This window comes from Mus musculus, chromosome 7, assembly GCF_000001635.26.
Source record: "Mus musculus strain C57BL/6J chromosome 7, GRCm38.p6 C57BL/6J".
In the NCBI taxonomy this organism is placed as follows: Eukaryota; Metazoa; Chordata; class Mammalia; order Rodentia; family Muridae; genus Mus; species Mus musculus.
The window spans coordinates 104,977,104-105,049,192 of NC_000073.6; the positions used below are offsets into that span (position 1 = coordinate 104,977,104).

The window sequence follows — 72,089 nt, forward strand, 5'->3', positions numbered from 1 at the left end:
AAAACTCAAGGTGTCTTCCAGATATGTTTATAAATGTAACAAGCCTTGGGATGTTTTTATGTGCATGGGTAGAGGAAAACATGGAGGGGTGGGAGAAAGGAGCAAATATGATCAAATATGTTACATGAACATTTTCAAAATAAATTAAGAAATAAGAGTTCTATCTTTGGACTTAAAAAATTAAGGATAACAGCGTTTCTTTCTTTAACATATGATGACACACACATATTTAAGGCCTACACTACACTGCGAAATGAAAAATAATTTGATAATTTTACAAGTTGTTTGAGGAACACTGTGTTCATGTGTATGTGCATGGGAGTATGTAGGTATGGACATGTGTGTATCTCCTACACTGCTGATATTAAGGAAAATGAAACTAAAATACTTAAATTTGTTACATGAACCTATGTGACATACAGTTGTAGTTCTATTTTTCTTATGCTGAGAGCATGCACAGTGTTATAGTTGGGAAACATTTTGACAATTCATTCTATCACATGTTTATAAGAATTCTAAAATTATTGGTGTCAACCAGGCAATCTGAAGACAAATTTAGATAAATCTGACCATATACTCCCTCCAGACATAACTTTTTGTGGCAAAAAAATCAATAAAATTCAAAATAGGCCATTGTTTAAAGTTTTCTGCCACAAACCCCCATTTTAAACTTGTACTGAAAATGGTATGGTATATTGTGCACAGATTGCTACGAAGAACAGAAGGGCTTAAGACAAAGTCCAAGTACAAGACTGGAACTTTGGGGGTGGGAATGCATGCCTATGGATATATGCAAGTATACACAAATGTGCATGAGGGTAGGCATGAAAGTGTGTACATATGAAAATATAAGCCTCAAATGGTTTTTCTAGTACCACATACACTATGTATTTTATTTTATTTTATTTTATGTTTATTTTTTATTTTACCACAAATTCTCTAACTGACCTAGAGCTCACCTAGTAAACTAAGCTGGTTGGCCATCAAGCCCCAGGGATCTAACTTTCTCCACCTCCACAGCCCTATTACAGCTGTGTGCTAAAAAAAAAAAAATCCACCTATTTATGTAGAGCTTAGAAGCCAAGCTCTTTGCCAACTGAGCTATCTACTCTAAGGTATGCCCCACACCAAAGTACTCCAGGTAAAGAGGAAAAGACATTTTGTTAAAGAAAAAAAATAAGATCAAAATTGGGGGAATGGAAGCACAATGACTAACTGGCATGTAAAAAAGCAATCTATGGCTCTTTTGCTGACCTCAGGAAGACTTAGTAGGCTGATGAGTCTTATGTGACTGATGTCCAGGACAATGGCAGAGGCTTCATAGAGCAGAAACTGATAACAACATTGTAGCTACAGGCTATACAAACTTTTGCCAGTGGACCTCTGAGGAGAACATCATGTTCTCACACAACCATGTGTCCACTTAGAAGCACACAGAATATAGGCACCTGGGCTCTGTTTTCTGCACCTAATTCTGCAAACAGCTATGTATTATAGAATCTGTGCCCCCTTTCAGAGTTTCTCCTCTGCTTTCTGGGTCCTATTTCATAAATGCCTATTCTAAACAGCCATCATCCATGATACACTTAGACATAAATTCACTAATTCAAAAACATGTGTTTGGATGCCCTTACTGCCTCTTTGTAAGCAGAGAAGTATAGTCTGACTTTTCTTGTAGTTCAGACTTGCAGGGATCAGTTACACAGGACTAGAAACAGCAGGTAAATAAAAATCAGACATTGGTGCAAAGACATACTCAGATTTTTTTCTTAGTTTTACATGTGAAAATTTGTATAGCCATACCAAAAATTGTATGCAGGGAAGGAATAGCCTCAGAGGTTGTATGAGTATGTATTTTTTTTTCTGCATCTGGTACTTATAATTTCACAATCCCTCCATCTCCTCCCTTCTATCTGGGCAGGGACCCTTTCTCCACCTCCCTTAACATTTTTTCTTAGTCTATACACAATATGACTTACCTTGTTTTCTAAATCACTATGAAATATCATTCAGGATAATCCTGTGGCACACTCTTTGCTTGCTGAGCAGAAGTAATTTATGCTTTTTCCATGGCCCCGAGTCCCCTAAGAATGCAATCACAGTATCATGGGAGCCTTGATAGAGGGGATTGTGTGGCCTCTGGAGAGTTCCTCCTGTCATTTATTCTTTGTGTACATAAGATACAAGGGTGAAGACTATTGCTGCTCCTTTGCTTCTTTTTAATTATCTATGCCTTTACTTGCACTAATATAATGTGCTTGAATTATGCTTGCAAAATTAACTTTTAAACTCCCAGAACATTTTTGGGATTTTTGCTGCTATCTTCCTATTCATCTTCAGTTTCTGCCCTTCACAGAGTCCCTCTCACGCCTTATGTGGTTTGTTTTGCTTATGGATAGATTATCCAATTTTCCAGCATTGTGATTCTGTGATAGAACCTGGTTTATCTCAATGTTCTCATCAATGATAGACATCTACACATAGACACTGAAGAATTCTTTGTTCTGTGAAAACTGCTGTGATGCAGCAACAGTTGTGCAAGAGACATGTAAACATGCACATGTGCCTTTACATATGTGCCTGACATAAACACAGATGTAAAAAGAAACTTGGACAGTGAGTTAAAGGGCTGCCTAAAGTGATCATAAACAAGCAAAAAAAAAAACACAACAATCAAAAGGGAAGTCATAACAAAGAAAAGTATAAAGTAGTGAATTATAACATAAACATATGATTTCCCCAAACATAACAAATTAAGGGGAAAGTCTGAAAGGTAACAAAATTGAACTCTTAGCAAGATAAGTCCTTTAAAATGATGGAAGAAATTAGAAGTATCAAATATTACAAATGATTATAAAGATTGATTGCTCTAACTTTTTTGCCAGGTTTAATGAACATAATGACAGTTAAAGATTCTATGTACTTACAATATACAATATCTTGATGTCTATGCACAAGTAAATGATTATAGTCAAGGTAATGAACAAGTCACTTACCTTAGATTTGTCAATATGAGCGTAGTAAGATATACTCTCTGCATGTAAATCACATCATTGTTTATAAAAATCATTGCTCTACACAAATGATCTCTAAAACATACCAATTCCCTGTGAACAAAGCTTTTCATCTTTTGTCTTCATTTCCCAAACCTCACTCATTACCTGGCCTCTTGTAGTTAACATTATGTTGTATCTCTTTAGGAATTACATACTTTTTAAGCACAAAGTTGAGACCTTAGAGTGACTTTTTTTTTTGGCTCATTTTACTGAAGATGGCTTCTTTCAGTCCATGTATGTTCCCATTTGTGACAGAATATGCTCTTGATGTGTTGGCAATGCTCCAATGGAAGGCCACAGATCCATAAATATATAGTTATCATCAACTGTTCTTGAGCTTGCAGTATGGAAGGGGGGTTGGAGGAGTGAGGAGAGGGGTGAATCTGATCAAAATGAATTTTATGAGAGTCTCAAAGAACTAATAGAAAATGAGAAAAGGGGAGTTTATATACATTTTGGTATAATAAATATCTTTCTTTGAGAAATACCTCACTGGCCTTTGCATAGTTTTCATCTTATATCTTAGATTATCTTATCTAATTGTCTTACCTCTATTAGATATTAAGCTTTATGATCTATGTGGTAGTGCCCCCGATCACTTCTTTCACAAAGTCTTTCATCTGATTTTGTTTTCTTGTTTTTGCTTCTGGTGTCAATTTAAAAAGCTCATTGCCAAAACCAGTGCCAATAATCTTACAGTATGTGAAGATTGCTGGGCAGTTGTAGCTCTTAGAAAGTACTTGAGTTTCCACACACCCACATGGCATCTCACAATCCTTATAACTCCAGCTCTGGCATACACACAGCTGTATCTGTACAGTTCTCAACAAGTTCATTAACACAAAGGATGGGGATTATTAAAAATCCTAAGTTAGTTATAAGTATCCAAGAAGGCCAAATAAGAAAGGTACCAAAAGATTCTCCTAAATAGCATCTCGACTACATAAAATAAATGTGGACATATCAGCTACAGTGGACTACAGCATACCTCACACCCATGCCATGCTGAACTATTTGTTGTAAAAAATAATAGGGTAAAAAGAACAAACTGACCATGTGTTTGTGTCACATCTTACTAATCTAGTCAACCAATACAATCATACATTGGAGAAAAGACAACAGTATTCACATAGTGACTAGCTGTCCATAATACACTGAATAGATAAAGAAAATGTGGTATGTGTGTAGTTTGGCGTGTTATTCAGCAATAAAAATACAATTATATTATTTCCTGGAAAGTTTATGCAACTTGAGATCCTCAAATTACATGAAACACACCAGACCCCAGAAAGATTAATATTTTCCTCTCAGTTGTGAATTTAAGATGATATGTATATATATATATATATATATATATATATATATATATATATATATATATAGTGTGTGTGTGTGTGTGTGTGTTTGCATATGTGTGTGTGTGAGAGAGAGAGAGAGAGAAAGAGAGAGAGAGAGAGAGAGAGAGAGAGAGAAAATCAATATGTAAATAAGACTTTTGGAAGTAAACTAGTAGTGGTGGGCAAAGAAGAAAAAAATAAAAAGCTATGAAAAATTACTATGGGTCAAATACATGACACACTTTAATGAGATTTTTATAAAATTCAATAAACATAATAAATATTGAAAATAAAGATACATCAAGAAAGATCAAGTCAAAACAAAAATTATAGTGCTCAACAGAGTGTAATGCTAATGAAAAAAAAGACATACAAAGAAACAGAGCATGCTAGGTAACATATCTCCATTATATGAGCTATCCAGAATGAATTAATTAATAAAATTCATAAACACAGAAAACAAAGTAATGTTTTCAAGGAACTGGATGGAAGGAGAAATGAATAGGAAAGTGATGTTTAATGGTATCACTTTGTGTTTGCTTTTGGACAGATGAAAAAAATGTTGGATCTAGATAGCAGTTATAATAACACAGCATTGTGACTGCTCTATGGGCAACTGAATTACAAACTTTAAAATGGTAAGTTTTAGAAGGTATGTATTTTATAAGGATGAAAATGCTACAGCATGTACAAATTCTCACAGGTTGGAGGAGAGGGGGCTGGAAAAGAAGAGAAAAAACAAAAGATGAAATGAGATTTGCCTAAATGATATATGAAATAACTAAAAAGGCAATTAATCGAATACAGGGAAATTGCTCACTGAGTAAGGACAGAGTAGCTCTTAAACTGGTGGATGTTCACTTCATTAGAAAGACACTGGCATGTTCACTTCATTAGAAAGACACTGGCATCTAGAGACATTATTACTAACCACCTGTCCCAGAACTTGAGTGCATACACACATACACACACACACAAACACTTTGTTAATATCTCCAAAGGTATATTAAAGGCTTCATTTAAGTCAGGTATATGTGTTTTAAAACTGAATATACAATTGTTAAATGATTCACTGAGAAAGACAGGAAACTTGGTAAGTTTTTGCAACATAGGATTGAAATTTAAATTTGATTTAAGATTTAGGGTTGTGATGGTTTTATATTCTTGGGTCATGGAGTGGCACCATTTAGAGGTGTGGCCTTGTTGGAATATGTGTGACCTGGTTGGAGTAGGTGTGTCACTGTGGGTGTGGGCTTAAGATCCTCACCCTAGTTGCCTGGAAGTCAGTCTTCCATTAGCAGCCTTTGAAGGAAGATGTAGAACTTTCAGCTATGCCTGTACCATGCATGCCTGGATACTGCCATGCTCCCACCTTAATGATAATGGACTGAACCTCTGAACCTTTAATCCAGCCCCAATTAAAAGTTTTTTGTTTTTGTTTTTTGTTTTTTATAAAACTTGCCTTGGTCATGGTGTCTGTTCAAAGCAGTAAAACCCTAACTAAGACAAGGGTATACATGAAATTTTCAAGGAGTAAATGTGTAATTAGAACAGAATACAAAAGCAAGGAAACATCTATTCATGGGTGAAAATACATAAGACTTATAGCAGAGAGGTGAACACAGTGTCATTTATTAATAGTGTAGGGCAAGAGATATGGGGAAGACATTGGAAGACACTAGAAAGAAAATAATTTATCAACTGTATTATTTAAAACATACATAATTGAGAGGAGAGGTGTCTGCCCGGCCCAGGAGAGCATTGCCAGAGCATCTGCAAGAGACCCCTTGGCTCCTGGACACCACCAAGACTAATCTGTGCAGGTGAGAGTGTGTATTACAGAAGCTAACAAACAGCTTCTGAGACAGGCGGGAGCCACATAGCTTCTGAGGCAGACCCTGTTTCTGGCTCCAGACATCCGGGCACATTCCCTGCCAGAGGAAAGGTGTCCGCCCTGCCCGGGAGGGCTTTGCCAGAGCAACTGAGGGAGACATCTTGGTTCCTGGACCCACGGAGACTAATCTACACAGGTGATATTGTGGACTACAGAAGCTAACAGCTTCTGGGACAAGCCCCGTTTCTGGCATTTATCTTCTGCCAGGAGGCAAGTCCGAACACCAGATATCTGTGAGCCTTCCTTGCAAGAGGAAAGCTTGCCTCCAGAGAGTGATCTAACCACTGAAACTCAGGAGAGAACTAGTCTCCCAGGTCTGCTGGTAGAGGTTAACAGAATCATGAAAGGAACAAGCTCTAACCAGAGACAAATATAACAACTAACTCCAGAGATTACCAGAGGGTGGAAGACAAATGTAAGAATCTTAATAACAGACACCAAGACCACTCACCACCATCAGAACCCAGCACCCCCACCAAAGCTACTCCTGGACACCCCAACACACCTGAAAAGCTAGACCCAGTTTTAAAGGAATATCCATGATGATGGTAGAGGACATCAAGAAGGATTTGAAAACTCACTTAAATAAATACAGGAGAACACTGCTAAAGAGTTACAAGTCCTTAAAGAAAAACAGGAAAACACATCCAAACAGGTGATGGAAATGAGCAAAAGCATACTATACCTAAAAAGGGAAGTAGACATAATAAAGAAAACTCAAAGTGAGAAAATTCTGGAGATAGAAACCCTAGGAAAGAAATCTGGAACCATAGATGAGAGCATCAGGAACAGAATACAAGAGATGAAAGAGAGAATCTCAGGTGCAGAAGATTCCATAGAGAACATCTGCACAACAATCAAAAAAATGCAAAATGCAAAAAGATCCTAACTCAAGACATCCAGGAAATCCAGGACACAATAAGAGACCAAACCTACTGACAGTAGGAGTAGATGAGAATGAAGATTTTCAACTTAAGGACCAGCAAATATCTTCAAAATTATAGAAGAAAACGTCCCAAAACTAAAGAAAGAGATGTCCATGAACATACAAGAAGCCTACAGAACTCCAAATAGAGTGGACCAGAAAAGGAATTCCTCCCGACATATAATAATCAGAACAACAAATGCACTAAATAAAGATAAAATATTAAAAGCAGTAATGGAAAAAGGTCAAGTAACATATAAAGGCAGGCCTATCAGAATTACATTAGACTTTTCACCAGAGACTATGAAAAACAGAAGATCCTGGACAGATTGTATACAGACACTAAGAGAACACAAATGCCAGCCCAGGCTACTATACCCAGCCAAACTTTCAATTACTGTAGATGGAGAAACAAAAGTATTCCATGTCAAAACCAAATTCACAATTTATCTTTCCACGAATCTAGCCATTAAAAGGATAATAAAAGAAAAAAAAAACAATACAAATACAAGGACAGAAACCACGCCCTAGAAAAAGCAAGAAAGTAATCCTTCAACAAACCTAAGAGAAGACAGCCACAGGAACAGAATGCCAACTCTAACAACAAAAATAATAGGAAGCAACAATTACTTTTCCTTAATATCTCTTAATATCAATGGACTCAATTCCCCAATAAAAAGACATAGACTAACAGGCTGGCTACACAAACAGGACCCAATATTCTGCTGCTTACAGGAAACCCATCTCAGGGAAAAAGACAGACACTACCTCAGAATGAAAGACTGGAAAACAATTTTCCAAGCAAATGGTCTGAAGAAACAAGCTGGAGTAGCCATTCTAATATCTAATAAAATCAACTTACAACCCAAAGTCATCAAAAGACAAGGAGGGGCACTTCATACTCATCAAAGGTAAAATCTTCCAAGAGGAACTCTCAATTCTGAATATCTATGCTCCAAATACAAGGGTAGCCATATTTATTAAAGAAACTTTAGTAAAGTTCAAAGCACACATTGCATCTTACACAATAATAGTGGGAGACTTCAACAGACCACTTTCATCAATGGACAAATTATGGATATAGAAACTAAACAGGGAAGCAGTGAAACTTACAGAAGTTATGAAACAAATGTATCTAACATATATCTACACAACATTTTATCCTAAAACAAATAGATATACCTTCTTCACAGCACCTCATGGTACCTTTTCCAAAATTGACCATATAATTGGTCACAAAACAGGCCTCAACAGATACAAAAATGTTGAAATAGTCCCATACATCCTATCAGATCACCATGGACTAAGGCTGATCTTCAATAACAACATAAATAATAGAAAGCCAACATACACGTGGAAACTGAATAACACTCTTCGCAATGATACCTTGGTCAAGGAAGGCATAAAGAAAGAAATTAAGGACTTTTTAGACTTTAATGAAAATGAAGCCACAACATACCTAAACTTATGTGACACAATGAAAGCATTTCTAAGAGAAAAACTCATAGCTCTGAGTGTCTCCAAAAAGAAACTAGAGAGATCACACACTATCAGCTTGACAACACACCTAAAAGCTCTAGAAAAAAAGGAAGCAAATTCACCCAAGAGGAGTAGATGGCAGGAAATAATCAAACTCAGGGGCGAATTTAACCAAGTGGAAACAAGGAGAACTATTCAAAGGATCACCAAAATGAGGAGCTGGTTCTTTGAAAAAAATCAACAAAATAGATAAACCCTTAGCCATACTTATTAAAGGGCACAGGGAAAGCATCCTAATTAACAAAATCAGAAATAAAGAGGGAGACATAACAACAGATCCTGAAGAAATCTGAAACACCATCAAATTTTTGTACAAAAGGCTATACTCAACAAAACTGGAGAACCTGGATGAAATGGACAAATTTCAAGACAGATAACAGGTACCAAAGTTCAATCAGGATCAGGTTGATGATCTAAACAGTCCTATATCCCCTAAAGAAATAGAAGCAGTCATTAATAGTCTCCCAAAAAAAAAAAGTTCAGGACCAGGTCAGTTTAGTGCAGAGTTCTATCATACCTTCAAAGATCTAATTCCAGTTCTTCACAAACTATTCAACAAAATAGAAGTAGAAGGTACGCTACCCAACTCAATCTATGAAGCCACAATTACTCTGATACCTAAACCACAGAAAGACCCAACAAATATAGAGAACTTCAGACAAATTTCCCTTATGAAGATCAATGCAAAAACACTCAATAAAAATTCTCGCTAACCGAATCCAAGAACACATTAAAATAATCATCCATCCTGACCAAGTAGGTTTCATCCCAGGGATGCAGGAATGGTTTAAATCCATCAACATAAGCCACTACATAAACAAACTCAAAGACAAAACCACATGATCTTCTCGTTAGATGCGGTGAAAGCATTTGAAAAAATCCTACACCCATTCATGATAAAAGTCTTGGAAAGATCAGGATTTCAAGACCCATACCTAAACATGATAAAAGCAATCTACAGCAAACCAGTAGCCAACATCAAAGTAAATGGTGAGAAGCTGGAAGCAATCCCACTAAAATCAGGGACTAGACAAGGCTGTCCACTCTCTCCCTACCTATTCAACATTGTACTTGAAGTCCTAGCCAGAGCAATTCGACAACAAAAGTAGATCAAGGGGATACAAATTGGAAAAGATGAAGTCAAAATATCACTTTTTGCAGATGATATGATAGTATATATAAGTGACCCTCAAAATTCCACCAGAGAACTCCTAAACCTGATAATCAGCTTCGGTGAAGTAGCTGGATATAAAATTTAACTCAAACAAGTCAAAGGCCTTTCTCTACAAAAAGGATAAACAGGCTGAGAAAGAAATTTGGGAAACAACACCCTTCTCAATAGTCACAAATAATATAAAATACCTTGGCGTGACTCTAACTAAGGAAGTGAAAGATCTGTATGATAAAAACTTCAAGTCTCTAAAGAAAGAAATAAAAGAAGATCTCAGAAGATGGAAAGATCTCCCATGCTCATGGATTGGCAGGATCAATATACTAAAATTGGCTATCCTGCTGAAAGCAATCTACAGATTCAATGCAATCCCCATCAAAATTCCAACTCAATTCTTCAACAAATTAGCAAGGGCAATCTGCAAATTCATTTGAAATAACAAAAAATCCTAGGATAGTAAAAACACTTCAAAAGGAAAAAGAAATTTTGGTATCCTCAATAAAGTTCTTGCTAACCAAATCCAAGAACACATCAAAACAATCATCCATCCTGACCAAGTAGGTTTCATCCCAGGGATGCAGGGATGGTTCAATATACGGAAATCCATCAACGTAATCCAGTATATAAACAAACTCAAAGACAAAAACCACATGATCATCTCGTTAGATGCGGTGAAAGCATTTGACAAAATCCAACACCCATTCATGATAAAAGTCTTGGAAAGATCAGGAATTCAAGGCCCATAGCTAAAGATGATAAAAGCAAGCTACAGCAAACCAGTAGCCAACATCAAAGTAAATGGTGAGAAGCTGGAAGCAATCCCACTAAAATCAGGGACTAGACAAGGCTGTCCACTCTCTCCCTACCTATTCAACATTGTACTTGAAGTCCTAGCCAGATCAATTAGACAACAAAAGGAGATCAAGGGGATACAAATTGGAAAGGAAGAAGTCAAAATATCACTTTTTGCAGATGATATGATAGTATATATAAGTGATCCTAAAAATTCCACCAGAGAACTCCTAAACCTGATGAACAGCTTCAATGAAGTAGCTGCATATAAAATTAACTCAAACAAGTCAATGGCCTTTCTCTACACAAAGGTTAAACAGGCTGAGAAAGAAATTAGGGGAACAACACCCTACTCAATAGTCACAAATAATATAAAATACCTTGGTGCGACTCTAACTAAGGAAGTGAAAGATATGTATGATAAGAACTTCAAATCTTTAAAGATAGAAATTAAGGAAGATCTCAGAAGATGGAAAGATCTCCCATGTTCATGGATTGGCAGGATCAATATACTAAAAATGGATATCTTGCCAAAAGCAACCTACAGAATCAATGCAATCCCCATCAAAATTCCAACTCAATTCTTCAACGAATTAGAAAGGGCAATCGGCAGATTCATCTGGAATAACAAAAAACCGAGGATAGCAAAAACTCTTCTCAAGGATAAAAGAACCTCTGGTGGAATCACCATGTCTGACCTAAAGCTGTACTACAGAGCAATTGTGATAAAAACTGCATGGTATTGGTATAGTGACAGACAAGTAGACCAATGGGACAGAATTGAAGACCCAGAGATGAACCCACACACCTATGGTCACTTGATCTTTGACAAGGGAGCAAAAACCATCCAGTGGAAAAAAGACAGCATTTTTAACAAATGGTGCTGGCACAACTGGCGGTTATCATGTAGAAAAATGCGAATTGATCCATTTCTATCTCCTTGTACTAAGGTCAAATATAAGTGGATTAAGGAACTCCACATAAAACCAGAGACACTGAAACTTATAGAGGAGAAAGTAGGTAAAAGCCTCGAAGATATGGGTACAGGGGAAAAATTCCCGAATAGAACAGCAATGGCTTGTGCTGTAAGATCGAGAATCGATAAATGGGACCTTATAAAATTGCAAAGCTTCTGCAAAGTAAAAGAAACCGTCAATAAGACAAAAAGGCCACCAACAGATTGGGAAAGGATCTTTACCTATCCCAAATCGGATAGGGGACTAATATCCAATATATATAAAGAACTCAAGAAGGTGGACTCCAGAAAATCAAATAACCCCATTAAAAAATGGGGCTCAGAGCTGAACAAAGAATTCTCACCTGAGGAATACCGAATGGCAGAGAAGCACCTGAAAAAATGGTCAACATCCTTAATCATCAGGGAAATGCAAATCAAAACAACCCTGAGATTCCACTTCACTCCAGTCAGAATGGCTAAGATCAAAAATTCAGGTGACAGCAGATGCTGGCGAGGATGTGGAGAAAGAGGAACACTCCTCCATTGTTGGTGGGATTGCAAGCTTGTACAACCACTTTGGAAATCAGTCTGGTGGTTCCTCAGAAAATTGGACATGCTACTACCGGATGATCCCTCAATACCTCTCCTGGGCATATATCCAGAAGATGTCCCAACCAGTAAGAAGGACACATGCTCCACTATGTTCATAGCAGCCTTATTTATAATAGCCAGAAGCTGGAGAGAACCCAGATGCCCCTTAACAGAGGAATGGATACAGAAAATGTGGTACATTTACACAATGGAGTACTACTCAGCTATTAAAAAGAGTAAATTTATGAAATTCCTAGGCAAATGGATGGACCTGGGGTCATCATTCTGAGTGAGGTAACCTAATCATAAAAGAACTCACATGATATGTACTCACTGATAAGTGGATATTAGCCTAGAAACTTAGAATACCCAAGATATAAGATACAATTTGCGAAACACATGAAACTCAAGAAGAAAAAAGACTAAGTGTGGATACTTTGCCCCTTCTTTGAATTGGGAACAAAACACCCATGGAAGGGGTTACAGAGAGAAAGTTTAGAGCTGAGACAAAAGGATGGACCATCTAGAAACTTCCATACCCGGGAATCCATCTCATAATCAGTTTCCAAACGCTGACACCTTTGCATACACTAGCAAGATTTTGCTGAAAGGACCCAAATATAGCTCTCTCTTGTGAGACTGTGCCAGGACCTAGCAAACACAGATGTGGATGCTCACAGTTAGCTATTGGATGGATCACAGGGTCCCCAATGGAGGTTAGACAAAGTACCCAAGTAGCTGGGGGGATCTGCAACCCAATAGGAGGAACAACAATATGAACTAACCAGTACCCCCGGAGCTTGTGTCTCTTGTTATATATGTATCAGAAGATGGCCTACTTGGCCATCAGTAGAAAGAGAGGCCCATTGGTCATGCAAACTTTATATGCCTCACTACATTGGAGAGACAGGGCCAAGAAGTGGGTGTGGATGGGTGGGGCAGTAGGTGGGGGATCATGTGGGGGATTTTGGGGATAGCATTGGAAATGTAAATGAAATAAATACCTAACAAAAAAAAGAAAAGAAATTATCCCAAATAAGAAAGCAGAAAAACTGTAGGAGCCAGAATCAGTGGATGGCTGAAGTGAAAAATTGTCTTTAGAATACAAAAGGCTTATTACAACAGTGAACTCATATCCCTGTGATTGTATACACAAGACTTTATAAGATCATGTCAGACAGAGTCCAAACATGAATGGGGCAGTTCCACTTTAATGAAATCATGCCCTTGAGAGTTATTGACAATTGATGGATGCTGTAAGAAAGAGATTCAGATTTCCACCATAATGAGGCCTCTAAGAGATTATCCATGTCCTGCCACTGCCACTGGACCTATAGTCATGCACATACACGAAGGACTAACTATGTTCAGACATTGAAAAAAAAGTAAGTACATAAGGTGTGGAGAGAAAGTAGAAAGGGATGAATGCAATATCATTAACCCCAAATTTTTAAAAAATAAGAAAACAAGAAAAAATTTAAATGGCTATACAGGAGAAATACCAGATTTAAAAGCCTTCTACTTTTTCATCAAAGTCAATCTCTTTCTGTACTAATAGGATAATGTATTTTCATATAATGTATTTTCAAATTTTTATACACACTATATTTTTAAATTTTACTTGAAGTAAAAAAATACATAATTCACTTCTTCAGCTCAATTAATAGACATCACAGTGCATTTATCTACAAGAAACAGAAACTCAGGATATGATACAACATGCTATGTTCAGTAAGTTAGGAATAGAATCAGGATCTGAATCTATGCTATGTTCAGTAAGTTAGGAATAGAATCAGGATCTGAATCTGCATCATAGTCTAATATCACTGTATATCTGTAATTTGACTTAGTTTTCCTATATTTTCTATCTTTTAGTGACATAGTAAGTGATATATTGAGAAAAAAAATCCACAATAGTTAAAGGACGAAGCAGTACATTTTAGCTCTTTACATTTGAAGAGATTTCATAATAATTTGACATAGGAAAAGGCACAAAATGTTTATGAGCTATTTGACCTGTCTTCATTCTTCATATTCCAGAGGGCTTAAGCTAATTTAATGCTAGTTGCTGGAATTTGTAGTTAAATACAAAATGAGAAGGTGAGACATGAGGTCAAAAACGCAGCTACAGCAGCAGCAGCAAGAGGTGCTCTGGGAACTAAGTCTGCAAGCCTGTAATAAAGAATTTCAATTTGCAGAGAGAGTGCAGCTCTTCATTACTCTGGGCTTCAAGGAGGGAATCTTCGTGTATTTTCTCAAAGTAAGAACTGGAAATGACATGTCATTCTGTAAAGTATAGCCAGGCAACAGGATCAAAATACATTGTATGAACTATTGAAAGAATTAATAAAATTTATGTACTTCAAGAAAACTGTCCAGGAACTGTGTGGAGAATATTTTGTATATCAAGTGGCACAAGTCAACATGGAGAGTAGCAAATGCCATGTTGCCATGGAGTAAGCAAGCAGTCATGCTCATGGAATGAGGCCACAATAAAAATGCCTGGGGAAGCTTCCTTAGAGGGTAATGTGCCTCCATGCTCACTGTCACACAATGTCAGTATAGTGCATCCCAGCTCCATGAGAGGACAGTGGATGTCTCACATTTGTAAACCTCACAGGCTTTCCTCAGCCTGTGTCTAAGTGCAATCCACAGCTTTTCCCTGTAAGAAACTGTATGCATGAGTCTAATAGCTTTGAGTGATTTTTATGAGTCCATCTAGTACATTAATGAGCTAAAGACAGTTGGAGAGAGTTGAGACTGACGATGTCAGAAGTGAGGGTAGACATGAGATCTTTGACCTAAAACTCTGCCCTTTAGCTCCATGATTTGATGCGATGTATTTTAAACTAAAAGTCAGCAGGTTCTTTCTTATAAAAAAGCTTCACAGGGGGAAGATGTTTTAAGGACATCCCTTTACATTTGCTGTCCATCTTAAATTCTTATCCAAGGCTACTTTGCTTTTAAATAACCAGATCCAATGAGACATGTGAGTCTGCTTATAGACTCTCTATTTGGCACCTCTGTCTTTTCCTACTCTTTAATTTATTCACTTTTTGAACATAAACACACTGTTATACTTCTCATGGCTTTATCTAAAGAAAACTTCAAAATATAGTAATCTAAATCATGCACATTTCCTTTGAGAAAATTGTGTATAATCTGTTCTTCAGATCCATTTTCCCCCTCTCTCTTTATACTGCTTCTATTAACCAATTTACAAAGGAAGATTTAAACGATGTCAAATCTTTAATTTCAAATGTTCAGAAATCTTGACCTTCTGTTTATTGGCATGAGAAATAGCAAGAAGTGGATTCACTTACTAAAGCACTTCTTCTCCAGGAAAGCAGATGCAGGATGCTGCTTGTCAGCAAATTATAACTATGTCGTACCACATTGGTAATAATGGGAGATGTAATGTTTTTCAGTAGTAGATATCAAAAAACCGACATCTATACTTAAAATGACTTTACCTTTAAAAAAATCAAAATATAGTAATCTAAATCATGCAGATTTCTTTTCCTTTGAGGAAACTGTGTATAATCTATTCTTCATAGTGTGGCAAAAAACTCTGGAAACTTGAGTTCAAAAATATATAAACAGGATTTCTCCACTATCCAAAATATAGAAATGCAATATTAATTATATGAGGGGTTTCATGGACCTAAAAGAACAGAGGCAGCTGCACCATGAGACAGCTTGTCAGAAAGATACAAAGGCAGGCCTATTCCAGAGTTCAAGGTCAGCCTGGGACAGGGAGAATTTAAGCCCAGGCACTATAGGAGTAGTGATCTCAGAGCTGGATCCCACCTAGCTAGCTTATTTTCTGTTCTTACAAAGGCCAACAGATCTCTGAATTCATTTACAATGTTAAGTAAAATGTGCTTGCTGTCTTTTCCTAGCAGTCAAGGGGTTAAGGTAAAAGGAAATGCTGAGTGGTAGGATAATCAATAGGGAACCTGGGGTGGGGGATTGAATTGATAGATAAATAAACCACTGGACTTTGGTCTGCCAGAGTTTAGCTGTCTGGCAATCTTCAAAAAGCTGTCTCTATCAGAAGACAAGATATCAGCTTGTACCCACAATTTGACTGGAGTTGTTATTTTTGATTCTCCTGAGCACCCTTTCCTCAAGACCCCTCTCCAAGCTGAGGCTGGACTTGGCACAGTCCTGTTCCAATCCAAGTAAATGTAATTTATAGATTTAGTGAAATCTCACTCAGAATTCCCATGACATTCTTCAAAAAACAGAAACCAAAGCATTCTAAAACTCTTATGGAAAGACAAAAGCCCTTGATAGCCAAAAAAGCAATGAACACACACACAAATGCTGGTGTGATTGACATTTTACATTTCAAGATATGTTACAGAGCTATAAGACCATGAAAATCTCCTTTAGGTGTGCAATGTCATTTCATTATAAACTAATTTGTATTTCCTGATGAGTTTTCATGTGTATTTTTTTGTCACTAATATCTTTATAAAATATCTATTTGAAACTTGGCTAATGTTTCAAATGTTGCATGATTGTCTTTTTATTGTTCATGTATAAAAATGTTTTGTAAAGTTGAAATTTCAAATACATTGTCTGATATGAGTTACAAGCATCTAATTATAGTATTGAATTTGCAGATTTCATTTTCTTATCATATTGTGAAAAGAAAAATTTTAATACTTTTAAGTGGTCACTATCAGAATAGGAACCATGAAGGACGGAGGATGAGTTAAGTGTTTGCTCAGTTTTCTCTCACCAAGGCTTAGTGGATCCCTGACCAGTCCTCTGATTACTGTGCATTTCTAGAATGCATGTTATAGAGACATACTTGGAATGAGCTCTAAACTCTTGTCTATAGGTGCTTCGTCTAATTGGTGTGTGCACACGCATGTGCGCGAGCGCGCGCACGCACGCGCGCGCGCGCACACACACACACACACACACACACACACACACATTCTGGAAGACCTGGTGCTGTGTAGCAAGTAAAATTAAAAGATTTTGTTAAACTTTTTGCCCTTGAGACAAAGATATCTTTGTAGAATTTTGTCGGTTCATTATAGGACTGTGAAAATCAGCCTGGTTCCTTGTCGAGCACAGGCTGGAAACCCCAGTGACCCTGAGATACAGCAGGGTCAAGTAGGCTCCTGACAAGAGGCCAAAGCCCTCCATAGATTTGTGTCCTTCAGTCACATAAGGCCAATGCCCCAAGTCTCCACAGGTAGAGGATGCGATCACAGGTCACGTAGCCTCAAGACAGATGTCCATTTTAATGAGGTACCTAAAGGCCTAGAGGCTTAGCCAATGAACTCCCCTTTCTAAACATTCCTCCCTGCAAAAGGTATTTAACCTCATGACCTCCCTGACAAAGTGGGGTATGGTTTTATTCCTCTACTTTACTCCATGACAATAAATGTCTTAAAACCATGTACTGCCTCTTTTCATTGGGTTCTCCAGTGGGGAGCAATGGAGCAGGCTTTTGCCTAAAGAGCTGGCCATCTAACATCCTGCAGAAGGCCTCTCAGTGTTCCCAGCAATGGCTTCCACCAAGCCAAGCTACCTGCCTAATAAGCCAAGAACTCTCTCTCTCCCTGTGGAATTCAGCCTGAGCTCTCAACCTTTTCTCTGGATTTTCAGGGGTTCCCCACTCCACTCTCAGCTCTTCTGCAGCATCCAGTGGTGCCTGGGTGCCCAGGAGCCTGAGAAACAGATGGTCCCAGCCTCCCCACAGGCCCCAGGATTCCTGAGCCAGCTCTGGCCATCCCTGGGACCTCAGACTGTGCTCCACCCCCCACCCCCCAGGGCAGTGTCCCTCTGCTTCCCATGGCCTAACACCTGCCCCAAGTCAGCATGGGGTAAGCACACTCAAAACTTGCCAAGTCCTGCCTCCAAGAGCAGCTTGAGCCCTATGGCTGAGTAATTGCAGGGACCCCCTTCACCCTACTGTTCAATATAAAGATGAAATTCATTCTGTGCACGAGAGGCTTCCTGATGGCATAACTACAAGTTTTCTTTCCTCGTTTTACCTCTTTGTACTTTAGTTCTATACACTTATTTCTCCATTGTATTTTTTTGTCATCTGGGAGAATTTCTTCTTGCTTGGATTCAAAGTGAAGGTTCTCTCATGCTTGACACTATGTAATTGCTGCAGTTGGATCTTCAAAAGTGAGAAGAGATTATGAAGTGATATTGATTTTTTTCAATCTTTTTCCCATCATTACATAATGATGGGAGCCAATTTCATCATAAAAGAAACTGGAATTATGATTGATTTCATTGATCCATACTCCTGGAACCCACATCTTAAACAGTGCTTTCTCAACCCCCAGTGCAACCATGATAAACAGTGAAATCATTACACCCCTCCTCAATAATCAGTGGATTCTTTATAAAAGTCTTGTTTATCAATCAATAATATTTTATTCAGAATTGGAACAAATATTTGCTAAAATACATAGCTTATTTACTGCCCATGAATACGGAAACATTGTGTGTTTAGCATAATATTCTGTAATGTGTTTATTCTATTTAAGCTTATTTATACATAAGTTCTTTTCTTAATAAAAAGAAAAAACTAGAAGAATACAAGTCATAAGCTCACTGTCAAACTTCCTTGCAAAAAAATATCACCACACGATCTCGAATCTGTTTGGTTCTCACCCCATAAATAAGAGGGTTAAGAGCAGGGGGAATGATCACATATAAGTTAGCAAGGAGGATGTGGATATATCGTGGAATATTGTGTCCAAATCGATGAGTCAAGAAGGAGAAAAAGGCTGGAGTGAAGAAAGCCAAGATCACACACACATGGGAACCACAGGTATTAAGAGCTTTGAGTCTGGCTTCCCAGGATGGGAGTTTAAATACAGCATGAAGAATTTTCGCATAGGACAGAGCAATCAAAACAACATCCAGAAGTATCATAGATATGAGTATTAATCCAAATAATACATTAACCTTGATGCTGACACATGCCAGTCGAGCAATGCCCATGTGCTCACAGTATGTGTGTGGTATGATATTGTGTCCACAGAATGAAAGCCTTAGAATGAGAAATATAAGTGGAAAAACCAAAATGAAATTTTTAAATAGTCCAACTCCAACAATAATGCAGATTGTTCTGTTGGTGAGGATAGTGTTATATCGGAGAGGGTTACAGATGGCAATGTAGCGATCAAAGGCCATAGCTACAAGCATGAATGTTTCGATGCCTGTAAACAGATGTATGAAAAACATTTGAGCTACACAGTCCCTAAAGGCAATCTTATGGAAGCCAAACCAGAATATACCGAGTGCTCTGGGAACAGTTGCTGTAGACAGACCCAAGTCAGTAACAGCCAGTATGGCCAGTAAGTAGAACATAGGTTGGTGAAGGCTGTGCTCTAGATAGATTACAAAGAGAATGATGACATTCCCTAGGACAGCAATAAGATAGACTGTTCCAAATGGCAAACCAAGCCAGAACTGCAACTCTTCCAGTCCTGGGATTCCCAAGAGCAGGAAGGAAGAAGGATGAATCCATGAGCTGTTGCCTGGTGACATGTTGTCAGGAGTCTCTGATGGGTATATTCATTTGAAGGAATCTACACAGGACTTGACAACACTTTATCAGCACTAATAATGAACAAGAACAGAATGGAGGTCATTAGTGTTCCTTCTCACTGAGTGTACTTCATATTTTCTCTCTTTCTTTTCACTCATGTAAATGGAATATGAATGTGAATATTTCTTAAGAAATAGATGAATATTTAAACTCTGTTCCATATAACCTAAATGAAGTTTTTTCTTCATGTAGACCAAGTCTTGTGTGGATATGAACCTAACCAGGTCACACAGGCTTCTGTATAGGCTTCAACATTTTGAAATATATATTTATGAATTGTGGGGAGGTATTATCCAACTGATAAATGATTACAAGATCAGACCACAGATAATATTGTAGCTTTCCAAAATATCCTTCAAATGGCACTTATATAACTAGAAATGTGAGTAAAAAAACATATGCCATGGCCTACTTTCACATATAATCAATGGAAATCTTCCCTGCTCCTTAACTTGCCTGTAAATAACTATAAGCAGGGACAATGCTAACCAAACAACATAGGCTATCAACTAAAGACCCAGTGCCATGTATGGGTTACCTCTTTTTTGAATGGTTGTCTACAGGCTACTGCCAGTATTTTTGGGTACCCTATAGAACATCATGATAAGATACTACTGCTGAAAACATCACCCATTGGAATTATATAACATAAAATAACCAAGCCAGTACTGACCTGGAAGCTCCATCCCTCCTGAATAATTTTCAAAATACTCGTAGATCCTATGTACACTACAAGAGAAAAAAATAAGCAAGCATCTTTGACATCTAGTAACAATTGGCCTGGCAAGATAAACCCACTAGTGCAATAGCATGGTAATAACCAAACATTTTTTCATTTGATTTAAAGCCTGTTCCAGAAGCTGAAGAAATGGCTTGGTGATTAAGAATGCATAGTGAACTTCCAGAGGACCCACGTTAGTTTTCCACCACTCATATAAGGCAGCTTACTATAACCTAATACTCCAGCTTCAGGGGAATGTGCCCAAACCTCTAGTCTCCATGAAAACTGAATTCACATGCATGTACGCACACACACAAGAGAGAGAGAATTTTAGTAATAATAAGGCCAACTCCACAAAACAGAATTCATGCCTGGTGCCATTAAATGGGTCTAAAATCCATGACCGGTCAAGTCATACCCCTATAGAAGAACCTAATACTAAATGAACATTGTAATATTCTTATCTTTATATCCATAGATCTGATTATTTCCCAACACTTACCAAAGAAGAAGAAAACAGATTATATATGCATATGTGAAATTCTTACGTTTTTAAAAACTATAATAACCCTTTTGCTTTTTCTATATTTGTGTTGATTTTTATATTGTCACCAATGGGTAAAGATCATTATTTTGATCTTTGAAACCAGGATTATAACTTATGAGGCCATGGTTTCTAAATATTCAATGCAACATTATTGAACTTGGATATGAAGTTATTACTTTTTGAGAGACTAATTCAGCCTTTAAGCACTAACCCTTGGACTTTCATTTATGTCTTCTATTCCTCAAGTCTATGTTATGTGCTTACTTCTTTTCAAAATAATCCATATTATTGGTTCCCACGAGGGAAAGAGTAAATGATATTGCTATTGTCGTCATCATCATCACTACCATGAGAATTAAAAAATTTGCTACTCAAAAGGAAGGCAAGAAGCAGTATAGTTCCTGAATTAATGAAATTCCCTCACATATGGGCCAAAGGAATACCTCTACCATCAACATGAAGCTGTTTTATGACATCTTGATAGTTTCTGGCTCCTTCTCAAAGTTCTCCCAACCCCTCCTCACCAAGCACCATGGATTATGCTATATTATAGTTCAAGTGCTTTATTCTTCATTTGTTTCTTGGGCTGCATCTCTCATTATAATAAGCACTGCTTGATTTCTCCCAATTTATTCCTGAAATGGTTTGTATTACTTCTGATGTCTCTTACAATTGTAGTCAGTTTAAATTCACCTGAGGTATATTCCCTCCAATCCTATTCTCCAGGACTTGATAACGATGTCACATTTTTAAATAAGGACCAAAGGTGAGAGGCTTGCTGAAAATAATCTACGAACAGTCGACCCTTGAATTAGCTAAAATAGTATTAATAATAAAAAAACAGAACACATTTCTATGAGCCAAGGAAAACAGGATGCTGTACAACATGTAGAAACTTAAGATCACAGGAAATCAAAATGAAAATTCAGAAGAACAAGAAGCATGATTGGTGAGAGGAAACAGAAAATTAAAATCTCTAAATAGAGAAATTTCACTGTTAGAAGGATCTGTATGAGGAACAGAAGGAGGAACCAGTATGAGCCTCCTCTCTGTCCTTTACCTGTCCTGTGCAATTCATTCTCAAAAGCCGTTTTCTGATCTCAGAGCATTTGTATTTAATGCTTGCCACAGAATTCTCTGATTCTGCTACAGGATGTTCTTTGTGACTACTCAATCAGTTCAGAATCTCCATCTAATTTTGCTTCATGCAGAATTGGAAAAGGGTGGATTTATTGACCACTATCTCCATTATCACATCTGGAATGTAGCTGACACCCAAAATACATTTGTTGACTAAAGATTAAATATGTAGTAATTTCTTAATTTCAATTCTTGATTAAATTCCTTATATCATATAGGTATGGACAGAATCATGTTATCTATCTGCTGTTTGGGAATGTAGGAACAAGAAAGTAAATTAATTCTCATGAGAGAACTTGGTAGGTATATGAAGAGATGAGTCTTATCAGAAGTCCTTGTGACACTGGGGCTGTCAGCAAGTATGATGTAACACGGAGAGATTGTTGAAAGTAAGCTAAATAAAGTTTAAGAAGCAGCTGACCATTACAATCAGAATCAGACAGCCAAAATTAACTGAGGGTCTTTATACATAGTTCATCTTCACAAAGAATCAGGTCAGTTATACTATTATGAAAGCTGTATCAACTTGAAAAGCCATTTGAAAACCATTGAAAATGTGACTTGCTGCATTTTCTAAAATCTGAGATAAGTCATTTTTTATAATATTGACTTATTTTTAACATACATGATTCTTTTCTCCACATTACGATGTCAAAATCAACAAGATTATACAAGGAGAAAAGAAATGAGGTATGAACCTTGCAAAACCTATCAATAGGGAATCATGGTTGCTAGAAAATTCAGGAGGCATCGGTTAGGAGAGAAACAGACTCAGAAAAGAAATGGGAAAGAATTGCTGCAGGCAGCCTCATTTGGCATGTCACCTGTTGAAAACTTCTTCTTGAAAGAGCTTCATTCATACTTAAAATTAATGGCAAAAACATGGGACTGTGTTAAAATAAGAACATAAAGGCAACACAAAGACTTAGAAGCTTGTATGTGTATATTTATTTTACATAATAATGTCTAACATATACATGTTTCTATAGTATTTAAAGAAAAGTGCTGTGAACTGAGGCAGAACTAGGGTCTCTGGATGGGTTAGAAATGGGAGACAGAAGAAGAAAATCATGCAAATGCATTACATATACATGACACAGAGGTTCTAAAAATTACATTTCAGAAATATGAGTAATAAAACAAAAAAGACAAAAAAAACCAACATTGAGTCGTTTTTTCATGTATTCTCCAGTGTTCGGGGAAAATGTTTTCTCTAAAACCAGAGTTGTTCCTCCATGAAAATAAATGAGCAGACATAAATTAGCACAACCACTGGGTTCTCAGACTGTGACTGTCTAAGGGAAATCTCATATTTGGATACTCAAAGCTATTATGTCAATGCAGGAAAGATTTTCCTACCCAACTCTTGCAAAAATCAATAGAAGTGTAGCTATAAATACATCTTTGAGGAATAGGGGTTGTATTGCATTTAAGTGGTAGAGATTTTACCCAGTATGAGCAAGGACCCAACACTTTAACAAAAACAATTTTAAAAGTACAATTTTCATTATCTGGTATAGACATAGTAGACTTTAGACCAAAAACGGATTAGTGTCATGTTAATTGCTGTATTTGTGGGAAGAGTAGATGCAATGATTTTTAAAAAATAAAAACTCATAATTTAAATTTCTGTAGTCTTATTTACTTGCTATAATTTGATTTTATTTGTTTCTTTTCATTTTTGGAGTCTTTTGGAGGTTTCAGGGCCTGTCTATGTAACAGCCCTGGCCATCCTGGATCTTGCTTTGAACTTGAAATTAGAGATTTCCCTGCCTCTGCCTCACATGTGCTGGATTAAAGCTATGTGCCACTACTGCCTGGCTACTATGCTGGAATAGCAGAATAACTGGAAGAATGTGATACAAGGACCAACACACACACATAGATACAAACCAGAACAGGAAATACAGTGAGTGCCTTTCAGACATTGCCTATAAGTGTTTGGGATTGGGCAGGATTGAATTACTTTTGTTCTTGAACATGAGTTACAAAGAGTTAAAGAAAAAAGTTATAATTTGGAAAAACATTAAGAATACCAATTCCAGTGTTAAATAATTTTCAAATCACCAGTAACATGATACATTTCAGTAATACTGTTCTAAAAGACAGAAAACCAAGAAAAAAGAACAGTTACAAAGACAGAGGTAGAGAGACAGGAAAGGAAACAAAAAAAAAAAAAAAGGAGAGAGAGGTTGAGGAGAAATGCAACAACACTGCAGCAAAGGCAACATTGTGCTTAGCTAGAGTTTTTTTTAAAGACTTGCATCATATAAAATTAGTTACAATTACTGTTAAAAAATCAAATAAAGAAAACAATAAGCTGAGCAGATTCTATTGAAATTCTACCAGCTAGAAATAAGCCCATAAACATTTTATCTCCTCCAAATTAATATTTGAATTATATACAAATAATGTAAGAATTAAATCAATAGATCTTACTTCAAGACTTAATTATGTGACCAAATTCACATTGCAGCCAAGTTGATACCAAATTCACCAACTTCAGACAGAAGTGCTGTTCACAGAATCTGCAGTCATAACTACTCCATGGTGTCAAACTAAGGCTCAAGTTTATACTGGAGTTTAAAATCTTCCTCTGTGACCAAGAAGTGTCACTCTCCTAGGTCTTTGTGGTATCTGATCACAAAGACAATGTGTAATTCTCACACAGTCCTATGGACATAAAAAGTACACTGGCAAGGGACCCCTTGAGACTGCAGAATTTCTCCCTTTAGTTCCCCAACTTGCATAATTCTATAATTTTTAACTTCTTCATTTCTAATTACTCTGTTCCAACTCATCCCCCAAGAATATCTGAGCCAGTGTGAATTCCCTATCTTGTTATCTAAGTCTGTTATATTCTCTCATGATTGGGCCATTTTTAAAGCAATACATCTTCTTGCTCATGATTAAGTCAACCCCTAAGGACTCCAGCTTACCTGGAATCTAAAAGCCATGCATTTATTCAGTTATGCTTCATGTTTGTGTTTCTTTCCCCATGAAACCAAGTCTTATTTAGATTATACTAATAACTTATAAATATGCAAATAAATATCTCTAAAGCTTCAGATATTAAGTGAACCAGTAACCTTTCTTTTAAAAATATGTTTTCAATGAAATAAAATTACATCACCCCCTCCTTTCTTTCCTTGCCCCAGTTACCCTTGTTCAAACACCTCCCATGCTGTCTTCACTCTCAAGTTGATAGATATCCTTTTATTAGAACCAGTAGAATTTCTAAGAATTCCACCTAAATTATCTTGGAAGGTAGTTAGAATATTTTAAAAAATACAAGTTCAGATAATACTGTGATGTACGTGGTCATAGTGTCTGTATGTCTTCTGTAGTGTGTATTTGTATGTGTGTGAAGATATTTGTAAGCCTTTTTATTAAAAGAAGAGAGAATAATAGAGTCTCTCGCTGGACTAGAGCTCACCAAGTAGCCGAGATTTTTAGGACCCTGTCTGTTTGATGCCCCCACAACAGTGTGATTACATGAAAGTATCTCCAACCCTGCTTTTTTACATAGGCTATGGTCCTCTAACTCAAGTCTTCAATCTTGTAAGGCAAGTACTCCACAAATGAACTATCTCTCTTGAACCTGAGCCTGGTTTGCATATGAGGAGAAAAAAGCAATTACAGTAGATGTCATCTATTGGACCTACAGTGACATCTCAACAGTGATAAAGTAAAAATAAAAACAATAGGCACTTCCATAATCCCATCTAAGCAAAGACAACATAATAATGCTGTCAAAAACTGGTTTCTTATTTTCAGCTGTTATTGACTATATCACACAGACACACACACAAACACACACACAACACACACACACATACATATAGAGGAGTGAAAGAGGAAAGAAGGAGGGGATATTTACAGACAGCTATGAGTCTATGTGTAGGGTACCATTCTATACAAATGGTATCTTTCAGCTGAGATTATAAACATCGATACAACATGTTTAATTATATTATGTTATGATATCATTTAACTGTATAGGATAAAACTATTAACCTCACTAAGCAAAAATTCCTGCAATTTTTACCTACAGATAAGAAGATATTAAATGTTAATATATTATCAGACAACAAAGCCATCATTAATGAGAACAATGTTTTCTAAAAATCAATTAACAGTACAAATTTTGATAGATATGCTCATTGACTTAACAATGTACACATATACCAAATTACCACTCTTCATACATTTTCTGTAGCTAATCTTTGATTGAGTACTAACCACTTTTTAAAAATAAGGACAGCATTTAATTGGGGCTGGGTTACAGGTTCAGAGGTTCAGGTTGATATCATCAAGCCTGCTAGGAGGGGACTGGCTCCCATGTGGTTAGTAGGAGGGTCTCAAAGTTCATCCATACAATACCACACTTCCTCTAACAAGGCCATACCTACTCCAACAAAGTCACACCTCCTAATAATTCCACTCACTGGGACAAGCATATTCAAATCAGTACAGTGGGTTATTCAGAATTTATTATTAATGTGCTTAATCTGTTCAACATGTCATTTCCATTAAGCAATCAGTCACCATGTTTTTTTGGTATACTTTCACTGATGACTTTTGTACTGGATATTCATTGATTTTACAGTTTTCAACAGACTCATAAATTTTCAAGCATTATTTTTTCAAGTATTTATTTTGTCCCTCATGCCCCCATTTAGTAATTTTAATTGTATAGATATTGGTCCACTGAGGTCATGTTGCAGCTTTTCTGGTGTTCTGTTTATTTTGTTCTTTCTGCCTCTTTTTCTCTAAGTTTCACTTTAAATGGCCTCTATTTAGGTTCACTAATATTTTCTTCCTCTGTTTTCAATCTGCTGACAATTTCAGTCATCACTCTGGAACAAAATTCTAATTCTTGCTACCAAAACTTCTTGGTCCTTAACCATAGATCACAGAATTAAGGGCTAGTGGGACAACTGTATAAAGACTGGCCAATAAAATGTGGATATATTGGGATACATTGTGGCCAAAACAATGTGTCAAGAATGAGAAAAATGGTGGAGTAAAAACTGTGAAGATAACACCTATATGAGCACCACAGATATTGAAAGCCTTGAGCCTGGCCTCCCAGGAGTGTAGCAGAACACTAGGATTCTGACATAGGAAGGCATAATAAGAACCACATCCAGGAGCAAGAGAGCAATATTGATAAGACTAAACATGATGTTGATTCTGATGGTGATACAAACTAAACAGGCAATGCCCATGTGCTCACAAAAAATATGAGGGATATGATGCTCACAGCTTTTAAGAATGTGGGAAAGAACTCTGAAAACATGACCTCAAAAATATATAAACAGAATTTATTGACTATGTAAAATATTGGGATGTAATATGAATTATATGAGGGGTTTCATGGACCTAAAAGAACAGAGGCAGCTGCACCATGAGACAGCTTGTCAGAAAGATACAAAGGCAGGCCTAATCCAGAGGTCAACGTCAGCTTGGGTCAGGGAGAATTTAGGCCAAAGCATGATAGGAGTGGTGATCTCAGAACTGGATCCCACCTACCTAGCTTATTGTCTATTCTTACAAAAGCAGGCAGATCTCTGAATTCATTTATAATGTTAAGAATAATCTCATTGCTGTCTTTTCCTAGGATTCAAGGGATTATGATTTAAAAAAATGCTGAGTGGTGGGATAATCAAGAGGGAACCTGGGATGGGTGATTGATTTGATATTTAAATAAATGACTGGACTTTGGTCTTCAAGAGTGGGGCTGTCTAATTATCTTCAGAAAGCTGCCTCTATCAGAAGACAGGCTATCATCCCACAATTTGACTCTAGTTGTTCTTTTCGCTGGTCCTGAACACCACTTCCTCAAAATCCCTCTATAAGCTGAGGCTGGTCCTTGGCACAGGCCAGATCCAATTCAACTAAATGTAATTTATAGATTTAGTGAAATCTCACTCAAAATTCCCATGACATTCTTCAACAAACAGAAACCAAAATATCCTACAACTCTTATGGAAACACAAAATACCCTTGATAGCCTAAGAAACAATGAACACACACATACACACATAAAATAAAAGAAAAACAAAAAGGAAAAACAATGCTGGAGTGATTACCATTCTACATTTCAAGATATGTTACAGAGCTATAGTAACAAAAAGAACATGAAAATCTCCTTTAGGTGTGCAATGTCATTTCATTATAAACTAATTTGTATTTCCTGGTGAGTTTTCATGTGGTTTTTTTTGTGACTAATCTCTTTATGAAATATCTATTTGAAACTTGGCTAAGTTTTCAAATGTTGGATGGTTGTCTTACTACATGTATAAAAATGTTCCGTAAAGTTGCAATCCAAATATGTTGTCTGATATGAGTTACAAGCATATTTTTACAGTATTGAATTTGCAGATTTCAATTTCTTAGTATATTGTAAAAGGCAAATTTTAAATATTTTTATGTGACCTGTACCAGAATAGGAACTATGAAGGTCAGAGGATGAGTTAAGAGTTTTCTCAGTCATCTCTTAACAGGACCCACTCTCTGATTACAGCCCATGTCTAGGATGCATGTGAGTCATACTTGCCATCTAGAAGAAATCCTTCATGCTTGAAAGGGGCTAGAAACTCTTGTCTATCTATAGGGTCTTGTCTAATTAACTAGAAGACACAGTGTTTGTTGTGTGGCAAGTGAAGCTAAAAGATTTTGATAAACTTTTTGCACTGTCTTAGCTGAAACAAGATAACTTTGTAGAATTTTGGTGGTTCAATATGAAGAGATTCATTCTGTGCACAAGAGGCTTCCTGGTGGTTAACCTAGAAGTTTCCTTTCCTCTTTTTATTTCTCTGTACTTTAGTGCTGTATCCTTATTTCTCCATTGTACTTTTTTTTTCCATTTATGCTTACTTACATATAAGTACTCCTCTTTAGGAAGGAAAAAGACTATAATACTACAAATCAGAGGCTCACAGTAAAACTTCCTTGCTAAACAATATCGTCACTGGACGATCTTGTATCTGCTTGGTTCTCATCCCATAAATAATAGGGTTAAGAACCAGGGGAATGATTATATATAAGTTAGCAAGGAGGATGTGGATATATCGTGGAATATTGTGCCCAAATCGATGAGCCAAGAAGGAGAAAAGGGCTGGAGTGAAGAAAGCCAAGATCATACACACATGGGAACCACAGGTATTAAGAGCTTTGAGTCTGGCTTCCCAGGATGGGAGTTTAAATACAGCATGAAGAATTTTCACATAGGACAGAGCACTCAAAATAACATCCAGAAGTATCATATATATGAGTATTAATCCAAATAATACATTAACCTTGATGCTGATGCATGCCAGTCGAGCAATACCCATGCGCTCACAGTATGTGTGCAGTATGATATTATGCTCACAGAATGAACGCCTTAGAATGAGAAATATAAGTGGAAAAACCAAAATGAAATTTCTGAGTAGTCCAACTCCAGCAATAATGCAGATCATTCTGGTGGTGAGGATAGTGTTGTATCAGAGAGGGTTACAGATGGCAATGTAGCAATCAAAGGCCATAGCCACAAGTATGAATGTTTCCATGCCTGTAAACAGATGCATGAAGAACATTTGAGCTACAGTTCCTAGAGGCAATCTTATGGAAGCCAAACCAGTATATGCCAAGTGCTCTGGGAACAGTTGCTGTAAACAGACCCAAGTCAGTAGCAGACAGTATGGCCAGTAAGTAGAACATAGGCTGGTGAAGGCTGTGCTCTAGATAGATTACAAAGAGAATGATGACATTCCCTAGGACAGCAATAAGATAGGCTGTTCCAAATGGCAAACCAAGCCAGAACTGCAACTCTTCCAGTCCTGGGATTCCCAAGAGCAGGAAGGAAGAAGGATGAATCCATGAGCTGTTGCCTGGTGACATCCTGTCAGGAGCCTCTGATGGACAGACTCATTTGAAGGAATCTGCACAGAGACTTGACAACACTTCATCAGCACTAGTAATGAATAGGAACAGAAAGGATGCCATTAGTATACCTCTCATGGAGTATAGAAATGTGTTTTCCATCATATTTCCTGTCTTTTTATTTTCACTAATGTAAATGGAATATGGATGTGAATATTTCTTAACAAGTAGATGAATATTTAGACTCTGCACCAATTAAAGTAAATGAAGTTTTGTCTTCATATAAACCAAGTTTAGTGTGGAGGATGAACCTAGCCAAGTCATAGCGACTTCTATATAGGCTACAACATTTTGAAATATGTACTTATGAATTGTGTAGAAGTATTATCTGACTGATAAATGATTACAGGTCAGACTGCAGATAATATTGTAGCTTTCAAATTTTTCCTTCAAATGTCACTTATATAACTAGGACTATGAGTAAAAAATATGCCATGGTCTATTTTCATGTTTAATGAATGGAACTCTTCTCTGCTCCTTAACGTGACTGTAAATAACTATAATCAGAGGACAACGCTAACCAAACAACATAGGCTATCAACTAAAAGCCCAATGCCATGTATGGGTTACCTCTTCTTGAGTTGTTGCTTACAGACTATTGCCATTGTTTTGGTTTCCCTCTAGAACACAAGACACTATTGCTAAAGACATCACACATTTCAGTTATATAACATGAAGAAATCATGCCAGTACTGACCTGGAAGCTTTATCCCTCCTGGATAATTTTCATAATACTGGGAGATGCTATGTACACTACAAGAGAAAAAAACAACCATTTATGACTTCCAGTAAAAATCAGCCTGGCAAGATAAACCCACTAGTGCAATAGTAACATGAATGTTCTGGAATAAACCAAACATTCTTTTCATTGGATTTAAAGCCTACTCAACAAACATTAGCTCAGTGAATAAAAGTGTATAGGGAACTTCCAAAGGACCCAAGTTAAGTTCCCACCACTCACAAAGGCAGCTTACTATCACCTATTACTCCAGCTGCAGGGAAAGGTGCCCAAATTTCTAATCTCCAGGAGCACTGCATTCACATGCATGCACACACACACACACACATACAAATGAGAAAATAATTGTAATAATAATCATAATAGCAATATTTAATAATAATTTCCACTCCAGAAAACAAAACTCATGCCCGGTGCTACTTAATGGAACAAAACCCCATGGCTAGACAAGTGATAACCCCTAATAAGAACCTAATATTAAATGAACATTGAAATATTCTTATCTTTATATCCGTAAATCAATCAGGTTATCTCTCAACACTTATTACAGAATAAAATAAATTGAGTCTGCACAGGTGAGAGTGTAGACTACAGAAGCTAACAGCTTCTGGGACAGGAGGGAGCCACATAGCATCTAAGGCAGGCCCCTTTTCAGGCTCCAGATATCCAGTAACCTTCCCTGCCAGAGGAGAGGTGTCCAACCCACCCAGGAGCACCTGAGGGAGCCATCTTGGTTCCTGGATCCCGCCAAGACTAGTCTGCACAAGTGAGAGTGTGGACTACAGAAGCTAACGTCTTATGGGACAGACCCTGTTTCCAGTCTTCATCTTCTGCTAAGAGACAGGTCCGAACGCCTGATATCTGTGCACATTCTCTGAAAGAGGAGAGCTTGCCTGCAGAGAGTGCTCTAACCACTGAATCTCAGGAGAGAGCTAGTCTCCCAGGTCTGCTGATAGAGGCTAACAGAATCACGAAAGGAACAAGCTCTAACCAGAGACAACTATAAAACTGACTACAGAGATTACCAGATGGCAAAAGGCAAACATAAGAATCTTACTAAGAGAAACCAAGACCACTCACCATCATCAGAATCCACCACTCCCACCTCAACCAGTCCTGGGCACACCAACACGCCCAAAAAGCTAGACCCAGATTTAAAGGAATTTCTCATGATGATGGTAGAAGACATCAAGAAGGACTTTAATAACTCACTTAAAGAAATGCAGGAGAACACTGCAAAAGAGTTACAAGTCCTTAAAGAAAAACAGGAGAACACAACCAAACAGGTAGAAGTCCTTAAAGAAAAACAGGAAAACACATCCAAACAGGTGATGGAAATAAACAAAAATCATACTAGACCTAAAAAGGGACGTAGACACAATAAAGAAAACCCAAAGTGAGTCAACAATGTAGATAGAAATCCTAGGAAAGAAATCTGGAACCATAGATGAGAGCATCAGCAACAGATTACAAGAGATGGAAGAGAGAATCTCAGGTGCAGAAGATTCCATAGAGAACATCAGCACAACAATGAAAGAAAATGCAAAATGCAAAGAGATCCTAACTGAAAACATCCAGGAAATCCAGGACAAAATGAGAAGACCAAACCTATGGATAATAGGAGTAGATGAGAATGAAGATTTTCAACTTAAAAGGCCAGCAAATATCTTCAACAAAATTATTGAAGAAAACTTCTCAAGCTTAAAGAAAGAGATGCCCATGAACATACAAGATGCCTACAGAACTCCAAATAGACAGGACCAGAAAAAAATTCTTCCCCACACATAATAATCACAACAACAATAGCACTAAATAAAGATAGACTATTAAAAACAGTAAGGTAAAAAGGTCAAGTAACATATAAAGGCAGGCCTATCAGAATTACACCAGATTTTTCACCAGAAACTATGAAAGCCAGAAGATACTGGACAGATGTTATACAGACACTAAGAGAACACAAATGCCAGCCCAGGCTACTATACCCAGCCAAACTTTCAATTACAATAGATGGAGAATCTAAAGTATTACACAACAAAACCAAATTCACACATTATCTTTCCACGAATCCAGTCCTTCAAAGGATAATAACAGAAAAAAAAATACAAGGATAGAAAACACATCCTAGATAAAGCAAGAAAGTAAACCTTCAACAAACCTAAAAGAAGACAGCCACAAGAACAGAATGCCAACTTCAACAACAAAAATAATAAGAACCAAAAATTAGTTTTCCTTAATATCTCTTATCAATGGACTAAACTCCCCAATAAAAAGACATAGACTAACAGACTGGCTACACAAACAGGACCCAACATTTTGCTGCTTACAGGAAACTCATCTCAGGGAAACAGAGAGACACTACCTCAGAATGAAAGGCTGCAAAACAGTTTTCCAAGCAAATGGTCTGAAGAAACAAGCAGGAGTAACCATTCTACTATCTATTAAAATTGACTTCTACCCCTAAGTCATCAAAAAGACAAGGAGGGGCACTTCATACTCATCAAAGATAAAATCTTCCAAGAGGAACTCTCAATTTTGAATATATATGCTCCAAATACAAGGGCAGCCACATTCATTAAAGAAACTTTAGTAAAGCTCAAAGCACACATTGCACCTCACATAATAATAGTGGGAGACTTCAACACACAACTTTCATCAATGGACAGATGATGGAAACAGAAACTAAATACGGACACAGTGAAACTAACAGAAGTGGATCTAACAGATATCTACAGAACATTTTATCCTAAAACAAAAGGATATGCCTTCTTCTCAGCACCTCATGGTACCTTCTCCAAAATTGACCATGTAATTGGTCACAAAACAAGCCTCAACAGATATAAAAATATTGAAATTGTCCCATGTATCCTATCAGATACCCATGGACAAAGGCTGATCTTCAATAACAACATAAATAATAAAAAGCCAACATTCACATGGAAACTGAACAACACTCTTCTCAATGATACCTTGGCCAAGGAAGGAATAAAGAAAGAAATTAAGGACTTTTTAGAGTTGAATGAAAATGAAGCCACAACATACCCATACATATGGGACAGAATGAAAGCATTTCTAAGAGAAAAACTCATAACTCGAGTTCCTCCAAAAAGAAACTAGAGAGAGCACACAATAGCAGCTTGACAACACACCTAAAATCTCTAGAACAAAAGGAAGCAAATTCACCCAAGAGGAGTAATGGCAGGAAATAAACAAACTCAGGGGTGAAATCAACCAAGTGGAAACAAAAAGAAATATTAAAAGAATCAAACAAACAAGGAGCTGGTTCTTTGATAAAATCAACAAGATAGATAAACCCTTAGCAAGACTCACTAAAGGGCACAGGGACAGCATCCTAAGTAACAAAATAAGAAAAGAAAAGTGAGACATAACAACAGATCCTGAAGAAATACAATACACCATCAGATCCTTCTACAAAAAGCTATACTCAACAAAACTGGAAAACCTGGATGAAATAGACAAATTTCTAGATAGATACTAGGTACCAAAGTTAAGGATCAGGTTAATGATCTAAACAGTCCTATATCCCCTAAAGAAATAGAAGCAGTCATTAATTTTCTCCCAACCAAAAAAATAGCCCAGAACCAGATGTGTTTAGTGCAGAGTTCTATCAGAACTTCAAAGAAGATCTAATTCCAGTTCTTCACAAACTATTCCACAAAATAGAAGCAGAAGGTACTCTACCCAAGTCATTCTATGAAGCCACAATTACTCTGATGCCTAAACCACAAAAAGAGCCAATAAAGATGGACAACTTCAGACAAATTTCCCGTATGAATATCAATGCAAAAATCCTCAATAAAGTTTTGCTAACCGAATCCAAGAACACATCAAAACAATCATCCATCCTGACCAAGTAGGTTTCATGCCAGGGATGCAGGGATGGTTTAATACATGAAAATCAGGCAAAGTAACCCATTATATAAACAAACTCAAAGACAAAAACCACATGATCATCTCGTTAGATGCTGAGACAGCATTTGACAAAATCCAACACCCATTCATGATAAAAGTCTTGGAAAGATCAGGAATTCACGGCACATACCTAAATATGATAAATGCAATCTACAGCAAGCTAGTAGCCAACATCAAAGTAAATTGTGAGAAGCTAGAAGCAATCCCACTAATATCAGGGACAAGACAATGCTGCCCACTTTCTCCCTACCTATTCAACACTGTACTTGAAATTCTAGCCAGATCAATTAGACAACAAAAGGAGATCAAGGGGATACAAATTGGAAAGGAAGAAGTCAAAATATCACTTTTTGCAGATGATATGATAGTATATATAAGTGACCCTAAAAATTCCACCAGAGAACTCCTAAACCTGATGAACAGCTTCGGTGAAGTAGCTGGATATAAAATAAACTCAAACAAGTCAATGCCTTTCTCTACACAAAGGTTAAACAGGCTGAGAATGAAATTAGGGGAACAACACCCTACTCAATAGTCACAAATAATATAAAATACCTTGGTGCGACTCTAACTAAGGAAGTGAAAGACGTGTATGATAAGAACTTCAAATCTTTAAAGAAAGAAATTAAAGAAGATCTCAGAAGATGGAAAGATCTCCCATGTTCATGGATTGGCAGGATCAATATACTAAAAATGGATATCTTGCCAAAAGGAACCTACAGAATCAATGCAATCCCTATCAAAATTCCAACTCAATTTTTCAATGAATTAGAAAGGGCAATCTCCAAAATCATCTGGAATAACAAAAAACCTAGGATAGCAAAAACTCTTCTCAAGGATAAAAGAACCTCTGGTGGAATCACCATGCCTGACCTAAAGCTGTACTACAGAACAATTGTGATAAAAACTGTATGGTACTGGTATAGCGACAGACAAGTAGACCAATGGAATAGAATTGAAGACCCAGAAATGAACCCACACACCTATGGTCCCTTGATCTTTGACAAGGGAGCTAAACCCATCCAGTGGAAAAGAGATAGCATTTTCAACAAATGGTTCTGGCACAACTGATGGTTATCATGTAGAAAAATATGAATTGATCCATTACTATCTCCTTGTACTATGGTCATATCTAAGTGGATTAAGGAATTCCACATAAAACCCGAGACACTGAAACTTATAGAGGTGAAAAGTAGGGAAAACCCTCGAAGATATGGGCACAGGGGAAAAATTCCTGAATAGAACAGCAATGGCTTGTGCTGTAAGATCGAGAATCGACAAATGGGACCTCAGAAAATTGCAAAGCTTCTGCAAGACAAAAGACACCATCAATAAGACAAAAAGGCCACCAACAGATTGGAAAAGGATCTTTACCTCTCCTAAATCAGATAGGGAACTAATATCCTATATATATGAAGAACTAAAAAAGGTGGACTCCAGAAAAACATTTAACCCCATTAAAAAATGTGGCTCAGAGGTAAACAAAGAATTCTCACCTGAGGAATGCTGAATGGCTGAGAAGCACCTGAACAAATGTTCAACATCCTTAATCATCAGGGAAATGCAACTCAAAACAACCCTGAGATTCCACCTCACACCATGCAGAATGGCTATATCAAAAATTTAGGTGACAGCAGATGCTGGCCAGGATGTGGAGAAAGAGGAACAGTCCTCCATTGGTGGGATTGCAAGCTTGTACAACCACTCTGGAAATCAGTCTGGCAGTTCCTAATAAAATTGGACATAGTACCTCTCCTGGGCATATATCCAGAAGATGTTCCAACTGGTAAGAAGGACATATGCTCCACTATGTTCATAGCAGCCTTATTTATAATAGCCAGAAGCTGGAAAGAACCCAGATGCCCCTCAACAGAGGAATGGATACAGAAAATGTGGTATATTTACACAACGGAGTACTACTCAGCTATTAAAAAGAGTGAGTTTATGAAATTGCTAGGCAAATGTATGTACCTGGAGGGCATCATCCTGAGTGAGGTAACCCAATCACAAAAGAACTCACATGATATGTACTCACTGATAAGTGGATATTAGCCCAGAAACTTAGAATACCCAAGATATAAGATACAATATGCAAAACACATGTAACTCAAGAAGAATGACGACCAAAGTGTGGATATTTAGCCCCTTCTTAGAATTGGGAACAAAATACCCATGGAAGGAGTTACAAAGACAAATTTTGGAGCAGAGAGGAAAGGATGGACTATCTAGAGACTGTCATATCTGGGGATCCATCCCATAATCAGCCTCCAAATGCTGACACCATTGCATACACTAGCAAGATTTTGCTGAAAGGACCCAGATATAGCTGTCTCTTGTGAGACTATGTAGGGGCCTAGCAAACACATAAGTTGATGCTCCCAGTCAGCTAATGGATGGATCACAGGGCCCCCAATGTAGAAGCTAGAGAAAGTACCCAATGAGCTGGGGGAATTTGCAACCCTATAGGTGGAACAACAATATGAACTAGCCCATACCCCCCCCCGGAGCTCGTGTCTCTAGCTGCATATGTATCAGAAGATAGTCTAGTCGGCCATCAGTGGAAAGAGAGGCCAATTGGTCGTGCAAACTTTATATGCATCAATACAGGGGAATGCCAGGGCCAAGAAGTGCGAGTGGGTGGGTGTGGAGTGGGTGGGGGAGGGTATGGGGGACTTTTGGGATAGCATTGGAAATATAAATGAAATAAATACCTAATCAAAAATTGCCACAAAGCTAAAAATAAATAAATTAATAAAATAAAATAAGTTATATATGCATGTATGAAATGTTTAGTATTTTCAGAGCCATATTAACTCTTTTACTTTTTCTAGATTGGTGTTGATTTTTATTTTGTTACCAATGGGTGAAGATCTTTCATTTGATCTTTGGAACAAGAATCATAACTTATGAGGCCATTGTTGCTCAACATCCAATGCAACATAACTGAACTTGGATATGAAAATATTACTTTTTGAGAGACTAACTGACTAACGTAGCCTTTAAGCACTAACTTTTGGACTTTGATTTATGTCTTCTATTCCTCATAGCAATATTATTGACTCACTTCTTTTTAAAATAATCTATATCATATAAAACTTGGTTCCAATCACGGGAAACTGTGGATGGTATTGCTATTGTTGTCATCATCATTACCATTATATCATATAGGTACGAACAGAATTTAACAATTTTTAGAAAAATGATTCCATGAAATGATTTGAAATTTAAGATTGTAACATTTGCTATTCAAAAGAAAGGCAAGAAACAATACAGTTCCTGAGTTAATGAAATTCCTTCACACTTGCAACCATAGGAATACCACTACCCTTAACATAAAGCTGTCTTACTGCATCTTGATGGTTCCAGAGTTCTGCTCAAAACTGAGCTTATGCTGAACTTATGCTACAGGACAAGTAATTCATTGCTTATTTTTTACTTAAGCTGCATTTTTTATTCAAATTGATATCAACATATTTTCCCCAAATTATTCCTGAAATGCTTTGTATTACTTCTAATGTCTCTTAAAATCTTAGTCAGTTTAAATTCACCTGAGGTATATTGTCTCCCATCGCACTCTCCAGAACTTTTATCGTGATGTCATATTTTTAAATAAGAAGGACAAGGGGTGTGTGACTTTCTGAATATAATCTAAGAAGAGTAAACCCTTGAATTATCTAAAGTAATATTAATAATAGAAAACAACACATTTTGATGAGCCAAGGAAAACAGGATGCTGTAAGATAGGAACAAACTTGAGAGCATAGGAAATCAAAATCAATTTCAGAAAATTAAGAAGCATGGTTGGTGAGAGAAAACAGAAAACTAAAATCTCTAGATACAGACGTGTGACTGTTAGAGGGGTCTGACATAGGTACAAGAAACAGAAGGAGGAACCAGCTTGAGCCTCCTCTCAGTCCTTTACCTGTCCTGTGCAATTCATTCTCAAAAGCCGTTTTCTGACCTCAGAGCATTTGCATTTAACACTTGCCACAGAATTCTCTGATTCTGCTACAGGATGTTCTCTGTGGCTACTCAATCAGTTCAGAATCTCCATCTAATTATGCTTCATGCAGAATTGGAAAAGGGTGGATTTATTAATCACTATCTCCATTATCACATCTGGAATGTAGCTACAACCCAAAATACATTTGTTGACTAAAGATTAAATATGTAGTAATTTCTTAATTTCAATTCTTGATTAAATTCCTTATATCATATAGGTACGAACAGAATCATGTTATCTATCTGCTGTTTGGGAATGTAGGAACAAGAAAGTAAATTAATTCTCATGAGAGAACTTGGTAGGTATATGAAGAGATGAGTCTTATCAGAAGTCCTTGTGACACTGGGGCTGTCAGCAAGTATGATGTAACACGGAGAGATTGTTGAAAGTAAGCTAAATAAAGTTTAAGAAGCAGCTGACCATTACAATCAGAATCAGACAGCCAAAATTAACTGAGGGTCTTTATACATAGTTCATCTTCACAAAGAATCAGGTCAGTTATACTATTATACAAGCTGTATCAACTTGAAAAGCCATTTGAAAACCATTGAAAATGTGACTTGCTGCATTTTCTAAAATCTGAGATAAGTCATTTTTTTTAATGTTGACTTACTTTTAACATACATGATTCTTTTCTCCACATTACGATGTCAAAACCAACAAGATTATACAAGGAGAAAAGAAATGAGGTATGAACCTTGCAAAACCTATCAATAGGGAATCATGGTTGCTAAAAAATTCAGGAGGCATCAGTTAGGAGAGAAATAGACTCAGAAAAGAAATGGGAAAGAATTGCTGCAGACAGCCTCATTTGTCATGTCACCTGTTGAGAACTTCTTCTTGAAAGAGCTTCATTCATACTTAAAATTAATGGCAAAAACATGGGACTGTGTTAAAATAAGAACATAAAGGCAACACAAAGACTCAGAAGCTTGTATGTGTATATTTATTTTACATAATAATGTTTAACATATACATGTTTCTATAGTATTTAAAGAAAATAGTTGTGAACTGAAGCAGAACTAGGGTCTCTGGATGGGTTAGAAATGGGAGAGAGAAGAAGAAAATCATGCAAATGCATTACACATACATGACACATGAGGTTCTAAAAATTACATTTCAGAAATATGAATAATAACAAAGACAAAAAAAAACAACATTGAGTCGTCTTTTTTCATGTATTCTCCAGTGTTGGGGGGAAATGTTTTCTCTAAAACCAGAGTTGTTCCTCCATGAAAATAAATGAGGAGAACTAAGTTGGAGCAGCCAGTGAGGTCTCACACTGTTACTATCTAAGGGAAATCTGATATCTTTGATACTCAAGAGTATTTATGTCAACTCAGGGAAGATTTTTTTCCTACCCAATTTAATAGAAATGAAGCTATAAATACATCTTTGACTACAGGTTGTATTATAGCTCAGTGGTACAGATCTTACCCAGTATGTGCAAGGACCCAACACTTTAACAAAAACAATTTAAAAGGTGCATTTTTTTTTGTTATTGGGTAAATAGGCCAATGACCAAGAAGTGTCTAGGTCTTTGTGGTATCTGATCACAAGGTAATGTATAATTCTCACACAAACCTGTGGGCATAAAAAGTACAGCAGCAAGGGACCCCATGAGACTTCAGAATTTCTCCCTTTAGTTCCCCAACTTGCATAATTCTATAATTTTTAACTTTTAATTTCTAATTACTCTGTTCCAACTCATCGCCCAAGAATATCTGAGCCAGTGTGAATTCCCTATCTTGTTATCAAGGTCTGTTATATTTTCTCATGATTAAACCATTTTTAAAGCAAGACATCTTCTTGCCCGTGATGAAGTCAAGACCTAAGGACTTCGGCTTACTTGGAATCTAGAAAGCCATGCATTTATTCAGATAGGCTTCATGTTTGTGTTTCTTTCCCCATGAAACCAAATCTTATTTAGATTATACTAATCACTTACAAACATGCAAGTAAATATCTCTAAAGTTTCAGATATTGAGAGAACCAGTACACTTTCTTTTAAAAACATGTTTTCAATGTAATAGAATTACATCACCCCCTCCTTTCTTTCCTTGCCCCAGTTACCTTCGTTCAAACCCCTCCCAGGCTCTCTTCATTCTCAAGTTGATATCCTTTTATTAGAACCAGTACAATTTCTAAGAATCCACCCAAATTGTCTTGGAAGGGAGTTAGAAGATTTACAACAAAAATACAAATGCAGATACAAATTCACTATTTAAAGTTATCACATGAATAATATATACTGTGCTTAACTGGAGATGTATGTAGTCATGGAGTCTGGCTTTCGTCTCTAGTGTGTATTTGTTATGTATGTGAAAATGTGTGTAAGCCCTTTTTAAAAAAATAAAGTAAAATCAGAGTCTCTCACAAGGAGCCAAGGGTTTCTAGGACCCTGTCTGTTAATACCCTGACGAAAATGGGATTACAAGCAAGTACCATCATCCCAGCTTTTTACATGTGCTATGGTCCTCTAACTCAATTCTTCAAGCTTGGAAAGCAAGTACTTCACAAAATGAACTATCTCTCTTGCACTTGGGCCTGATTTGCATATGAGAAAATAGAGACAATTTCAGTAGCTGTCAGCTATTGGACCTACAGTGACATCTCAACAATGACAAAGTAAAATAAAAACAATAGGTATTTCCATAATCCCATCTAAGCAAAGACAAGACAATACTGCTGTCCAAAAACTGGTCTATTCTTTACAGTTGTTATTGAATATAGCACACACACACACACACACACACACTATATATATATATATATATATATATATATATATATATATATATATATATATATATAGAGAGAGAGAGAGAGAGAGAGAGAGAGAGAGAGAGAGAGGAGAACAGAAGGAGGGGACTAGGGGATGGGATTCAGGAGCAGCTATGAGTGTGTGTGTAGAGTATCATTCTATACAAATGGAATCAGTCAGAATTGGCTAGATTATGCTGAGATGACAAACATTTATACAGCTTTTAGCATGTTAAATTGTACTGCATTATGATCTCATTTACCTGTAGATGGTAAGACTATTGACTTTGATCTCACTAAGCAAAAATCAGAGCAGTCCTTACCCACAGAAGAAGAAATTAAATGTGAATATATGATCAGACAACAAAGCCTTCTTTTACGTGAAGTGTATTCTAGACATCAATGAACAGAATAAATTTTGATAGATATGCTCATTGATTTACAGTGTAGATATGTCCCATATGATCACTCTGCATACTTTTATTGTATATAATTTTTGAGCACTAACCACTCTTTTTAATAAGGACAACATTTAATTGGGGCTGGCTTACAGGTTCAAAGGTTCAGGCTATTATCATCAAGGTGGGAGCACAGCTGTGTCCACGCAGGCATAGTGCAAGAGGTGAGAGTTCTAGATCTTCATCAGAAGGCGGCTAGAAGACTGGCTCTCAAGGCTAGGAGGAGGATCTCAAAGCCCATCATCACAGTGACACACTTCCTTCAACAAGCCCATACCTACTCCAACACGCTACACCTAATAGTGCTACTTTCTGGGGCAAACATGTCCAAATCACTACAGTATTTGATTAAGAATTTATTATTAATGTGTTTAATCTGCTCAGCATCTAAATGTCATTAAGAAATCAGTCACCATATTTTTGGTGTACTTTAATTTATGACTGTTTTATCTGGCAATCATTGAGCTTCTTTGGTTTACAGTTTTCACCAGATTCATAAATTTTCAAGCATTATTTATTCAAGTATTTATTTTGTTCCTTCATCCTTCCTCCAGTAACTTTGATTGTATAGACATTGGTCCATTGAGTTAATGTTGCAGCTTTTCTGGTGTTCTATATATTTTGTTCTTTCTACCTCTTTGTCTCCAAGTTTCATTTTAAGTGGTCTCTATTCAGGTTCACTAACATTTTCTTCCTCAGTTTTCAATCTACTGTCAATTTCATGCAATGCATTCCATTTCAAGAACAGTAAAGAAACATGCTCCACTATGTTCATAGCAGCCTTATTTATAATAGCCAGAAGCTGAAAAGAACCCAGATGCCCCTCAACAGAGGAATGGATACAAAAAATGTGGTACATTTACACAATGGAGTACTACTCAGCTATTAAAAAGAATGAATTCATGAAATTACTAGGCAAATGATTGGACCTGGAGGGCATTATCCTGATTGAGGTAACCCAATCACAAAAGAACTCAAATGATATGTACTCACTGATAAGTGGATATTAGCCCAGAAACTTAGAATACCCAAACTATAAGTTACAATTTGCAAAACACATGAAACTCAAGAAGAATGAAGACCAAACTTTGGCCCTCCTTAGAATTGGGAACAAAACACCCATGGAAGGAGTTACAGAGACAAAGTTTGGAGCTGAGACAAAAGGATGGACCATCTAGAGACTGCCATATCCAGGGATCCATCCCATAACGCTGACACCATTGCACACACTAGCAAGATTTTGCTAAAAGGACCCTGATATAGCTGTCTCTTGTGAGACTATGCAGGGGCCTAGCAAACACATAAGTGAATGCTCACAGTCAGCTATTGGATGGATCACAGGGCCCCCAATGGAGGAGCTAGAGAAAATACCCAAGGAGCTAAAGGGATCTGCAACCCTATAGGTGGAACAATATTATGAACTAACCAGTACCCCAGAGCTCTTGACTCTAGCTGCATATGAATTAAAAGATGGCCTAGTCGGCCATCAGTGGAAAGAGAGGCCCACTGGACATGCAAACTTTATATGCCCCAGTACAGGGGAACGCCAGGGCCAAAAAGTGGGAGTGGGTGGGTAGGGGAGTGGGGGGGGGGAGGGTATGGGGGACTTTTGGGATAGCATTGGAAATGTAAATGAGGAAAATACCTAATTAAAATAAATAAATAAATAAATAAATAATCTACACACACACAAAGATTCATGATAAAAACTCTTCTTGGATTTAAAAAAAAAGAATTGTATTATATTGTGTGTATATTTATGCATGTGTATGTGTGCACACGAATGTGCATACAAGTAGAGACCAGAAGTTTATGTCATGAGTCTTCCTCAACTGCTCTCTGCCTCATTTTCTCTTTAGTGTCATTTTCCTTTTTTAATGTGTCTATCTATGTATTTATGCAGCCAAACTCACCAAACCAGAGTCTGAACTTCTGGGATCCACATGGTGGAAAGAGAAAAGCAACTTCCATAAAGTTGGCTTCTGACCTCCATACACATTCCATATCACAGAATACCACATCATGTACACACATATATGCTCACACACACACACACACACACACTCTGTGTAAATACTTACATACATAAGCACTGACCACTTTTAAATAAAAATAAGGAAGAAAGTAGTGAAAAAATTAAATAGGAAAGGGACAAGAGGTACATTCAACGTGGTGTCTATAATTGTTCTTTATTTTTCCCTTGACATGTCAATTGTGGACTCTGTGGAATCTTTTGGGGGGAGAGCTTTGTGGAATCTTTTGGGGGAGTACTTTTACAGCTATGTACTTTTACCAGCAGTTGTTAATTATGAACAACAATAGATTTCCTCACTGTGCTTTCATTTATGCATATAATGAATTTGTACCGCGTTCCGTCCTAGTGCTCTGCTTTTTCCTTTTGTACTCACACTGAGTCCCTTGTCAGCTTTTCTTCTTGGTGCTTTCATGGTTTTCTTCATTTCTTTTCCATTTTCTTTGGTGACCAACACAATTTTGTTAGTGTTTGTCACAGGATCTAAAGTGAGGAACAACTCACCAGACCCTGGACTAATTACCAGTAGTTACATCATGTAGAAAATATGTCTCCCTCCCCTAGTGACCATTAAATGCTTGTCGATACTAAAGTAAGAAGCAGGTCTCATGAGTCCTAGCTGCCTAGCTCCTACTTGCTGCTACCATTATCTATCTCAAGTTCTCAGATGTAGGTGGGACCTCATGCCATTTCTTCAGGTCAGGATATGAATGGGCCTAGTTTTGTGCAGGTCCTGTGTTCATAAACACAACTATTTGAGATCTACAACTCATTTGTTGAGTAATTCTTCCTTGATTATAACTGCATTTTTTCAAGGCCTTTTTCCTGAAATCATCTCTCTCCACAAAATTTTAAATCCTTATATTTATGTCTAAATAATAATTTTTAAAAACACTTGTGTGTATGAAATACACACAAAATACAAAAGTCATTTTAAAATTATTTCCTTCCTGGTGATGTATATAATTTGATTTTTATTATTTGAGAATTTTATACATGCATATAATGTGTTTTAATCAAATCCATGCCCTACTCCAACTTCATCCTGCCCAATTCCTCCCTTATAATCCTACCACATTTTGCTCCTCACTTCATGTTCTCTCCCTGTCTCTCTTCCTGTCGCTGTCCTCTCCCTCTCCCCCACGACACCTCCCTTTACTAAGTGCACCACTGTGTTCACTTCATGCTGCTTAAATATGCATGTGTGTAGGGCCACCACTTTTTGCTCCAACTTTATGTTCTCCTCCTCTTCCTCTCCCTTTCCCTCTCTCCCTTTCCATTCTCCTCTCTCCCTCCATTCCTCCTTACCCCTTCGCTTCTCTCTCCCCTCTCCCCTCCCCTCCTCTCCTCTCCTCTCTCCCCTCTCCTCTCTCTCTCTCTCTCTCTCTCTCTCTCTCTCTCTCTCTCTCTCTCTCTCTCTCTCTCTCTCTCTTTCTCTCTCTCTCTCTTTCTCATGCACCACTGGCTTCACTTCATGTTGCTTCAATGTGTGCATGTAGGGCCATCTACTGGAGCATGGGTAGTATTTCAGGGCCCATATCCTGAAGAAACTTACCCTCCTCTAGCAGCAATCATTTACCAGTAGGTCCAGCTTGGAATGGGACATTAGGTGCCCATCCCCTATCTATACTAAGACATTCTAAATCTTCAGAAATATTTATATACACCACTTTTGTTGTTGTTGTTGTTGTTGTTGTTGTTGTTGTTGTTGTTTTTCGAGACAGGGTTTCTCTGTGTCACCCTGGCTGTCTGGAACTCACTTTGTAGACCAGGCTGGCCACAAACTCAGAAATCCGCCTGCCTCTGCCTCCCAAGTGCTGGGATTAAAGATGTGCGCCACCACACCCAGCTGTTATACACCACTTTTAAACTTACATTTTTTCCTATGAAAGTGGTTATACAACAACTCACTGTCTTTATCATTCTACTGTTCAAAAAAATTATACATGGAACATGAAAACTATTTAAATACATATACATACATGTAATATATGTATACACATATGCATTATACATAATATATTTGTTTTATAATCATGTATCATAATGTGTATCAAATATGTCAAAAGTACTACTTGTCCAACAAAGAGAACTAAAAATTTATTTGTGCTTATAAATCCCACGCTGTTATATCATTACCTCTTTCCATTACATTGATTTCTAATGTCCTTTCTCTGGCTGCTTCTCAATGTGCATGAGAAAAATCACATTAATGGTTAAGTAGGTTCCTAATAAGTGCAATAAATGAATAAGTATTCTTATCAATATCTCTGAGTAGATGGTGTTTTTATACTAAGCTGATGTCATGATATATTACAATAATTTCTTAAGGTCATTATCACCACTACCTCTTTCTATAAGCCACTTAATATATCCATAATGCTTTTGCAGTATGCAGGAATATTCTACATGAATTCAATTCTTCAAAAAAAAGGGAAATTGGGGGGGTCTTCTTTGGCATAAATTACTACTTTCTGCTAACAATAAAATTCGTATAGATAATGTAACTTTCTTGATTATTAATATATTCTCTACAAAAGAGGAAACTGTCCTACATACAAGACCATCTGAAAGATCCAGTAATGTTAATGAAATGCTTACAGAAAAAAAGATTTTCATAAGAATTCCAATATTCCCCGTACTACCTTGAAATATAAAGCATTTGATTCACAGTTAAATAATATTTTTGGTCACAGTAAGTTTGTCTCTTTCCCAGTTTTCTATGTACTACACACAAAATAACTACTTTCAATAACATTTGAGACAAATACTGGAACAAACTTTGCAAAGTGCTATTGGCTAGTGATCTTTACGGAACAAAATCCTCATTACTTGCTCCCGAATTTGCTTGGTCCTTACCCCATAGATCACAGGATTAAGGGCAGGTGGGACAACCACATAAAGATTGGCCAAGAAAATGTGGATACATTGGGGCACATTGTGGCCAAAACGATGTGTCAAGAAGGAGAAAAATGCTGGAGTAAAAAAGGTTAAGATAACACCTATATGAGAGCCACAAGTATTGAGAGCCTTGAGCCTGGCCTCCCGGGAGGGCAGGCAGAACACTGCATAGAGGATCCTGACATAGGAGAGAATAATAAGAACTACATCCAGGAGCAAGAGAGCAATGTTGCTAAGACCAAACATGATGTTGACTTTGATGCTGGCACAAGCTAGACGGGCGATGCCCATGTGTTCACAGTAAGTATGAGGAATGATGTGATGGCCACAGTAGGGTAGCCTCAAGAGGAGAAACACTACTGGAAGAACCATGTATAGGCTCCTCAGCACAGCAATACCTGCAATGACCCCAATGACTTTGTTGGTTAGAATGACAGTATATTGAAGGGGCTTACAAATGGCAACGTAGCGGTCAAAGCCCATGGCCAACAACATAATGCTTTCCATGACCGTGAAGAAGTGGATGAAGAACATCTGAGAAAGGCAACCTCCAAAAGATATTTCCCTGAGATTGAACCAGAAGATGCCCAGCATTTTGGGGATGGTGGCTGTGGTCAGTCCCAGGTCAATGGAATCCAGCATGGCTAGGAAGTAGTACATGGGCTCATGAAGACTGTGTTCAGTTTGGATCACAAATAAAACAGCAGCATTTCCCAGAATTGCAATGAGATAGAGAAAACAAAAGGGAAATCCAATCCAGATGTGTGCATATTCTAGCCCTGGGATGCCCAGCAGGAGGAACGAAGAAGGATGGACTTCTGTGATGTTATACAGGGACATTTTCTCAGTCATAGATAGATGCTGTGCTTAATACAAATAAGTTTTAATGTGTGATAAGTATGCTTTTTATTTGTCTACTTAGCCTTTTATCTTCATTCCTGATAAAATACAAAAATAACCTTTAAGTCTCCCATTTATATTTGTAGAATAAGTAAAACACACTCTTCATTTCATGTGCAAGTTTCCTGAATTTCACACAGCATCAGCTATATAGCCACCATTACTGCACTGAAATTATGTAAGAACAACACTGATACAAAGAAGAGGGGCAAGAAGAAATGCAGACTGCAGAGTGGCCAGGAATACATGGAGAGGATGGAATTTCAGGTTTGGTATACAAAGTCGTGTTACATATGCTTTTGCTTAATATACATAAGAATTATTCAGGCACCTGCAGTTTTACCTTTCATTATTTGGGAAGCTAACACGCCTCCCCGCAATGTTGAGTATACAATAATGTTTGTGTCTGGTGTTATGTACAGAGTTAATCTGGTTCTCATGGGAGGATAAACAACTTACCTTCCTTTGTTACATTTCATGAAAAAATTGTGTCATATAGATTTTCTCTATTTTCATATTTAGATGAAGAGATGAAGCTGTAGGTGTTTTAATTTTTATCATGAAAAATAAATCATTCATGGTCATTACAACTTTATTACAAAATCTCATCAGGTTTGAAAAGTAAAGTCAATGAAAGGAGAAAATATATTTGATAAAGATAATTTTGTTCATTCTTTATGATAAAAAACATGAATTGAAAGAATGTCTTAATATAAAAAATTTATTTGGTCAATGAATAAATAATGCATCCACTAAAAATCTTTCCAGATATGGACCAGCTATTGTAAGAGAGAGCTACACAATTTTCCAATATACTTCAACCTATGTACATGGAAGAGTTAGAAGTACTCAAGGTATTTCTGTTTAGCTCCTTCTCTGATTCTATCCCAGTACCATGTTTAATGGATGTTGCCATTACAGTAAGTTCTGAACAAGTAGCATATTACATTTTTGAAGAAAGCAAGCATGAATGTCATTGCTGCACTTATTTACAAAATAAACTATTGTATTAATAATGTGGAAATAATTGACTGTTATGTATAATTATACAGAAAGAATATATTCAAAATTAACAAGACTTAACTCTTGAAAAAATTCAAGGTATCTACCAGATATGTTTATAAATGTAACATGCTCTAGGATGCTTTTATGTGTGTGGGTAGAGAAAGTCAAGGAGGTGTTCTAAAAAGGAATAAATGTGATCAAATATGTTATAATTTTTTAAATATATTAAGAAGTAGAGTTCTATCTTTGGACTTACAAAATTTTTTAAGGGTTCCAGTATCTCTTTCTTTAAACATATGATGACACACATATACCTGAAGAGATGTTCATGTGTGGTCTATAAAACCCTGCAGAAATGAAAAATAGTTCATAATTTTAGAAGTTGTGCATGAATGTATGTAGGTGTGAACATGTGTGTACTACCTAGGCTGCTGATATTAAGGAAAATAAAACTAAAATTCTTAAATTTATCACATGTGACATGCAGTTGTAGTTCTATTTTTCATATGATGAGAGCATGCACAAAATTATAGTTGGGGAAACATTTTGACAATTCATTCTATCATGTGTTTACAGGGATTCCACAAGTATGTCAACCAGGCAATCAGAAGATAAATTAGGTAAAACTGACCATACATTCCCTCCAGACATACCCTTTATGGGCAAGAAAAATAAAACTCCAAATAGGGATTTTTTTTTTTTAAGTTTCCTGCCATAAACCCCCATTTTTAACAGGTACTGAAAGTGGTATGGTAGGTTATACACAGAACACTGTGAAGAACAGAAGGGCTTAAGAAACGGCCCCTAATGGAGGAGCTAGAGAAATTACCCAAGGAGCTATAGGGAACTGCAACCCTATAGGTGGAACAACAATATGAACTAACCAGTACCCGGGAGCTCTTGTCTTTAGCTGCATATGTATCAAAAGATGGCCTAGTCGGCCATCACTGCAAAGAGAGGCCCATTGGACTTGCAAACTTTATATGCCCCAGTACAGGGGAACGGCCAGGGCCAAAAAGGGGGAGTGGGTGGGTAGGGGATTGGGGGGGTGGGTATGGGGGACCTTTGGGATAGCATTGAAAATGTAAATGAGGAAAATACCTAATAAAAAAAAAGACAACGTCCAAGGTAGAAACTGAAATTTTGGGACTGGGAATGTATGCTTATTGATACACACAAGGATTAATAGACATACATGCACAAATTTGCATGAGGGTAGGCATGAAAGTGTGTGTATATACTTACATAAGCCTCAGATGGCTTCCCTCGGGTACCACCTACACAATATTTTATATTGTATTCACTTTTTATTTTAGTACAAATTCTCTAATTGACCTAGAGCTCACCTGGTAAGATCAGCTTGTTGGCCATCAAGCCCCAAGGATCTAACTTTCTCCAACTCCACAGCCCTGCTATTACAGCGGTGTGCCAAACAATATCTAGCTATTTCTATGGGCAGGGGTGGATAAAATTTAGAAGTCAAGTTCTTTGCCAACTGAGTTATCTACTCTAAGGTATTCCCCACACCAAAGCACTCCAGGTAAAGAAGAAAACGCATTTTGTTAAAGAAAAAGAATAAGATCCAAGTGGGGGGAATGGAAGCACAATGGCTAATCAGTACATAAAAAGCAATCTATGGCCCTTTCACTGACCTCAGGGAGACTTAGGCTGATGAGTCTTATGTGACTGGCATTCAGGGCGATGGCAGAGGCTCTATGGAATAAAAACTGATAACAGCATTGTAGCTACAAACCATAAGACCTTTTTCCTGTGGACATCTAAGGAAAATATTATGTTCTCACACAACCATGTGTCCACTTAGAAACACAGAGAAGATTAAGCACCTGGGCTTTGTATTCTGCACCTAGTTCTGCAACTGCATGCCCAAGTGTATATAATAGAATCTGTGCCCTCTCTCAAGAGTTTCCCCTCAGCTTTCTGGGTCCTATTTCATAAATGTCTTTTCTAAACAGCCGTCATCCATGATACACTTAGACATCAATTCACTAATTCAAAAACATGTGTTTGGATCCCCCTGATGGCTCTTGAAAACATAGAAGTACAGTCTGTCTCTTCTTTCACTTCAGACTTGCAGGGATCAGTTACACAAGATCAGAAACAGCAGCTAAATAAAAACCAGACATTGGTACAAAGCCATATTCAGAATTTTTTTTTTTTTAGTTTTCCTTGTGAAAATTTTTATGACCACAGCAAAAAGTGTATGCAAGGAAGGAACAGCCTTGGAGATTACATGAGTATGTAATTTTTTTTCTGCATCTGGTACTTATAATTTTACAATCCCTCCATCTCCTCTCTTCTATCTGGGCAGGGACCCTTTCTCCAGCTCCCTTAACATTTTTTCTTAGTCTATACACAATATGACTTACCTTGTTTTCTAAATCACTATGAAATGTCATTCAGGATAATCCTGTGGCACACTCTTTGCTTGCTGAGTAAAAGATTTATGCATTTTTCATGGCCCCAAGTCCCCTAAGAATGCAATCACAGTATCATGGGAAACTTGATAGAGCGTAGAGTGGGGCCTCTAAAGAGTTATTCCTCTCAGGTGCTCTCTGTGCACACAAGATACAAGGGCAAGGGACTATTGTTGCTCCTTTGCTTCTTTTAATTATCTATGCCTCTACTTGCACTGATACAATATGCTTGAATTATGATTGCAAAATTAACTTTTAAACTCCCAGAACATTTTTGGGATTCTTGCTGCTATCTTCCTATTCATCCTCAGTTCTCACCCCTCACAGTCTTTCACTCCTTCTGTAGTTTGTTTGCTTATGGATAGATTAATCAATTTTTTCTTTTAATTTAATTTTATTTGTAATTCAGTTTTACACTCCATATTCCACTTCCTGCCCCTTCCCATCAACCCTCTGACTGATTCAGATCCCACACCTCCCCCACTCCCCCCTCCAGCCCACCCTGTCTCCATGTGGAGGTCCCCACCCCTCCTAACATCTAAACTCCCTGGGGCCTCTGGTCTCTTGAGGGTTAGGTGCATCATCTCTAAATGAACACGGACCTGGAAGTCTTCTACTGTATGTGTGTTGGGGGGCTCCTATCAGCTGGTGTATGCTGTCTGTTTGGTGGTCCAGTGTTTGAAGGATCTCAGAGATCCAGATTAATTAAGACTGCTGGTTCTCCTATAGAATCGCCCTTCTCCTCAGCTTCTTTCAGCCTTCCCTAATTCAACAACAGAGGTCAGATGTTTCTCACCATTGCTTGGGTGCAAATAACTGCATCTGACTCTTTCAGCTGCTTGTTGGGTCTTTCAGAGGGCAGTCATGATAGATCCATTTTTGTGAGCATTCCAAAGCCTCAGTAATAGTGTGAGGCCTTGGGATCTCCCCTTGAGCTGGATCCCAATTTGGGGCTATCACTGGACCTTCTTTTCCTCAGGCTCTTCTCCATTTTCATCCCTGTAATTCTTTCAGACAGAAACAATTATGGGTCAGAGGTGTGACTGTGGGTTGGTAACCCCATCCCTCACTTGATGTCCTGTCTTCCTGCTGAAGGTGGGCTCTATAAGCTCCCTCTCCATACTGTAGAGAATTTCATCAAAGGTCCCTCCCTATGAGTCCTGGGAGTCTCTCACCTCTGAGGTCTCTGTTCATTCTGGGGGGACCCCCAACCTCCTATTTCCTCAGGTTGCCTGTTTACATTCTTTCTGCTGGTCCTCAGGGCTTCAGTCCTTTTCCCTCACCCAATACCAGATCAGGTTCCCCTCTATCCTCCATTGTGTTTCTGTGATAGAACCTGGTTTATCTCAATATATCTCACCAATGATGTACATCTACACACTAGATATTGAAGAATTGTTGTTCTGTGAAAACCGCTGTGGTGCAGCAACAGTTGTAGCAAGAGACACGTAAACATCCCATGTGCCTCTACATATGTGCCTGACATAAACACAGATGTAAAAAGAAACTCTGAGAGTGAGTTAAAGGGCTGTCTAAAGTGATTGTACACGGAGAAAGAAGCACAACAATCACAAGGGAAATTATAACAAGAAAAGTCGAAATTAGTGAATTATAACACAAATATATCTTCCCAAAAATAGCAAATTAAGGGAAGGCTTTGAAAGGTAGTAAAATTGAACTCTTCCCAAGATAAATCCTTTAAAAATGATGGAAGAAATTAGAAGTATCAAACATTACAAGTGATAATAAAAATTGATGGCTCTAATGCTTTTGCCAGGCTTTAAAAAGTATAATGTAATTAAAGATTCTATGAATTAATAATACACAATATTTTGATGACTATGTGTATTATAAGTAAATAATTATAGTCAAGGCAATCAACAAGGAAATTACCTTAGATTTGTCAATTTGAGAGTAGTAAGATATACTCTCTGCAAGTAATACACATCATTGTTTATAGTAATCATCACTCTATTCAAATGATCTCCAAAACATAGCCATTCCCTGTGACCAATGTGTTACATCTTTTTATCTTCATTTCCCAAACCCCATTCACACCCTAGCTTCTTGTAACTAGCATTATTGTAATTCCTTATAGGAATTACATAGTTTTTAAGCACATAGTTGAGACCTTAGAGTGACTTTCTGTGCTTGGCTCACTCTACTGAAGATAGCTTCTTTCAGTCTATCTATGATCACACACCTGACCGAATATGTTCTTGGTGGGTTGTCTCCAATGGAAGGCCATAGATACACTAATATATAGTTATCATCAACTGCTCCTGATTTTGAGGTATGGAAAGGGTAAGTTTGAAGGAGTGGGGAGAGAGTTGAATGTGATCAAAATGCATTTTATGAGAGTCTCAAAGAACTAATAGGCAATGAGAACAGGGAAGTGTATATACTTTTTGGTATAATAAATATCTTCCTTTGAGAAATAGCCCAATGTCCTTTGCATAGTTTGCATCTTTTATCTTAGGATTGTCTACCTCTTTAGATATTAACCTTTATGATCTATGTGGTAGTGCCCTCGATTACTCCTTTCACAAAGCCTTTCATCTGTTCATGCTTTCTCACCTGTGCTTCAGTTATCAATTAAAAAGAAAAAAACTAATTGCCAGAAACAATGTCAATAATCTTCTTAGGGTTTGGGAAGATTTGTTGGGCAGTTGTAGCTCTTATAGAGTACTTGAGTTTGCTTCCACTCACCCACATGACATCTCACATCCACCCTAACCCCAGCTCTGACATACATACAACCTATATCTATACAATCCTCAGCAAGTTCATTAATACAAATATGAGGACTATTAAAAATCCTAAATTAGTTAAGGATCCAAGAAGGCCAAATAAGAAAGGTAAAGAAAGATGCTCCGAGACAGCATCTCGACTACAACAGAAACACAAAATGAATGTGGACATCTCAGTTATGACTGAACAAAGCATACCTCACTCCCATGCCCTGCTGGAGTATTTGTTGTAAAAATTAGTAGGGTAAAAGGAACATACTAATGTGTGTCTATGGCATACCTTACTAATCTGGTCAACTAACAGAATCATACATTAGCTAAAAGACAACAGTATTTACAATATTGAAGCTATGGTGACTAGGTGCCCATAATCCATTGAATAGATAAAGAAATGTGGTGTGTGTGTACCTTGAGGTGTTATTTGGTGATAACACTACAGTTACATTATTTTCTGGAAAGTATATGCAACTTGAGATCATCATATTACATGAAACAAACCAGACCCAGAAAGACTAAAATAGGATTTTTCCTCTCAGTTCTGAATTTAAGATGTTATATATATATTTTTTTTTGTGTGTGTGTGTGTGTGTGTGTGTGTGTGAGAGAGAGAGAGAGAGAGAGAGAGAGAGAGAGAGAGAGGTCAAAACATAAGTAAGACTATAGGAAACAAACTAGTAGGAGTGGGCATAAATGTAGAAAGAATGAAGAAGCTATGAAAGATTAGTTTGGATAAAATACATGACACACTTTAAAGAGATTTTAATGAAAGCCAATAAATATAATAAGCATTGAAAATAAAGATACATCAAGAAAGATAAAATCAAAACAAAAATTATAGTGCTCAACAGAGTGTAATGCTGATGTAAGGAAAAGAGACATACAAAGAATCAGAACTTGTAGTAGAGCACTCTAGGTAACATGTCACTGTTATATGAGCTATCCAGAATGAACTAATTAATAAAATTCATAAAGACAGAAAACAAACTAATATTTCCTAGGACCTGGATGAAAGGAGAGATGACTACGGAAGTGATGCTTAATGACACCAGTGTTTGCTTTTTGGAAAGATGAAAAAATGTTGGAGCCAGATAGCAGTTATAATAACACAGCATTGTGACTGCTCTGTGGGCCACTGAACTGAAGACTTTAAAATGGTAAGTTTTATGATATATGTATTTTATAAGGATGAAAATGCTGCTGCTGTGTATAAATTCTCAATAGAGTCCAAAGTGGATAAAGCAGGCACTATACAGACTGGAGGAGAGGGGACTGGGAAGCAAGAGAGAAAACAAAAGATGAAATGAGACTTGCCTAAATGATATATGGAATAACAAAAAAAAGGCAATTAATCAAATACAGGGAAACTGTTCACTGAGTGAGCACAGAGTGACTCTTCACCTGGTAGAATGACTAAAGGGAATTACTGTTCACTTCATTAGAAAGACACTGGCATCTAGAGACATTATTACTAACCACCTGCTCCAGAACTTGAGCACACACACACACACACATACACACACACACACACACACACACACACACACACACACACACACACTTTGTTAATATCTACCCAAGTATATTAAGGTATTAAAGGCTTCTTTATAGCCAAGTATCTGTATTTTAAAACTGAATACACAATTGTTACATGACTCGCTGAGAAAGAGAGGAATCTTGGTAAGTTTTTGCAACATATGATTAGAATTTAGAAATGAGTTAAGATTTAGGATTTATATGAAACTTTCAAGGAGTAAATGCATAATTAGAAAAGAATAAAAAGCAAAGAAACATCTATTCATGGATGAAAATACATAAGGCTTATAGCAGAGTGGTGAACATAATGTCGTGTATTAATAGTGTAGGGCAAGAATAATGAGAAAGACATTAGAAAGAAAATAATTTATCATCCACATTACTTAAAAGATACATAATTTCACTTATTTAAATCAATTATAGACATCACTGTGAATTTATCTACAAGAAACAGAAACTCAGGACACAATATGACATGACTATGTTCAGTAAGTTGGGAATAGAATCAGGATCTGAATCTGCAACATACTCTAATATCACCATATGTCTGCAATTTGACTTAGTTTTCTTATATTTTCTATCTTTAGTGACATAATACGTGATATACTGAGAAAAAAATCCACAATAGTTAAAGGACAAAGAAGTACATTTTAGCTCTTTACATTTAAAGAGATTTCACAATACTTTGACATAGGAAGAGGCACAAAATATGTATGAGCTGTTTGGCCTCTCTTCATTCTTCATATTTCAGAGGGTTTAAGCTAATTTAGAGCTAGTTGTTGGAACTTGTAGTTAAGTACAAGATAAGAGGATGGGACATAAGGTTAAATTCCCAGATACTACAGGAGCAGCAGCAGTAGGTGCTCTTGGAACTAAGTCTGCAAGTCTGTAATAAAAAATTTCGATTTGCAGAGAGAGTGCAGCTCTTCATTACTCTGGGCTTCAAGGAGGGAATCTTCATGTATTTGCTCACAGTAAGAACTGGAAATGACATGCCATTCTGTAGAGTGCAGTCAGGCTACATTGTATGAACTATTGAAAGAATTAATAAAAAATATGTTCTTAAAGAAAACTGTCCAGGAACTGTGTGAAGAATACTTTGATAAAGTGGCACAAGTCAACATGGAGAGTAGCAAATGCCACGTTGCCATGGAGTAAGCAAGCAGTCATGCTCATGGAATGAGGCCACAATAAAAATGCCTGGGGAAGCTTCCTTAGAGGGTAATGTGCCTCCATGCTCACTGTCACACAATGTCAGCATAGTGCATCCCAGCTCCACGAGAGGGCAGTGGATGTCTCACATTTGTAAACCTCACAGGCTTTCCTCAGCCTGCGTCTAAGTGCAATCCACAGCTTTTCCCTGTAAGAAACTGTATGCACGAGTCTAGTAACTTTGGGTGATTTTTATGAGTCCACCTAGTACATTCTTGAGGTAAAGATAGTTTGGGAGAGTTGAGACTGACGATGTCAGAAGTAAGGTTAGATGAGTTCTGTGGCCTAAAACTCTGCCCTTTAGCTCCATGATTTGATGCTATGTATTTTAAACTAAAAGTCAGCAGGTTCTTTCTTATAAAGAAGCTTCACAGGGGGAAGATGTTTTAAGGACATCCCTTTACTTTTGCTGCCCATCCTAAATTCTTATCCAAGACTACTTTGTTTTTAAATAACCAGATCCAATGAGACATGTGGGTCTGCTTGTAACTCTCTATTTGGCACCTCTGTCTTTTTCTACTCTTTAATTTATTCACTTTTTGAGCACTAAACACACTGTTATACTTCTCATGGCTTTATTAAAAAATATAGTAATCTAAATCATGCACATTTCTTTTCCTTTGAGGAAATTGTGTGTAATCTATTCTTCTTCAGACCCATTTCATCCCCCTCTCTCTTTATACTGTTTCTAATAACAAATTTACAAAGAAAGATTTTAACTATGCCAAATCTTTAATTTTAAATTTTCAGAAATCTTGGCCCTTATGTTTATTGGCATGAGAAATAGCAGGAACTTACTAAAACACTTCTCCATGAAACCAGATGCAGGAGACTGCTTGTCAACAAATTGTAACTTTATGATACAACATAGGTAATAAGGAGAGATGCAATGTTTTTCAGTAGTAGATATCAAACTAATGACATCTATTATTATTATAATACTTATCAGTTTTTATCTCCTCTCATATATAGCCCCTGAAAAGAGGGGAGTTCACTTCCTTCCTTACTGTGAACACTAGTTTTAAAGGCAGCGCAGCTCAGCTTCTCACATTTTTAGTGTAGGTGAAAAATATCACTTGGATAATTCACTCAGAGTTAAAGAAAAGGGAAAGAATCAAAGGCATTGGGAAAGATATATTTTTAATATCAACACTTTGTTTGAAGACTCTTCAAATTTTTATAGATCTCAGAAAGCCTGGATGAACTGCCCCATAGAAGCTAGCAATCGCCTTTAAACCATGCCCAACATCAACCTACTACAGAATGCCCCCAGTAATATCACTGAGGCTCACCCTCTTTCTTTCCTGTTGCTGGGGATTCCGGGGCTGGAAGCTACACAGTTCTGGCTTGGTTTTCCCTTCTGTGTCGTGTATCTGACCGCTCTTGTTGGAAACCTCATCATTCTGTTTGTTATATGGACTGACAGGACCTTTCATCAACCCATGTTCTACTTTCTGGCTATGCTGTCTGTGATTGACTTAAGTCTCTCTACTGCTACCATCCCCAAGATGTTGGGCATCTTCTGGTTCAGCCTCCAGGAGCTGTGCTTTGCGTGCTGTGTTGCTCAAGTCTTTTTTATCCATTTTTTCACAGTCATGGAGAGCATCGTACTCCTCGCCATGGGCTTTGATCGCTATGTGGCTATTTGCAACCCTCTCAGGTACACCACAATCCTCACCAACAGAATCATCGTTGTGATTGCTGTCCTCGTGGTTATACGAAGCCTGTGTATGATTGTCCCCATAATTTTTCTCCTCCTGAGGCTGCCTTACTGTGGACATAGAATTATCCCACATACCTACTGTGAGCACATGGGCGTGGCGCGACTAGCCTGTGCCAGCATCAGAGCCAATATCTACTTTGGTCTTGGGAATATTTCAATTTTGTTTCTGGATGTGTTTCTTATTATCGTTTCCTATGCTAGGATCTTATATGCCGTCTTTCATCTTCCTTCTCAAGATGCTCGCCTAAAGGCTCTTAATACGTGTAGCTCCCATATCTGTGTCATCTTAGCCTTCTTTGGCCCAGCTCTTTTCTCCTTCCTTACTCACCGCTTTGGTCACAACATCCCTCAGTATATTCATATCCTCCTGGCTAATCTCTATGTAGTCATCCCTCCTGCCCTCAACCCAGTCATTTATGGAATCAGGACCAAGCAGATCCAGCAGAGGGTGAAGAATCTTTTTGTTTAAGGAGATTGATCACAGATGATGCCCTTCTTGTAGTGATTACAATATTTATGATACAGGAGGCTTCACAGATATAAATGACATGAAATCCAAAAATTCAATCCAAAATAAAAACAATGTAACAGTGGATCAGAAAGCAGCTCTACATTCTGAGGAATAAACAATGACAAAGTCCAAATCTTCACTCTTGCGAACTACTAGAGGAGCCTTCTGCTTTCAAATTCCTGGCTTCTTCCCTACTTCCTGTGTGGTCATCAATGATGAAAAAGTAAAGTTAGCATAAAAAGAACCTAGACAGATTATTTCCATTATATAAATGGGTTTAGAGTTCAGACTCATGTAAGAGACAGGCTCTCAGTCCACAAGGAAGTAACACTACACAAAAGGGAGCCTTATCAAACCAGGTAACCAGCAAAGAGAAGGTGCAAAATAGGCAAATATATATGGAGAGAGGCAAAACAAAGCAGAAACAGTAGTGGTAATATCAGATAAATATGAAGCCAGCCAAATATATACAAGAAATAGTGGTAGATAAGAAAATAGGGCAGAAACATTATAGCCAGGAGGAATATCTAATGACCAAATAACTCAGCAAATAACTGTAATGAATAATATTCACTATAGGAACTTTCAGATACATAAGGCAAAATTAGAGGTTTAGTAGATTATTATAGCTATCAATAAAACTAATGACCAAAAAATAAATAATGGTGTGTATAAGAAGCTTAACCATAAGGAAGGCTTAACTTACAAATGTACAGCAGACTTTCTTTTTCTTGTAATTTCATTTTTCATTTTATTAGATATTTTATTTATTTACATTTCAAATGTTATCCCCTTTCCTAGTTTCCCCTCCAAAACTCCCCATCCTCTCCCCCATACTCCTGCTCCCCAGCCCACCCACTCCCATTCCTGGCCCTGGCATTCCCCTATACTAGGGCATAGAGCCTTCACAGGACCAAGGGCCTCTCCTCCCATTGATGACTGACTAAGCCATCCTCTGCTACATATATAGCTAGAGCCACAAGTTCCACCATGTGTTTTCTTTGATTGGTTGTATCATTCCAAGGAGCTCTGGGGGCACTGGTTAGTTCATATTGATGTTCCTTCTATGGGGCTTCAGTCTCCTTCAGCTCTCTGGGTATTTCTCTGGCTCCTTCATTGGGGACCTTGTGCACCATCCAATGGATCACTGTGAGCATCCACTTCTGTATTTTCCAGGCACTGGCAGAGCCTTGCAGGAAACAGCTTTATCAGGCTCCTATCAGCAAAATCTTGTTGGCATCTGCAATAGTGACTGGGCTTGGTTGTTGTTTATGGCATGGATCATCAAGTGGGGCAGTCTCTGGATGGTCGTTCCTTCAGGCTCTTCGGCAGACTTTCTAACTACACTCAAAACTTCTATTCTTCATATTTTCAAAACATTTACAAAATATGCTATACCATGGATAAACCCAGATTGTACATTTTCCAGTGTGATTTCTGAATATGCACACTTGCCCTCTCCTAATTTCATCCCACAAACATCAGCTCTTCTCAGGTGTTTTAAAAAAATAAAATAATATTGTCCTGAAAAATAGGCTGAGAGATAATTTTTTCAATGAATGGATAAGGTCTAACAGAACCTTAATGTATAATAAAGTTTAAGTATAATATAATAAAATAAAGTAATAAGATGAATTATTTAATTTTACTAATATTGAGCATCAGGCTCTCACTGTGTAGCCCAGATTGACTGCTAGCCTGAAACCTTTATGTGGGGAGCGGGTGTGGCGGCAGTCCCAAAGGCGCCAGGGACTGCAGCTAAGTCATATGACTTGCACCTGACTTCCTCATATAAGACACAAACATCTTGAGTGCTGCGCAGGTGTACCAGGATACAGGTGAATCCAATTTGGTGGAGATTTGCCCCTGCTGCCCTGATTAGCTGAAGCCTCGTGACTGGCGAGGGGGCGTGGCCTGCGGTGCGTGGATGAGAGAGAGTATAAAAGGAGTGAGAGGGCCAGGGTTGGGGGAGATATAAACAAGAAGAATCAGGACTGAATAAACTGCTGTTAGAAGGACTGGTGGTCGCGTCGTTCTTGCTGGTCGAGAGCGGGAGCGACAATTGGTGGCCCGTACGGGGAACCGACTCCCCCACCGAGTTCAGAACTTTCAGCAGTCAGTGGTTGCCGGCAGGGTAAGTTCACAGTGAGTGAAACTTGCGACCCCAGGAGTTTGGGAAGGACATCGGATAAAATAGAGGTGAGCATAAAGTTGCCAGGAAGTAGGCACAAGGTAACAAAAGGTTCTCGGCTTTGGGACAAGTTAAGGTTCCCGGTTTGGGGACAAGTTAAGGAACTATGATAACCTCAGTGTAGTGATCAATAGATCCTCGCTGAGTAGTTATGCTTTTTTCTCCCATTGACCCTTTGTGGGTAGGTCTGATAGTTTTGATCTTGTTTGTTCTGATATATGGACTCTGTTACTGTTTGAAACTGTGTGTAGAGGCAGTCAAGACAGGTCAGAAAATCCTTACAGAGCAACAAGAAAGTATGTCGGAGGAAGAGAAGGGCTTAAAAAGAAAAAGGAAAAAGAAAGGAGACACAGTGTTATCAGGTGGACAGAAAGGACAAAATAAAAGAGCTGAGGCGGAGGAGGAAGGCGAATTAGCTTTTGCTCCCCCTCCCTATGCCTCCTCGTTAGCCATCTATGGGCAGACCTTCTGTCCGGAGGTCTGGAAAGAGGATAGATTCTCCTTGCTGGAATGTCCTATTTTCACTGATCAAGCTGAATTTGCATGGGATAGAGATATGCTGCTTGATCAAGGTTGATTTGCACAACAACAAACAGGATATCCACTGCCAGTGTTTGAGCAGGTGAATCAGATTGCTATAAGGGCATGGAAATCATTGCCCAACAGAGGGGAAGCTAGTGAAAACTTGACTCGTATTGACTCCCCAGATGGTCACACAGGTGATTGAGGTTATGGTCTCATCACCACGAGGTATTGTGTCCATCCCCCCTGGGGATCGACCAGATCCGGTGTTGACGTGGGCGAGAGGGTCTGTTTGTGTGTTTCCACAGGACCAGACAGAACCTCTTTGGGTGCCGGAGAGATTGGTGAGACGCTGCAAGAATGAGGCTCCTGATCCAGTTGCCCCTGTGGATGTGGTGGATGGTCCCACAAGCACAAACGATGGAGCCGAGATGGGAGATCCTTTCAGTGTTCCAGAAGCCGATACCAGCTCGACATGACGTTCAAATTTTTCTATGCCTTTTTGATCCCTGAATTCCCCTTAAAGAGATATCCCCTCTGGCTATCTATCCCTTGCTTCAGGGAAGATGAGTAGGGATGAGAGCCCTGGGATGTATGCTTGTAATAGTGTGTGTGTGTTGTGTGTTTGGCACATGTGTTAGATGCAGAGTGTGCGGGCCCGCACTTTCGCCATGGTAGCATAGGCTTTTGCTGCAGTGGAGGCGGGGCAATCTCCTCAGATTCGGTTTGCCGCTCTAAAAGAAATTATGCTGCGTTATGCCGTGGGGTGCGAGGCTAAGCACTGCACAGAGGATAGCTTGCTGTTGGCATCCTGTGGAAGGCACGTATGATTGCATGAAGGTTCAGTGTCCTAGTTCCCTTCCCCCAGGAAAAACGACACGGGAGCTGGCCAAGACCTCTCTGGGTGATGAGCCTAAGGGATGGTTTTGTGTAGGGCCCCTATGCTTGCACACTGGGGATCAGACCACTACCTTCACCCATGAGGCTTGCTTGCAGCAATTAAGATCTGGCCATAGGTTAATTAACATCCTGGCCTTTTGATGCACCTGCCGCAAGCAAAACACAATCTCCCCAGGAGTGGCTCGGCATGATTGAGAGGTAGTCAGTGATAAGACTCCCTGGGCATGTCACCAACCTAAGTCAGGGATCAAACCAATGCTGTTTGTCTCCCAAAGACAGGTAAGGGGCATGGTTTCGAGGGGCTATCTACAGACATTCTCTCTGCCAAAAAAGAAAAAGGGGAATTGTGGGGAGCGGGTGTGGCGGCAGTCCCAAAGGCGCCAGGGACTGCAGCTAAGTCATATGACTTGCACCTGACTTCCTCATATAAGACACAAACATCTTGAGTGCTGCGCAGGTGTACCAGGATACAGGTGAATCCAATTTGGTGGAGATTTGCCCCTGCTGCCCTGATTAGCTGAAGCCTCGTGACTGGCGAGGGGGCGTGGCCTGCGGTGCGTGGATGAGAGAGAGTATAAAAGGAGTGAGAGGGCCAGGGTTGGGGGAGATATAAACAAGAAGAATCAGGACTGAATAAACTGCTGTTAGAAGGACTGGTGGTCGCGTCATTCTTGCTGGTCGAGAGCGGGCGCGACACCTTTATGCCTCAGCCTCCCTTGTGACTGGTAAGAGATATATACATTATTACACACACACACACAAACCATCTTTGGTGGTGGTGATAGCTGTTAAAGGTATGTCGTATCCTCTATTGAAACTTGGCAGTATATGTCATTCAACAGCAAGTTTTAAGGAAGAGTGATTTAATTTGCTGAAAGAAGTACTTATTGTTAGAGCTGTCAAGTTCTAGGTCTCTTGCAGATAATAATATTTCTTTCATAGAGATGTTAAGTATAGGACTTGTAGTCATGATGGAAGTAGATTTAGACTTAGGTAAGGTCATGCAAATAATGAGGGGACTAGGCAGTCAGGTGCAATTTAGTCACATGAGAACAAGAATGCATGTTTGTGTTCTGAGTATTGAGCTCAATGACTCTCACCAGAGAAATGTGTGAAACTTTTTAAAAAGATGTTCATGAACTTCAAAACATAATAGAAACAAGAGCAGAAATAATTTTGTGGAAAAATCATAAAGACTTGCAGTATGAAAAATAAATATAAGAAACAGCCAAGTAAATAAGCTTTACATCCCTGAATTTCACAACTGGCAGTCAAAAATGCAGGATGACAAGTTGCTATAAAGATCTTAAGGAAATTATTGTTCAAGCATAGATAAAGTCAAATTTAATTTTGAAAGTTACCATAGCATTCACCTTACCCAGTTGTATAACTCTACTAATGATTTCCACTAATTTAAGATATGAATATTTTCTAATTGTTATTAATACAGTAAACTTCAGGGATAAGAATAAACATGAAAGAATTAATGAACATAATTAAGTGCATAGTCATCAACTTCATTGTACATATATTATCTCCTTCAATATTCTTTACCCTAAAACTATCACTACATCTACTCGATGGTTGAGTATTTGAGACAAAAATCTCTCTAAAATTCAACGTGAAGATTTTGGTTTTGGACAAGGATTTTCTTCTGATCTCCTTTAAAAATACATTGAAATGAAGAATAGGTAAGGAATAAAGTATTTAAGTATATATTATCACAAGGAAACTCAGAAAAATTCAAAATGAGCTTCATATATGAATGTGGTAAGTTTTACTCATTTTCATTTTCATTACCCTCTTTCATGCCACCTCCCTCTTCTACTAAAACATTTATTCATCCCAAGAAATCCCCCTTCAATTTCAAGTTATTTGTGGGTGAACCACTTGTGTACACATTTATGCCCATGCATGTGTTTGTGTATGTGTGTGTATATGTGTGTGACTCATTGAGTTTAAGATGCTCACATGAGCATGTATGGGAAATAACCTCCTAAATATACCTTATTTTTATATTTCCCTCTAAGTCATTTCTCTAATTCATTGTGAGTGTTTTCTTACCATCATTTGTCCATTTGTTCTTATCAAATTAGAATATATGTATGTATATATATATATATATATATATATATATATATATATGAATCATATTAGTTACCTTATACATTACTGCAATAGAATACCTGACCAAATAACTTTAAAAAGGATTTTGGGTTTGTATTTCCAGAAAAATATGTCCATTATGGAGGAAAAGTCATGGAGACAGGAGCTGAAAGTTGGCTGGTCACAATGTCCCAATAGTCAGGAGTCAGAGAGCAAACATAAATAGGCTTTGAGTATAAAATTCGGGGCCTGCATTCTATGGCATACTTCCTCCAGCAAGGCTGTACCTTCTGAAGCTTCTACAACCTTTCCCAACAGTATCGCCAGTTAAGGGTCAAGAGTTCAGATACATATAGCATCCACATCACAACAGTAAGAGACCTGGTAAACTTAAAGAACAACACTCTAGGACTCATGCTGCTATACATATGCAAATTCACACATTTACAAACAGTTTCATTAATTAAAATGTGGGAAACTTGTAAACAAGCAGACAGCTTAATTAAAAACAAACAAGTACAGAAAGACTTGCAAAAAATGTATAGTTCATGGTATAAAATTGCAAAAAGTTAGAGAATGTGTAGACTTTTTGATAAGTGATGCAGAAAGAAAGAACAATGTATATCATTTGTGTGCAGAAAACAAAATGAGATTTTCCCCTGAAGCATTGGTTTTTAATGTGATGCTTAGGGAAAAAAAAAAAAAACGTTTTTGAGACACAATGTTTTTGAGACACAACGGGGAATTTGCACATACAAACTCAGTAGTTGTGATAGCACAAGACTGACCAAGATCAAGCCAGACAATATTGCATGAGCCTTTCCTTTGAGACACATCAGTTTAGCTGGGTGATTAAAGACAGCCTCACCCACAGTACCTCATTATTCAAAACTGACTTTCATTTTATCTGTGTAGCCTTTTATCCTACAGCAAGCCAACTGACTCTCCCCGGTTTTCAAGTGGGATGGGGAAGAGTGTGTGAAGTCCCATATTTAACTAAGAAGCTGTTGAAGGAGTGCTCTCCTCTGGAACAGGGAGGATCAGTTTTACTTCAGGGTATGACCCCTACCAGGCTGATCACACTCCTGTGGATTCCCACAAATCCTATGGTAAATGGGCATCACGAATTGAATTTGAGTTTATAATAATAAAGACACAAGTTCATCGGGTAGAGAATCAGGGGATTATTTGGATGTTCAGTTGGCTAAGTTGAACATAATTATAACTCATTCTATAAAATTATCAAAAAATAAAAGGAGAAATGAAGTTATTTTTCAAACTTCTGAGTTAGAGTGAGCATATGACTTCCTATAAAACTGGTGTGATACAAGCAGAGACAATTAAGACATCGCTGTAGCACTTGAAAACCTGAGACCATCATGAGTGAGTCCAGTTGGCTTGCTAAAGGATCAAAGTCTATATGGAAAAGAATGGAAATTAGTTCACAGTTTTAAATCGTGGTAATTTGAGTAAGGTTTTTTTTTTTATTCTTTTTTTTTAATTTAATTAGGTATTTTCCTCATTTACATTTTCAATGCTATCCCAAAGTCCCCCATACCCACCCCCACAATCCCCTACCCACCCACTCCCCCTTTTTGGCCCTGGCATTCCCCTGTACTGGGGCATATAAAGTTTGCAAGTCCAATGGGCCTCTCTTTGCAGTATTGGCCGACTAGGCCATCTTTTGATACATATGCAGCTAGAGACAAGAGCTCCAGGGTACTGGTTAGTTCATATTGTTGTTCCACCTATAGGGTTGCAGTTCCCTTTAGCTCCTTGGGTAATTTCTCTAGCTCCTCCATTGAGGGCCATGTGACCCATCCAATAATTGACTGTGATCATCCACTTCTGTTTGCTAGGCCCCGGCATAGCCTCACAAGAGACAGCTATATCTGGGTCCTTTCAGCAAAATCTTGCTAGTATATACAATGGTGTCAGCATTTGAAAGCTGATTATGGGGTGGATCCCTGCATATGGCAATCACTAGATGGTCCATCCTTTCATCACAGCTCCAAATTTTGTCTCTGTAACTCCTTCCATGGGTGTTTTGTTCCCATTTCTAAGAAGGGGCAAAGTGTCCACACTTTGGTCTTCATTCTTCTTGAATTTCATGTGTTTAACAAATTGTATCTTTTATCTTGGGTATCCTAAGTTTCTGGGCTAATATCCACTTATCAGTGAGTACATATTGTGCGAGTTCCTTTGTGATTGGGTTACCTCACTCAGGATGATGCCCTCCAGGTCCATCCATTTGCCTAGCAATTTCATAAATTCATTTTTTTAATAGCTGAGTAGTATTCCATTGTGTAAATGTACCACATTTTCTGTATCCATTCCTCTGTTGAGGGGCATCTGGGTTCTTTCCAGCTTCTGGCTATTATATATAAGGTTGCTATGAACATAGTGGAGCATGTGTCCTTCTTACCGGTTGGGACATCTTCTGGATATATACCCAGGAGAGGTATTGTGGGGTCCTCCGGTAGTACTATGTCCAATTTTCTGAGGAACCGAAAGAATGATTTCCAGAGTGGTTGTACAAGCTTGGAATCCCACCAACAATGGAGGAGTGTTCCCCTTTCTCCAAATCCTCACCAGCATCTGCTGTCACCTGAATTTTTGATCTTAGCCATTCTGACTGGAGTGAAGTGGAATCTCAGGGTTGTTTTGATTTGCATTTCCCTGATGATTAAGGATGCTGAACACTTTTTCAGGTGCTTCTCAGCCATTCGGTATTCCTCAGATGAGAATTCTTTGTTCAGCTCTGAGCCCCATTTTTTAATGGGGTTATTTGATTTTCTGGAGTCCACCTTCTTGAGTTCTTTATATATATTGGATATTAGTCCCCTATCCGATTTGGGATAGGTAAAGATCCTTTCCCAATCTGTTGGTGGCCTTTTTGTCTTATTGACGGTGTCTTTTGCTTTGCAGAAGCTTTGCAATTTTATGAGGTCCCATTTATAGATTCTCGATCTTACAGCACAAGTCATTGCTATTCTATTCAGGAATTTTTCCCCTGTACCCATATCTTCGAGGCTTTTCCCTACTTTCTCCTCTATAAGTTTCAGTGTCTCTGGTTTTATGTGGAGTTCCTTAATCCACTTAGATTTGACCTTAGTACAAGGAGATAGAAATGGATCAATTCGCATTCTTCTACATGATAACCACCAGTTGTGCCAGCACCATTTGTTGAAAATGCTGTCTTTTTTCCACTGGATGGTTTTAGCTCCCTTGTTTAAGATAAAGTGAGCATAGGTGTGTGGGTTCATATCTGGGTCTTCAATTCTGTTCCATTGGTCTACTTGTCTGTCACTATACCAGTACCATGCAGTTTTTATCACAATTTCTCTGTAGTACAGCTTTAGGTCTGGCGTGGTGATTCCACCAGAGGTTCTTTTATCCTTGAGAAGAGTTTTTGCTATCCTAGGTTTTTTCTTATTCCAGATGAATCTGTTGATTGCCCTTTCTAATTCGTTGAAGAATTGAGTTGGAATTTTGATGGGGATTGCATTGAATCTGTAGATTGCTTTTGGCAAGATAGCCAATTTTACAATGTTGATCCTGTCAATCCACAAGCATGGGAGATCTTTCCATCTTCTGAGATTTTCTTTAATTTCTTTCTTCAGAGACTTGAAGTTCTTATCATACAGATCTTTCACTTCCTTAGTTAGAGTCATGCCAAGGTATTTTATATTATTTGTGACTATTGAGAAGGGTGTTGTTTCCCTAATTTCTTTCTCAGCCTGTTTATCCTTTGTGTACAGAAAGGCCATTGACTTGTTTGAGTTAATTTTATATCCAGCTACTTCATTGAAGCTGTTTATCAGGCTTAGGAGTTCTCTAGTGGAATTTTTAGGGTCACTTATATATACTATCATATCATCTGCAAAAAGTGATATTTTGACTTCTTCCTTTCCAATTTGTATCCACTTGATCTCCTTTTGTTCTCTAATTGTTCTGGCTAGGACTTCAAGTACAATGTTGAATAGGTAGGGTGAGAGTGAACAGCCTTGTCTAGTCCCTGATTTTAGTGGGATTGCTTCCAGCTTCTCACCATTTACTTTGATGTTGGCTATTGGTTTGCTTTAGATTGCTTTTATCATGTTTAGGTATGGGCCTTGAATTCCTGATCTTGAGTAAGGTATTTTTAACCATCTGGCTAAACTGTATTTTATCTCAAAAGAAAGGCTTATGAAAATAAAACAAGGTAACCCAGACTGAAAAAATTCTTGATTCTATGAAAGAACTTTGAGGTAAGAGAAAACCAATATTTTAAGCCTCAAATTGCACAGAAGTTGCTTATGTTGCAAACGCTAAGCAATAAAACACAATGTAATGTGATTCCATAAACATACTGTAAATCTTACCCATGTATATGAGAAATTATAATATACATTGTAGTGGAAAATCATCATGTGCTGTCTATGCTCAGTAAGAAGTGGACTCCTGAGGCAGAGTTTGCCTCAATTCATACCCAGCATGATTATCTTACAAATCTGTGGCAGGTACAGTTAATTGGAAGCATCAGCCAAAAGAAGACCCTCTTCCCAGTACCCTCTCATCAGTCAAATGTTTCATTACCATAGCCACCCTAGCCAATTCCTACTTGTTTCTACTGGATGGTGCAAGTATCTGATATGATGCTCTACTCTTTTTCTGCTGCTTTCTTCTCATAAACATTTTTAATAAGAAATGTGATTTTGATTTTTTTTTCAATTTTTAGTATTTTATTTATTTGCATGCCCGTTATTTCCCCCCTCCTCTGTCCATCGCTTCTACAGTTCCTCATCACATTCCTCCTCCCCCTTGCCTCTGAGAGGGTGCTTCCTCCACTAGCCCCCCCCCCTTCTCTGGGCCCTCAAGTCTTTTGAGGATTAGGTACATCTTCTCCCACAAAGGCCTGACCAGAAAGACCTCTGCAATATTTGTGCCAGGGGCCTCAGTCTGGCCTGTGCATGCTCCTGGTTGGTGGCTCAGTCTCTGGAAGCTCCCCCAGGTCTGGGTAAGTTGAGACTGCTGGTCTTCCTATGAGATCCCTCTTCCCTTCTGTTTCTTCAATCCTTCCCCTAGTTCAACCATAGGGGTCCCTGACTTCAGTTCAATGGTTGGGTGTAAGTGTCTGTATCTGTCTCAGTCAGCATCTGGCCGAGCCTCTCAGGGGACAGCCATGCCAGGCTCCTATTTGTAAGTACATCATAGCTTCAGTAATAGTATCAGACCTTGGTGCCTTCCTGTAAGATAGATCCCAAGTTGAGCATGTCATTGGACCACCTTTCCTTCAGTCTCTTCTCCATTTTTGTCCCTGCAGTTCTTTTACACAGGAACAGTTCTGGGTCAGAAATTTTGACTGTGGGTTAGTCAAAACCCTGTCCCCCTGCTTGAGCCCTGTCTATCTACTGGAGATGGGCTCTTTGAGTTCCCTCCCACCAATGTTGGGCATTTTGGCTAAGGTCATCCCAATTGAGTCCTTAGAGTTCCTCTCCTCCAGGGTCTCTGGTACTTTCTAAATAATCTCCCCTCCCACCGTATTCCTAATTGCTGGGCTTCTCTCCTGTCCCTCCCCCATACCTGATCCTGTTTCCCTTTGCCCCTTCCACTCCCCTCTTCCACCCAGGTCCCTTCCTCTCTCTGCCTCCTGTGATTATTTCCTTCCCCCTTGTAAGTGGAATTGAAACATCCTCACTTTGGCCTTTCTACTTGTTATACTTACCATCTGTGGGTTGTGTCCTAGGTATTCTGTACTTTTTGGCTTAATATCCTCTTGCAAATCAGTACAACTACTATGAAAATCAATCTAGAGGTTCCTCAGAAAATTGGAAATAGTTCTACCTGAAGACCCAGCTATACCACTCTTGAGCATATACCCAAAAGACGCCCCAGCATACCACAAGGACACATACTCCACCATGTTCATAGCAGCCTTTTTTGTAATAATCAGAAGTTGGAAACAGCCCAGATGTGCCTCAACCAAAAAAATGGAAACAGAAGATGTGATTCATTTACACAATGGAATACTATTCAGCTATTACAAATGAGGACATCTTCTCCCTCCAAAGTGAGATTGAGGGATCCTCACTTAGGTCCTTTGGCTTGTTAACCTTCCTGAGTTCTGTGGATCATCTCCTGGGTATTCTGTACTTTTTTGGCTAATATCCACTTATTAGTGAGCACATACGATTCATGTCTTTTGGATCTGAGTTACCTCACTCAGGATAATATTTTCTAGTTTCATCCATTTGCCTACAAAACTCTTTATGTCCTCCATCTTCAGGTAGCTCTATTTACAGTTTTCTAAGGAACCTCCAGATTGATTTACAAAGGGTACAGGTAAAGGAAAAGAACATGATCAGTTATTAGGGGAAAACAGGAATGAAGTCCTGAGGGCTAGCAGAAAGAGTGGAAACAAGCAACCTCAAGAGGTAGGAAGTGGAGGGGACCCTGTAGGATGTACCAGAGACCTGGGAGGTGAAAGACTCTCAGGACTCAAAGGGAAGGACCTTAGATGAAATGCTCAACAGTGAGGAGGGGGAACTTGTAGAGTCCACCTCCAGTAGAAAGATAGGTCATCAAGTGGAGGGATGGGGTTGCCTTCCCAAAGTCAAAAACTCTGACCCAGAATTGTTCCTGTATAAAAGAACTGCACGGTCAAAAATGGAGAAGCTACTGAGGAAAAGAAGGTCCAGTGACCGGCCCAACATGGATCCAGTTCAAGGGGAGGTTCCAAGGCATGACACAGTTACTGATGCTATGGTGTGCTTACAGACAGCATCCTAGCACGGCTGTCCTCTGAGAGGCCCAACAAACATCTGGGTGAGACAGATGCTTATACCCAACTATTGAACTGAAGTTGGGGACCCCTGTGGTTGAATTAGGGAAAAGATGGAACAAGCATAGGAGGAGGGCAACCACATAGGAAGACCAGCAGTCTCAACTCACCTGGAACCCTGAAATCTCTCAGACACTGAGTAACCAATCAAGAAACATACATAGCTGATGTGAGGCCCCTGACACATATACAGCAGAGGACTACTTGGCCTGGCCTCAGTGAGAGAAGATGTGCCCAACCCTCAAGAGATTTGCAGCCCCAGCGAGTAGGGAGCTCTGGTGGAGTGGGGATAAGGACATCCTTTTGGAGACAAGGGAGGAGGAATGAGATGATAAGCTGTCAGTGGGCAGACCAAAAGGGGGATAACTACTGGACTGTTAAAAAAAAGATTAAAGATTATTTTTAAAACTGAGGACATCATGAATTTTGCAGGCAAATGGATAGGATTAGAAAAT

The 72,089-nt window shown here is 38.0% G+C and overlaps 3 protein-coding genes and 2 pseudogenes across 4 annotated transcripts; 1 reads left to right on the forward strand and 4 right to left on the reverse strand.

Annotated features, from left to right (window-relative positions):
• Positions 1-18,860: 18,860 nt before the first annotated feature.
• On the reverse strand, positions 18,861-19,799 carry Olfr672 (olfactory receptor 672). Its single transcript, NM_146760.1, has one exon. The coding sequence runs from the start codon at positions 19,797-19,799 to the stop codon at positions 18,861-18,863; it is 939 nt and encodes a 312-aa protein (NP_666971.1).
• Positions 27,141-28,066, reverse strand: Olfr673-ps1 (olfactory receptor 673, pseudogene 1; annotated as a pseudogene).
• On the reverse strand, positions 29,210-30,083 carry Olfr674-ps1 (olfactory receptor 674, pseudogene 1; annotated as a pseudogene).
• On the reverse strand, positions 46,922-47,863 carry Olfr675 (olfactory receptor 675). The gene has a single exon (NM_001011848.1). The coding sequence runs from the start codon at positions 47,861-47,863 to the stop codon at positions 46,922-46,924; it is 942 nt and encodes a 313-aa protein (NP_001011848.1).
• A 6,600-nt stretch (positions 47,864-54,463) lies between these two features.
• Positions 54,464-59,050, forward strand: Olfr676 (olfactory receptor 676). Of its 2 annotated transcripts, XM_017322277.1 has the most exons (2): positions 54,464-54,474; positions 58,132-59,050. In XM_017322277.1, exons 1-2 carry the CDS (start codon positions 54,464-54,466, stop codon positions 59,048-59,050), a joined length of 930 nt encoding a protein of 309 aa, XP_017177766.1. The 2 variants fall into 2 exon arrangements, with proteins under 2 accessions (XP_017177766.1, NP_667306.1); NM_147095.1 differs by lacking the exon at positions 54,464-54,474 and having other exon boundaries at positions 58,097-59,050.
• The last annotated feature ends 13,039 nt before the right edge of the window (positions 59,051-72,089 follow it).

Bases quoted from the DNA above. Each gene is read 5' to 3' on its own strand.
- Olfr672 (NM_146760.1), bottom strand. From the start codon at position 19,799: ATGTCACCAGGCAACAGCTCATGGATTCATCCTTCTTCCTTCCTGCTC.
- Olfr675 (NM_001011848.1), bottom strand. From the start codon at position 47,863: ATGTCCCTGTATAACATCACAGAAGTCCATCCTTCTTCGTTCCTCCTG.
- Olfr676 (NM_147095.1), top strand. From the start codon at position 58,097: ATGCCCAACATCAACCTACTACAGAATGCCCCCAGTAATATCACTGAG.